The sequence below is a fragment of the Cynocephalus volans genome, chromosome 10 (assembly GCF_027409185.1).
Source record: "Cynocephalus volans isolate mCynVol1 chromosome 10, mCynVol1.pri, whole genome shotgun sequence".
Taxonomy (NCBI): domain Eukaryota; kingdom Metazoa; phylum Chordata; class Mammalia; order Dermoptera; family Cynocephalidae; genus Cynocephalus; species Cynocephalus volans.
The window spans coordinates 66,129,869-66,201,020 of NC_084469.1; the positions used below are offsets into that span (position 1 = coordinate 66,129,869).

Sequence of the window (71,152 nt, forward strand, 5' to 3'; positions counted from 1 at the left end):
CATGGAACTCTACACGTATCCTCCTGCTTGAACTGAGATAATTTGCTTTAGAATTTTGATACTTAGTGGTAGGATCGATGAATTATTAGAAATTTGACATCGTGTGTTCTCTTCTCAGTTCATCCTTGAAATGTAGTCACAGAATTCATCTTTAGCTTTAAGTTTTTTGAATAGAGGTACTGTTTTTCGGTTTTTGGAACAGAGGTAATAAAATTGGCTAGTTAGTTGTCTAATGCAGTGCTGGTCAGTACAGTAGCCACTAGTCACATGTATCTGTTTACATTTAAAATAATTTAAAAATTCAGTTTCTTAGTCACAGTAGCCATATTTTAAGGGCTTAATAGTCAGATAATAAAATATTTCTATTACTGTGGAAAGATCCGTTGGACAGCACTGGCCTAAAGCAGGGGATCATTTGTTGAAATGTTGTCCATTTGTTTATATATTGTCTACAGCTGCTTTCATGTTACTCGGAGGGAGTTGAGTAGTTCTGTCAGAAACAATCTTGTCCACAAAGCCTAAAATATTTGCTATCTGGTCCTTTACATAAGAAGTTTGTTGACCTGATCTAACGGGATAGCACAGAGAACAAAAGTTTAACTGTTCTGGTCCTGTTTCACAAAAATGGTATTTAAAAAGTAACTCCCTCATTTGTCATGTGGCCTGCCATGTGTGCGAGGGACAGTGCCGCGTGCTGCAAAGGTCACGAGGGTGTAAAAGACGCGGCCCTGCTCTTCCATACCCAGTGGTGTGCTGTTCGCCTTTGTAGAGTTTCTTGGTTCCGTGCAAATATGAAATTGGAACTAGAGCTAAGCCACCTCAGTAGTGAGCAGGTTGCTGCAGATTCTAGGATTTCAAGGTTCAATGGAGATTTAAGTTTAAATCTTTGGTATGTATCTGTAATTATCAAACTAGGTTATGTGATATTGTAGTGTTCCCTCAAATATGTTAGCATCTGAAAATCCTTAAAAAGAATTTAAACATTGATTTAGATGGATATGAAGCTGTCTATTTCTAAATTAACTTACAATTTATTGTATGTATGTACACATATTCACATATGTACTCATATATACTTACATGTAGAACACTTTTCAAAAAAAAATCAGCTTTATTGAGATAATTCACAAACCATAAAATTCACCCTTTTTAAAGTCAAAAAAAAAAAAAAAAAAAAAAGAACCAACTTTCAATCTACTTAGTGACTGCTGAAGTCACTCCGCAACCATTGGTCAACCCGGGGCCCCGCAGGAGACCTCTTAGAACCCTTGGGCGCGAGCGGCGTGTGCGCATGCTCACTTGTGTTTGGCACTGCTCCTTGGTTAGCGTTCGATCGGGAGGCTTTTGAGTGGTGCGGTTGTGGCAGAGAGGTTGGCTTCTACAGAATAGTACCGAGTAATCGCTGGTATTAGGTTTAGAAGTGGATAAGAGCCGAGGGGGCAGGTGAGCGGGCTGGCCCGTTAAGCTGCTGTCTTCTGCCATGAAGGCGCTTTTTGACTTTGGACCGTAGAAGAAAAAGTCACTCTCTGGCACCACCACCGGGCTGCAGGAGGCGAGCGCGGACGCGGTTTGTTTGTGAAAGAGAATCGGCTTTCGGCTGAGCTGGCAGATCCGACTCAGACATCTGGGAAAGATCCATCAAGCTGCAAAAGGGGTCATGTTAAAAGTGTATAGCAGATCTTTCCGTGTGGAGTAGGGTAAGTGGATGACAGAGTGGATGAAGTATTAGGGGGCGGAGTCAGGCCCAAGCTTAGGAAAGAACTTATCTGTGGCCATGGCAAGAAATAGCCCGTGAGAAACAACTTTCAATCCCCCTAGGCACCACTGACGGCAATCAGCAACCATTGGTCACCCAGTGGCCCCCCAGGATACCTCTTAGAACTTTTTAGCGCCAGAGCTTTTTTCGCACGCTCACTTGATTTTAGAGCTGATGCTTGGTTACCGTTCCGAACTGGAGGGTTTTGAGTGGTGCTGTTGTGGTAGAGAGGTTGTCCTGAGAAAATAGTACCGTGTAATATTCGCTCATATCGGCTTCACAAGCGGTATGAGCCGAGGGGCCAGGGGTTGGGACGGGCCTCTGAAGCGGCTGTCTGTTCCCATGAAGAAGCTTTTTGACCTTTTTTTATTTTTTTTTAAAAAAGATGACCGGTAACGGGATCTTAACCCTTGACTTTTAGTTGTGAGCACCACGCTCACCCAGTGAGCCCGGCGGCCATCCCTACATGGGATCCGAACCCGTGGCCTTGGGGTAATCAGCACCACACTCTCCTGAGTGAGCCACAGGCCAGCCCGAATCTAGTTCACTTTTGAGGGTAGAAGTAATAGTCACTCTCGGGCACCTCCACTAGGGTGCAGGAGGCGAGAGAGGACGCGATTTGGTTCAGGAAAAGCAGCGGGTTTCGGCTGAGCTACCAGATCCGACTCAGACATCTGGTAAAGATCCATCACGCTGCCAAAAAGGATGATGTCGAAAGAGTAAAGCATATCCATTCGTGTGTAGTAGGGTACCGGGAAGACAGAATGGAATGAGAAGTAGGGGGCGGAGCTAGGCCCAATCTTAGGAAAGTACTGATCTGTAACCACGTCAAGAAATAGCCCTTGAGAACCAACTTCCAATCTTCTTAGTGACAGCTGACGTCACTCAGCAACCATTTGTCAACCCGGGGTCCCACAGGAGATGTTTTAGAACCCTTGGGCGCCAGTGCTGTTTGCGCATGCTCACTTGTATTTAGAGGTGCTCCTTGATTACCGTTTCGTACCGGAGGCTTTTGAGTGCTGCTGTTGTGGCAGAGAGTGTGGCTTCAAGGTAAAAGTGTGGAGGAATATTCGCTCTTACCGGTTTCAGAAGTGGGTAAGAGCCTAGGGGCCACGTGAGGTGATGGGTCTCGGAAGCGGCTATGTTCTCCCATGAACAAGCTTTTGGACTTTTCTTTTTTTTTTAAAGATGACCGGTAATGGGATCTTAACCCTTGATTTGGTGTTGTCAGCACCACGCTCACCCAGTGAGTAAGCCGGCCATCCCTATATGCAATCCGAATACGTGACCTTGGGGTAATCAGCACCACACTCTCCCGAGTGAGTCACAGGCCGGCCCGAAGCTTTTTCACTTTTGAAGGTACAAGAAAGAGTCACTCTCGGGCACCTCCACCAGGGTGCAGGAAGGGAGCGTGGACGCCCTTTGGTTGAGAAAGTGAATCGGCTTTCGGCTGAGCTACCCGATCCGACTCAGAAATCTGGGCGAGATCCATGACGCTGCCAAAAAGGGTGTTGCCGAAAGAGTACGGCATATCCTTTCCTGTGGAGTAGGGGACGGGGATTACAGAGTGGAATGGGAAACAGGGGCGGAGCTAGGCCCTATCTTAAGAAAGAACTGATCTGTAGCCAAGTCATGAAATAGCCCGTGAGAACCAACTTTCAATCTCCTTCGTGACTGCTGACGTCACTCAGCAACCAGTGGTCAACCTGGGGCCCCTCACGAGACATCTTAGACCTCTTGGGCACCAGGACTGTGTGCGCATGCTCACTCGTGTTTAGAGCTGATGCTTGGTTACCTTTCGGAACTGGAGGAATTCGAGTGGTGCTGTTGTGACAGAGAGGGTGGCTTCTACGTTAAATTATCGAGGAATATTCGCTGAAATCGTTTTCAGATGTGGGTAAGGGCCGAGGGTCCAGGGGAGGGAACGGGCTCCTGAAGCTGTTGTGTTCTCCCATGAAGAAGCTTTTAGTCCTTTGAGGGTACAAGAAATAGTCACTCTCGGGCACCTCCACCGAGTTGCAGGAATCGAGTGCGGACTCGGTTTGTTTAAGAAAGTAAATCGACTTTCGCTGAGGTACCAGATCCGAGTCAGACATCTGGAAAATATCCAACACGCTGCCAAAAAGTGTGATGGGGAAAGAGGACAGCTGATCCTTCCGTGTGGTGTAGGGGTGTGGAACTTCTACCAGGCTGCAGGAGTCAAGCCCGGACGCGGTTTGGTTGAGAAAGAGAATCGGCTTTCAGCTGAGCTACCGGATCCGACTCAGACATCTGGGAAACATCCATCATGCTGCCAAAAATGGTGATGTGGAAAGAGTACAGCATATCCTTCCGTGTGGAGTCGCGGACGTGGATGACAGGGTTTCATGAGAAGTAGAGGGCGGAGCCAGGCAGTGATGTCCGGTGTGGAGGAGGCGAGGTGGATGAGGGAGAAAGCACACTTTTCTGGGCTCTCCATGGTTAGGCCTGAATTTTCCTGCTACCGATGATGCTAGGCTTTCGTCCCTCCATAAATTCCTTAGGAGGTGGGACGGTGAAAAGTTGCAGGGTTCAAGTCCCCAAACCGTGTATTGGAGCAGCAAAACAGAAACAAAACTTTCGCTGTTGTTTGATGCCTTGAGAATTCTCCTTAGAAAGCACTTTATTGAAGACCGTGAAGTGACTTAACTATCAAAATGAAGTCCATACAGCGTATTATTTGTCAAGTACATGTTTTCAAACACCATTAAACAATGTAAGTGAAAAGAAAGTGCATGAGGTGTACATTTCCCACGATACATCAATTTCCGGGGGCTGAATATTCTTTGAATCAACTCCAATATGCACTGTAATTCAGTCTCCATCTATTCTTATGTGTTTCTTACTGAAGGATGGGAGAAGGAAACCCTCAACTAGGAAGATAGCTCCACATTGTTGTATAGGGAAACTCATGTATTTGAAAATGCGAGCTCTTTTAAAATGTATCCTTTTTGCTTCAGGCCAATAAAAATATGGAGATTTAAAAATTTTTGAGTAACGCATGCTATCTTTTACTGTTGGGATGACTTTAAGACAACCTTTGTAGTGTGATGAGCAAAGACTTGTCGTTTTAGAGATCAAAAAGTGTTCTAATTGTCCGCAAAAGAGTAGTTCACTAACAGCTGAAAAGACAGGTAAATGAACAAAATGGCATGGAAAATCCAGAAACGCCACATATGGGCAAGAATTTAGAAATGGTGTCCCCTCTGCAAGGATTTGATGATGAAGAGCAGTGGTACCTATGCCGTTGCTTAAAATTTAAGCTGTTTATGAGTATACCAGTAGGAACTTTGGTGGGAGTACTACATTTCACAAACGTTTATGCCTTTTACCCATCAATTACGTTCTACTAAAATATCTATATGTAATGATGAGAGATGCACGTGAGTTGCTTTTCTCATGACTGCTTCAAACAGCAATGCATTAGGAAGAATCCGTATAATAGGTTCTATAAAAAAATGTGGTCACACACCATTCCATCCGACGTATACAGTTTATTTATTTACATTTTTGAAGTAGATACAGCTGTATGTAGACAGGTGAAGACGTACTTTGGTATATTAAATGAGAACAAAGATTGCTTAAACACATGCACAAACAGATTATGGTCTTAAGTTAGCCGAAAATATGTACCAAAGTGCTAAGGGAATGCATAGTTTTTTCTGGACATTTGAATTCAAAGTGAAATTCCCTTTTCCTTTTTTGTATCTGTGATTTCTACAAGGAACATGGATAATGGTCTCAATAAGTCATTACTTGGAAGGAGATAATCGTGGGGAAATGTAGGAATGTGAATCTTGCACAAATCAAAACAATTTCCCACTTTCGATCATTGTTATTTTCTGTGGATCTGTATGTTCTGTCAATTTGCAGCCACATCAGAAGTAAAGGAAAACGTTATCTCCGTGCATGTAGACTTTATTATGTACACATTTGGTTCTACACGTATGTTTGTGTTGTGTACAGCTGTATCCTATTTAAGCAGACCACAATAGGTTAATCATTTTGTTTGTATAGTTTTGGAAACAAAAAGCAAACATACATAGGATTACCAGTCATCCAAAAGTATTGCTTAACTTTACGAAATTTTCATTAAAATTATTGAACCCGTCAACTCTATTTATTTATTCAGTCAATGCACCTATTTTTCATGCATAACCTGAATACCTGTTATGTCGCAGACACTTTCTGTTGTCTCTCAGAACCCTTTTATCCTTAAAACTTTCCTCTTAATCTGCCAGTGTGAGCAAGAGGACAGGTTTCAATTTGAAGTCCTAGACTTAATGTCGATGAAAGCTTTCCTTCCCTCCTTTAAAACAGATGCAACTGTGAAGGAAGGAATTCGTACAATAGAACACTTAACGGCTCATGGGAAACATATACCAGTATGAAATGCTAGTATTAATCCTTGGAAATATCTGTCTTGCATTCAATTCTGTAAATCTCTATATTGAGTAAGTGGAGGCATTTCTATGCATTTCAGTGTTGTATTCCCCTTTAGCTTAAAATTTCCTGAAACTCAAAAGTAAGCCTGAATATTTTCAGCGGAAAACGTATGGTTAAGGTTGCCTCAAGCTTAGGAAAGAACTGATCTGTAGCCATGGCAACAAATCGCCCATGACAAGCAACTTTCAATCTCCCTAGTGACTTCTGACATCACTCAGCAACCATTGGTTAACCCGGGGCCCTGCACGAGTCCTCTTAGAACTCTTGGGCGCCAGTGCTCTGTGCACATGCTCACTTGTGTTTAGACCTGCTGCTTAGTTACCGTTCTGAATGGGAGGCTTTTGAGTGGTGCTGTTGTGGCAGAGAGGTTGGCTTCTACATAAGAGTATTGAGCAATATTCACTCATATCAGCTTCAGAAGTGGGTAAGAGCCGAGGGGCCAGGTGAGGGGACGGGCTTCTGAAGCTGCTGTCTTCTACCATGAAGAAGCTTTTTGACTTTTGAGGGCAGAAGAAAGAGTCACCCTGGGGCACCTCCACCAGGCTGCAGGAGAGCCGGGACGCGGTTTGGTTGAGAAAGAGAATCGGCTTTCGGCTGAGCTACCAGATCTGACTCAAACATCTGAGAAAAATCCATGAAGCTGCCAAAAATGGGTGATGTGGAAAGAGTACAGCAGATCCTTCCGTGTGCAGTAGGGTAGATGGATGACAGATACAGTAATTAGAAGTAGTGGAGAAAGCTATTTGTGGTTACTTGGAAGAATTGAACACTCCCCAGGCTCTCACTCCTTCATTCATTCATCCATCCACTTGTTTTGGTCCAGGAACTGTGCTGGGCACAGTGGCCACCAAGGTGAGGCTGACCTGTTCCTGCCTAAGAGTCTCAAAATCAGGGCAGAGAGACAGACAATTATCATGAGAGCAGAAATATACACAACCGCTTTGGGAAGGAGGGAGGGTTGGTGGTATAGTCTGAATGTCCCCGAAAATTTGTGTGTTGAAACTTAATCTCCATTGTGGTGGTAATTAGAGTTGGGGACTTTTGGGAAGGATATTAGTCCCTTTCTGTTACTTATAACAGAAATACCTGTAACAGGGTAATTTATGAAGAAAAACTATTTATTGATCACAGTTTGGAGGCTGAGAAATCCAAATCCCAAGGCACACATCTGGTGAGAGCCTTTTTGGTGGGTAGTGACCCTTAACATCAAAGGAGGATATCACATGGCAGATGGCAGAAGCAGAGAGAAGGCTAACTATTCATTCCTTTTCTTTTAAAGCCCTCAGATCCATGCCCATGACCACCACTGATGTGGATTAACCCATTTACCTGGACATGGTCCTCACAATCTAATCACCTCTTCAAGGCCCCCCCTTTCGATTATTGTAATAGGATTTCCCACTCTCTTAACACTGTTTCAGTGGGGATTAAGTTTTGGCGGGACATTCAATCCACTGCAGGAAGTGATTATGTTATAAGGGCTCTGCCTTCATGAATGGATTATTGCCTTGTAAAAAGGCTGGTGGGAAGTAGCTTAGGCCCTTTTTGCCCTGCCCCCTTTTGCCGTGTGAGGACACAGTAAGAAGGCCCTCAGAACATACCAAATGCTATTGCCCTGATTTTGAGCTCCGCAGCCTCCAGAACTGTGAGATATAAATTTCTATTGTTTATCAATTATGCAGTCTGTGGTATTTTGTTATAGCAGCACAAATGAGCTAAGACAGATGGGCAGGGAAGTCTTCTTAGAGGAGATCTTTTTGGTTTGACTTGGGGATGAGTTGGGCAAGTGAGGAAGCTGGGATGGTCACTCTTTACAGAGAGAATAGCATGTGCAAAGTCCCAGGGGTCACTGTTTATTATATTTATTAATTCAACAGATGTGTATTGGATGCCAGTATGTGTCTGTGCTATGCACAGAGATTACAAAGTGAACAATTATGGTACTTATAATCCAAGTGTTTCAGTCAGCTTAGGCTAAGTTATGCTGTGGTGACAAACAAGTCCCGAATATCAGTGGCTTATGACAATGAAGGTTTATTTTTAATTCACGTTATATGTTCATTGCTGGTGGCAGAGAGAAGAGAGATGGTGGAACCATGTGTTAATTCTTAAATTTCTGCTCTGAAATGGCATGCCTCTCTTCCACTCACACTTTATTTGACAAGGTGAGTCACAAGGCCAAACTTGACATTAGTGGGTCAGAGACATATAATCCTCCCACGGAAAAGGGCAGTGAATATTTTGACCAAGAGTGCAACCTACTATATGTTTGAGGAAACACTAATAGCTTAATACTAGAGTTTATGGCATGAGGGTGGATAGAACAGTAAAGAGATTAAAATGTGAAGGAGAAGTTAGATCATGTAGGGCCTTGGGTACCAGGCTAAAGAGTTTGGGCACATTCACAACAACATGGATGAGCTTGGAGAAACTTATGTTGAGTGAAATAAGCCAAACACAGAAGGAAAAATACTGCATATCCTCACTCATAAGTGGGAGCTAAAAGAGAGAGAGGGAAGGACAGAAAGAACACAGTGGTAAATTGGACTTGCAGAGGGAGAGAACACACCCAGTGTTGAAGAGCAGGATGCGGGAAGTGGGGAGGAGGAGGGAGGTTGGGGATTAGCTCTGTGGGGGACACGGGGAATAATCGCAATTTGTGGTAATGGGCATACTGATGGTATTGATCTAGCCATCACATCTTGGGCACAAGTGGTGACAGTCAGCTTTGTACCTCATGAATATTCATAACCAATGATAAAGAAGAGTTTGGGTGCTATCATTAGGCAGTGAAGAGCCACTGAAGGTTTGAAAAATTCTGTTGAGGAGTTTTAAGCCAGGAGATCTTACTTGCTCTTTAGAAAAAATCATTTCAGTGGCATCAGGAGAATGCCTAGGGGTGCTGATGCTACAGATAGGGAGTCCAGTTGGGAAGTTTTGGGAATATTATAGGAGAGAGAATGAAGAGGGCCCAAAGTAAGGCTGGAGCAGTAGAGAAGAAGAGGAGAGGGCTTTGAGGTGTGTCAGGAATAGTATTAAGGGAATTTGATTGACACAGTGTTCAACAGATATTTTGTAAAGAATGAATGAATGAATAAGTGAGAGGGTGCATCTCAACCTTGTGCACCAATGAAGTGACCAATAAATCGATCATTTATAAAGTTAGACAGACCCTGCTCAAATATATCCCTATCCTTTTAAAATTTTTCAGTGACTTTTAAAAACTTACTTTTAATTTACATACATTACCATTCACTTATTCTGGAGTACAGTTCTATGATTTTGACAGGTGTATGTTATTGTGTAACCAATACAAAAATTAAAATGTTGAACAGTTCCATCACCTCAAAACTCTCTCTCATACAGCCTCTCTTTGTTAGTGAAATCCTCCCTCCTCCCCAACTTCTAGAAACCCTGATCTGTTCTCTGTTGTTATAGTTTTACCCTTTCAGAATACTGTATAAAAGGAATCAACAATACATAGTCTGTTGAATCTGTCTTCTTCCACATAGCATAATGCATTGGAAATTCACCCAAGTTGTTGCATGTATGAGTGTTTCCTTTCTTTTTATTGCTCAGTAGTATTCTATTTATTTATTCATTGTATGGCTGTGCCAGAGTTGGTTTATCCAGTTGTCTTCTTCTGTTTGGGCTCTATAACAAAATACCATAGATTGAGTGGCTTATAAACAACAGAAATTTATTTTTCACAGTTCTGGGGACTGTGAAGTCCAAGATCAAGGTGCCGCAGATTCAGTATCTTATGAGGGCCCACTTCCTGGTTCATAGGCAGCACCTTCTACCTGTGTCTTCACATGGTGGAAAGGAATCCTCTGGGGTCCATTTGTAAAGGCACTAATCCCATTCAATCATCCCATTTACTAATCCATTCATGCTCTGCCCTCATGCCCTAATCACCTCCCAAAGTCCCCACCTCCAAATACCCTCACATGGGGGATTAAGTTTCAACATATTAATGTGGTGGTGTTGGTGGTGAGAGGGTGTGCAAAGAAGCATTCAGACCATAGCACCATTCCCCAGCTGAGGAACATTTGGGTTGTTTCCAGTTTTCAGTATTATGAATAACGCTGTTGTACACGTATGAATTCAGGTTTCCATGTTAAGGAGGTTATTATGTGGGTATTTGGTGGGATTGTTGGGCCATGTGTAAGTGTATGTCTAACTTTATAGGAAACTGCCAAACTCTTTTCTAAAGGGGCTGTACATTCTGCATTTTCATCAGCAGTGTGTGAGGGCTTCAGTTGCTCTGCATACTTAGCACTTGGTATTGTCAGTTGTTTTTTTCCCCTTATAATAGGTCTGCAGTGGTATCTCAATGTGGTTTTTCTACACATTTCCCTAATGACTAATGATGCTGAGCATCTTCTCATGTGCTTATTTGCCATGTCTGTATCTTCTCTGATGAAGTGTCTATTTAAATGTTTTGCCAATTATTATACTGGGTTGTTTGTTTCCTTATTGTTGAGTTTTAAGAGTGCTTTATATACTCTGGATATCCCTTGTCAGATACGTGAGTCTGGGGCTTGTCTTAATTTCTTAGTATCGTTTTTCATACAGCAAAAGTTTTTAGTTTTAATGAAATCCAACTTATCAGTTTTTTTCTTTTTATGGATTAAGCTCTTGGTGTCATATCTGAGAACTCTGCCTAACCTCAGGTCATGAAGATTTCACTTATGTTTTCTTCTGCAAGTTTTATGGTTCTTATGTTTTGCATTTAGGTTTTATAATTCTTTTAGAATTGGTTTTTGTGTAAAATGTAACATATAGGTTAAAGACTATTTTTTCCTACTTATGGATGTCCAATTGTACCGGCATTGTTTATTGAAAATACTATCCTATCTCCATTAAATTGCTTTTTTACCTTTGTGAAAATTTAATGACCAAATTTGTCTGGATCTATTTCTGAACTCTAAAGTTCCACATAGGTGTGTAGATAGGCAGATACATTGAATGTGTCTATCCTTTTCCCAGTACCATACTGACTTGATGATTATAGCCTTATAATAAGTCTTGGAATAAGATAGTATAAGTTCTTCAAGTTTGTTCCTCTTTTTTCAAAGTTGTTTGGCTCTTTTCTGGGTTCTTTGGATTTCCTTATGAGTGTTAGAATCAGCTTGTTAATTTTTATAAAAAAGCAATTAGGATTTTGATTGTGATTAGGTTGAATCTGTAGATCAACTTGGAGAGAACTTACATTTTAATAATTTTGAGCCTTCCAATTCATGAATGTGGTATATCTTTCCATTTATTTGTGTGTTCTTTGATGTATTTCATCAGTGCTTGGTAGTTTTTAGCATACAGATCCTGCACATGTTTTGTTAGATTGTAACTAAGAATTTCCCTTTTAATAATTGCACCCTTCTATTCTTAACAGTTCATCTCTCTTGACCCTTTACCCATGTGTCTTTTGTGGAGGGAAATTGTAATCTTATGAAAGATGAAGGATTTCATGAAGTTGATAAGAGTATTGTTGGAGAATTATTCTAATCCACAAAGCCAGTCACAAAGGAAGGTCCAGATGAGTTGGGAAAATTAACAAAGAGAAAATTGACAAGTAAAATAACAAAAAGTGGCTTTAAGAGAGAATAATTTGAATATCAAAAGATTGTGAGAAGCCTTTGGGAAAACTAATGAGCCTGGAATATTTTTACAAAATTTCTCTGTGTAAACCAAAGACAAAATACAAGGAAGCTACATTATGCTCCCGTATATTTATGTTGAAAGAATATCAATACTTGAATCCTCCCTTTTTAAGAGTTAGAAAATGGTTGCAGTAAAAGTCTACACTTAAAAAAATAAAATATGAAAATGTTTTCATAATTTTTGGTTTCATTTTAAAGATAAAGTCCCAATCAACACTTCCTTTCTGGTAATTATTATAAAAATCAGGTCACCATTTTAAGTAGATTCATTTTACGTAGCCTGATATGTTTTCCTTCCCCAGCCAATAGACAGACCCTGGGTTTATTAGCTGGCCCAAATGGGTGCCAGAAATATGCCAGAGCTCCAACTTTAGAAACAGATAAATGTAGATTTGGATAGCTGAGAATTCCTGTGTGGAGGACAAACTCTAAGAATACCCCAAATTTTCCCACCTCTGGTGCTCAAGCCCTTATGTAATCCGCTTCGCTTGAGTGTGGGGAGGACTTATGAGTTATTTATAACCAATAAAATAGAAAAGGTGACAAAGGTGACAGGACGTTACTTCAGTGATTACATTATACGAGACTGTAGTGCACATCTTGCTGGCAGACTCTCTTGCTGGCTTTGATGAAGCAAGTGAGCATGTTGGGGAGGCCCTCAGCCCAACAGGCTCCAAGAACTGACTTCATTCCACTATGTAATATTGGAAGTGGATCCTTCTCTGCCCAAGACTTGAGATAAGACTGTAGCCCTGGCTGACACCTTAATTGCAGCTTTCAGATGGGATCCTGGAGCAGAGAACCCTGCGAAGTCATTCCCAGACTCACAGACCACAGAAACTATAAGGGGATAAATGGATGGTGTTTTAAGCAGCTCAGTTTGTGGTAATTTGTTACGTAGCAATAGATAAGGAATAACCCTGCTGCATTTAGCTATTCTTATATAAACCTACATAAATACTTGTATTATTCATTCAGTTCTGGTATAAACTTCTCACTAAAATCCAACTTTCTTTCCTTCCCTCTTTCCTTTCTGTTAACATTGCGTGATTACTGTGGGCCAGATTTTATTCTATTCTCTTTTCAAGATTTATTTCCTTTTGATTTTGCAAAAACTTTTAGAATAGACTTCATAGTATTACCCTATTTACAGATGAGAAAACCGTGACTCAGAGAGGTTAAGAAACATGTCTCTGCTTGTAAATGGAGAGTGCTGACTCACACCCAGGACCATAGACTTCCAGAGCTCGAGCTCGTGTTGACCTAAAAGAAGCAACTGAAGCAAACAAAATAAGACAAAGAATTTATTTGCACCAAATTCATGGACGCCACACTTTCAAGTTGCCCTGAATATGTGCTTCCTTTGGTGGCAGTAACAGATTTTTAAAGAGATAAAGAGAGAAGAAGTTAAGCTGTAGTTCCAAAGTTGTTTCAAAGAATTTACAGTGGTTCACTGAAACAACATAAGCTGCTGATTGGCTATACATTGCTCTTTGCATCATAAATTTCAGGATCTTGGCAACAAAGAAAGAGTGAGGGTCACATTGCATAATTTGCAATAACATTTGGGTAATCTATATCTATTGGTGGCGGCGGCTAGTCTGGATAATTGTTAAAAACAGCAATTTACCCCAGACATGGAGAGGAAGATGTGTCTAAAGCCCCATGTTCGTATCTTTCTGGGCATGGTAAGTTTAGCATAACTCACGTTCCTTAGATTGCTCTAGGTCACTTTTATTTCTCACTCGGAACTACCAGTCCATTCGGCCTGGAACTGAGGAGTTTCCCAGGACACAGGACTTTTAGTAATAAAACCAGGAGAGTCTTGAGAGTTTGTCACCCTATATAGCTTTGCCCAGTAGGACCAAGAGAATGGTCTCTGGTGGGTTTAGCTTTGGATGAGGTGTCTTGCTTCCCCTAAGTTCTGCCAAGTACATGCTGGTATTTCACTTCAGGGCTGTTGTCACTAAGTTCCTAGTATTGTCTGCAAATGCCCCAAATCACTTTTCACTCTTCCTTATGCTCTGCAAAATGTTGGCTGCTTTAGGTGCAGCCAACACATAAAAACCGGGCAGGGTTTTTCTAGCTCCTGCCCAGAACACTCTGTGTCTCTAGTACTCCCCCTGCTCAGCCAGGAAATGTCAAAGGTAGAATTTCGCTTGCTTCCTTGATTCACTTCCTGCCAGAGACTCCTCTGAAAACAAACCCCCCTTGCTTAGCACAGCTTCCTGTGTAATATCATTAAACATCATTAAACATCACCCCAGCATCCATTACTTAGGAACATCATAAGTTAATTGTACTTCCTACACCCTAGGCTAAAAAAGCACATTGCAAAGTCCTGTGAAGTCCCTGAGTGTTGATGCACACACAGATTTCCCAGATATCCCAGATAACCTCTGGATAGGCAGAGAGAAATTGGTCCCAGCGGTCTGTCTTACATCCCTGAGAAAGAGGAATGTTGGGCATTTCTATGCATTGCAGAATTCAGTGACTGGCTGGAAAAGCAGGTTTCTCCCATCCCCCAGACTGCAATTGTTCTGATCCAGAAAGTTGCCGGAAATTGGGGGTTAAAGAATTGCAAAGGCTAACAAGTTTAGGCCACACAGACTGAGTTCAAAGAAATGCTTTCAGAAGTAAACAAACAAACAAACAATCAAACCTTCAGCAACAATTTTTCAGGGTTCAAGAGTAATGATTTCAAAAGCAACTTAGTTAATTTTAAAAAGTCTCTGTTGCATTGATAATGAACTCAAAACAATTTTTTAAACAAAAACATCCAATGTTTAAAAAAATATTTGGGGATGAATTTTGCTTATTGAACTGCTGTTTTTTAATTACTAGATAGTATTTACAAATTAACATTAAAATAAAATTTTCGTGATTATGAAAATAGTGCATGGTGATTGCAGACAACTTACAAAATACAGAAGAAAGAAGAAAAAAAATAATCATAACTCCATAAACTGGAGATGGGTATCTACTAGAAAAAAATTGGGATTTGACTGTAAATAATGCATTGGGTTCTGTGTTTTTGCTTGACCTTGAATTCAGCTCAAGCTCACCACATCACAGCATGACTTTTAATGGCTGCCCAGTATGGTTTTTTGTATCTGGCATAATTTACCTAACCAATCTCTTATTATGGGACATCTATATTGTTTCTTTCTTTCTTCCTTTCTTTTTTTTTTTTTCTTCTTTGTAAATGATGCTGAACTTAACATTGCGGCAGATACACCCTGTGCCCATCTCCTAGGCTAATCCTTAGAAGGGGGGGTGGTGCTGGGGGTCATCTGGTTAGCTGAGTTGGTTATAGCGCGGTGTTGATAACACTCAAGGTCACGGGTTCAGATCCCCATCCAGGCCAGACCCCCCCCCCAAAAAAAAGATAGAAGGGGGATTGCTGAGTTGCCTCGGGTTTTGGTTGTGAGGACCGGATTCATCTCTTCACCTAAAGGACAGTAGGATTTATTATAAGGATTCTTTTTTTTTTTTTTTTTTTTTTTTTTGAGACTGGCAGGTGCAGGGAATATCATAAAGATTTTGACCTGGGAGGCTCCTGGAACCAGAGCACTGAGGGACCTTAGCTCTGTTTTGTTCCAGAGTCAGCCCTCCACGATTGGCCTGGCAAAAGCAGGGTGGGGCATAACAAGGGGCCTGGGCATCGACACTAAAGCAGGGACTCCCGGTGCGGAGAGACAGGATAGGGTGCACGTGACCCTCACAAGCCCAAGGATCCGGCTGCTAGGCCAGCCACTCCCAGTGAGTTGAGATTCTCGGTGTTGGCCGGGCTGCTGGAGGCCACATCCCCTCGAGAGAGTGGGAATCTACGGTACTGCCTTTATGACCCCCATCAGAGCCTGGCGCTAAGTAGGAGAGGAGCAGGAGCCTAGGCAGGCGGTGGGGCCGGATCAGGCGGCAGACTCTCCGATTCAAGTTCTCTGTCAAGGTCCAGGAGGAGTCTACACCAGGATGCCAGGCGCAAGGCTCAGCGATGCTGGTCAATGCTGAGCATTTGTCGACACAGCGCGCCCCCTGGTGGACATTTCTCCATGACCAGCACAACGGGGGCGGAAGGCGCTTGATGGTCCAGCCCTCAGCCCCCAGATCTGGGGAAGCATTCTGGAGATCCTCCTCCTCCTGGGACCACGGATGCCGGGTCTAGGCCCAATTCTGTCCCTAGCTTGGTATGTGGCTCTGGCCCCCTCGCACCCCTCTCTGGGTCTCACGTTGGTCATCTGTGAAATCTGGAAGGTAATGCCAGCCTCAAAGCTTTGGCCTGTAGGAGAGGAAAGGGTCTGAGCCTTGGCTCTTCTTGCCCATTTTGGTCAAGTTGGGGACCCAAGAGTGGCTGGAGCACACATGTGAAGTGTGGTCAGAAGATTACAAGGGGTACTGGGTACTGGGTTTGTGCCCTGCACTAGAGCCTCCAAACTCAGGGGCAGAAGCAGGCTCTCTGCCTTCATGCGGATCACTCCTCCCATGTCAGGGTAAAAAGGAGCCACACAGAGGAAGTGGCCAGGGTGCTGAGAGCTCAGAGCCAGGCCCCACTTGAGGGTTAGAAGGACAGTGACTGTCGTATCCGGAGGTGACTTGGGGACTGGGAGGCTTCTTTGAGAAGGAAGTAGTGAACAGATCACATGGGTTCCAGAGACTGGAATTCTGTGAGTTCAGGCAGCAGGCACTTTGGACGGATAGGAAAACTGAGCTCAAAAACCAGCCTGAAGGGGTGACATCAGCAGGAATAGCAGGATAAAGAACTCCTCTCTCTCATAAAAGCAACAAGAATACTGGCAAAAATTGGCAAAGTCAACTTTTTCAGAAGTCTGGAAATTAATCCGGGGAGTGTCTATTCAAAAAAACAGCTATGTTTTGGTTACCACAGAGAGCTCTCTGGTGTTTTAACTTGCCCTAGTCCCATCCCTTTCTCCCCAGCCCTGCAGTAGCTTTGAAACTCAATAGCTCTGCAATCACAGTGAAAACCAGCAGCCTAGGACCACTGGAAGGAACAGAACAGAGCTGAACTCCTCCAAAGCTTAATTTCCAGATAACCGCCATTATTCGACCTGTATGGTGGCTCCCTGGAAGACCCCACTTATAAGGCTGTGTTTATTTGACCTGACTTGGAGCTTACTCAGTACAAACAGCATTTTCCCCGAATGGCATTTGTTGAAAACAGTCAGGGACAATTGCTTAACATCAGGGCTGTCTGAGCCAGTGATAGTAGCTGCAGCAAACAAGGAGCTGACCTAAGGTATTCAAAGAAAAAGTTGGGGAATGAGCTGTCCATAGAGGGCTTTGAAAACCTTTGGTGTACTCCTAGGAATCTAGAAGCTCACACACATAGAGGGTTGTGCACATGCTCAAGAAAGACGCTGTTCTTTATTTTCCGATTGCAAATGGTATTGCAACTTCCACAGGCCTTGCCTGCAGTGTAGACTGGAAGTAGGAGGGGTGCAGCATGTACAGGGGCTGGGTGAAGGCTCTGGGAGGAGAGAAGACCGGACTAGGTGTCCCTTGTTATTCTTTTCTCCAAACCCTTTTCTGCGGTGTCTCCAAAATCCTGACTGCAAATGTTCCCTTGCCCTCTGGGTTCCTCTGATGATGGTGGTGGTGGGCGTGTGAAGGTGCATGTGTGTATTTCATATGAACCCTCTCAGTTCTAGAAATGGAAGAATCTCGAGATTTTTATTTAAGTATTAAAAAAATACAATACGTCTCATGCACCGGTGTGGCCAATATACAGTCATTGTCTGTAGAGCAATTACTATAGTGATAGGAAATAGATTACAGAAATTGTTTATCTAACTAAAAAAACCTGAATTAAAATTGTTACCCTAGACAGCAACCTGCCTATTATGCAAAAACACTTATTCTATGTGTTTGTGAGAACTAGAAATTTGTAAGTATTATTAGTAAAAAAACAATTATTATGAAAAATAGTTATTGATTTAAAAAAGAGTCAGTATTATCTACAATCCCCTGCAGTGCCAGGGGCCTCGCCCAGAGTGGGAGCCTCAGTCCTTGACAAAGGGTGAGCTAGAGAGTTGTCTCCTTCTCTGCTTCTCTCGATTGATGCCACTTCACCAAGACATGTTAGCAGTAGAATGTTCCGTGTGTGGGAGATGCAGAGATGACCGCAGAGCTTGGGAAGGGCAGGGGCCTTGCCTTCTGCAGGGTCGGTTCCCTGAGATGGTAACAATGCATGTAAAGGCCATAGCATGGCTCTGTCACGCAATCATGTCTGGGTTTGGATGTTGGCCAGACTTGCTGAGGGCAACATTTCGGATGCCTTTAAGTCAAAAGATAAGGAGTAGACAGAGAAAAGAGAGAGAGCGAGCCAGCATGAATGAACAACCAGCAAGGCGGAGATGGGGAGAGGTCTTCCGCTCCAGGAATATCTGCGCCCTAACAGGTAAAACTGGAGGGGTGTTGAGGAGTCTCAAATCAGGGTCTCAGGTCCTCTCCAGAAGGGGTGGGCATGGAGGTGGCCCTCACCCTATTATCTGTCACACTTGGTCTCCACTGTCCCTCCAGGATGAATTCACAGTTGCTTCAAAGTTCAATAAGCCATTTCCCTGAATTCAGTTGAATGGTTCAATGCTCAGCATAGCACAGTTACTGACCTTGTGGCAGGCCAGCAAGGTCACCTCAGGACCCAAGGTCAGGAGCTGCCATGTGGCCCTTTCCTCCTTCTTGACAGGCCTGGGAGGGGCAGGGATGGGGCATTTGGGAGGGTGTGAGGGAGTCAGAGCAGGGCTGGGGCTCCTGAGATCAGGCCTGATGGATAGTGGCATTCTCCCTGGGACTGGGCTGCAGCAAGTCTTGCCCCGAGGTCATGCCATTCTGCCTTTTGCCTCCAGGCAGATAGGCACCAGGACCTCATCAGCCTCACCAGGGGGGGTCAGCGCTTTCAGGGAAAGATCCACTCCCTTAACAGTTGAACACAGGCTGCTTTGCTCTGCAGCCTTGTGGAGCCAGAAAAGTCTTTAAGTGAGGTCGGTGGTCTGGGGGTGATGAGGCGAGGGATGTCTGAGCCCAGACAGAACACTAGTCTGGTTTTCCCAGCATTTAGGGGGTAGCCATCACTGAAGTAGGTTTCTGGATATTTCAGGGACCTGGATTTTGCTACCCCTCGCCCCCCCACCACGGTGAGGTCTCTGGGACCTAGGAGGAAGGGGTGCTGGGCGGGGCAGTGAGTGCCAGTCTCGGAGGTCTCAGTGCCTGCTTGGGACTCTCCTGGGCTCCAGTGAGTTTGGGTCCCCAGGCCCAGAAGGCGGAGGCCCCCTAATACACCAGCTCTTCCTGGAGGTCCGAGCCATACAGCTCGGCCAGCATCTTGAACCTTGGCCCCCAGTCGTTGAGAAAGTCGTAATCGATGTCGGAGTCGGACGAATCGGTGCCCAGGGAGCTGAGGGACTCGGCGACGGACTCGGAGCCCTCGTAGCCGTAGACGTGCAGAGTGTCGTAGGGCGGGCCGCCGCCGTCGTGGTCCGCCTCGTCCTTCTTCACCTCAATCATCACGGCCATCTCCCCGGGCCCGCCGTGCGCCCCGAGCGCATGCCGCGGTGGCTTCTGCACCCGCGCATACAGCGGCGGCCGTGCGTCCGGCGACAGCCGCGGGGGCTTGGCTCCACCGCCACGGCGCACCGAGTTGAGCACCGACACGTCGTAGCTGGTTGTGTCCATCTCGCCGCCGCCCTCCTCGTCGTAGGTGACCAGCTGCTCGTGGATCTCTGGCACGCTCTTGCCGAGGGCGCGGACCTGCTTCCGGAGCCGCCGCCGCAGGAAGATGAGTAGGGTGATCACTGCCGGACAGCAAGCAAGAGCGACAGCAGTTAGACACTGCCGGGCTGGGGGACCCCCGCTCCCTCCCTTCCTCACACCCGGAAATTCCAGGGCCAGGACTCCTCCATGACTGGGCCAACACGGACACCTGGGGCTCCACCTATCCCCGTGGGACAGTCATCTGTCCCCACACTCTTGGTCCTGCCTGGCTGTCACAAACACTGGTGTGCATGAGCGGAGAGGAACAGAGTGGGGCTCGCTGGAGTTCTTTCTCCTCTCTCCGTCTCAGCTCTGTTTACCCGCATCCTCATTTCCTTCCTCCTTGTCCCACTGTGGCGAATTCTTCCACGCCGTGTCCCAAAGGTCAGGAGGCCAGAGGTTGGGGCAGAAATGGGGGAAGGGATGGAATTGGAATTTGGAATGCAAAGATTCTGAGTCACCACATTGTTGATGACTGGGTTGATGACGGTGGATATTGGTGGTGCCAGTGGAAGTGGGACTCATTGCACTGGCAGCAGCCACCCTCTTGAGCACCAGCTGTATATGGGCTGGCACTGCATTGGGCACGTGCTCATGTTACTTCACTCAACGTAGACATTATTATCCGTATTCTACAGTTAAGCAAACTGAGCTCAGAGAGCCCAGGGGACTTGCCCAGAGTCCCATGTTCAGAAAGTGGTGTAGACATCGAACCTGCTGCAAGCTCTGAGGGGTGTGGCTGTGTGAGGGACTCAGCTCCCTGAGGGGGTCGTGGACTGTGTGGTACAGAGAGCTCCCCAAATTAGGCTCAGACCATCCCCTGGGCTCTCTCCTTGAGCCTTTAACAAACTGCTGCATACATAAGTATATGGGATGCCCAGGGAGACATCCTTCCTGAGCCTCAGTTTCCTTGTCTGTGAAGTGGAAATGATGACTTCTTTGCTCTGTTTATATTTCGGAAGGTGGTTATGAGGTTAAATGCAATTCTATGTGTGGTGGGGATGCCATCATCATTAATTATTATTAAAAGGGGAATCTGAGTCTGGACCTTCTGCTCCACAAGCTCCAGAAAGGGGTCATACCCAGAGGACCTATCTGGGGAGACACTGAGGGTGCCCCACTGTATCTGACCTTGTCACTGTGGTGCACAGGACGGTGCTCTCTAATCACCTGAGGGCTTCCTGCCCCACCTCATGGCAGGTGAAATGCAGGATAATTGATACACCTCGGAGGAGCCCTCAACCATTAAATGATGGGATTGGGTGGATAAACACCAGCTCCTCTTCCGCAGGTGGAGAGACACTGAGGTGTAGCTCCGGCTGTCTCCAGGTTCCCAGCGGGTGAAGCTACTTGCCCATGGTGGTCACTTCCCTGATCCCTTGCCCTTCACTAGCTGCCTCCCCTCCCTGCTTCTCTCCCCTTTTCCTTAGACGGTTTCCCCGGAAATTTGAGCACCTCCCAAATAAACTACTTGCACCCAAAACTTTTCCCAGGACCTGCTTCCTGTGAAACCCAAACTAAGGCAAGGCATAAAATGCTACTAAAATTCCGGAGGCCCAAATAAGGGGGAAAAAAAAAAAAGAAAAGAAATATCAAGGCTGGAGAAATTCTATCAAAGAAAGAAAGCCCCCAGGACACAGTCTAAACTAGACATTGTTAAATTTTCCACTTTAGAACTGGATTTTTTTTCAAAATTAAGTGTTGTGTAAATACATGCCTGAACAGTGCCTAGCACACAGTAAGTGCTCAAAATATGTAAGTTCCAGGAGCAACTGTTATGGATAACTAAGTTATTTTAAAATGGAGATGGCCTCTCCCCAATGAGTGCAGAGGGGTCTTAAGCCCCCTGCAACCCAGACGCCTGGTTCGGTGCAGCCCTCATCTTTGTGTCCCACCCGTGGACCCTGAGGCCCAAGATGGTGCACAAGCCAGGGCTGCCTTGCAGGTTGGAGGAGGGGCTGGGCTGGAATTCCTGTCCTCTCCTCCTCCCGTGAAGGCCCTGCAGCCTCTCGACCCTACCCTGCCCAGCACTGACCTGTGATGGCGAGGATGCAGAGGAAGATGGCCACCAGCGTCTGGATGCTGACGCCTGCCTGGGCGGCCATGTCCTCGCAGAAGGTGAACTCCCCGTGCTCGTTGCACTTGCACACGGCCACGGCCAGCGTGCTGGTGCCTGTGAGGCTTGGCTTCCCGTTGTCCGAGATGAGCACGGGCAGGAAGTGGACCTTGGCACGCTCCCGGTCAAATTGCCCATACTTGACCGTGATGTTGGCTGTATTATCTGGAAACACCAAGGCAGTGGAGTCAGGCTCTGCCAGGAGCACCCACCGCCCTAGGCCACATGGCCGGGGAAGCTGCTCCTCCAGAGAGCCCTCCCTGACTGCACCAGCCCGTGTATTGCCCGGGCTGTGTCTCTGCTTTGCATCACCTGCCTCATGTTTTAGCCGTTTAAGCGTAGGTCTGCTCCTCCACAGACGAGATATTTTGGAAAGCTGCTTTGACCCAACTTCCAAGAATGGCTCGGCCAGAATGTAAAATCCCTGCTTTCTGTTTCTGTGGGCGACTGATATGCCTGACCTCATCCCCTTCCCTAAACGCACTCCAGTAACAGGCAGTTTTCTCTTTCACCTCAATTAATTAATGATTGTTTCAAGCTTTGACAAGCAATCAGGAAAAATAAAGTTTTAAAGTCTTTTAGTATTATGCTAACTTCTAAGGCTGTTTCTGCTATCCCTGAAAAGCCATTGTTATAAAGGAAGCTTACAACAATAAAAACAATGCACGCATTCCCACGAGCACAGAGAGAATAGTTCCATATATAATGGAGGGTTTCCTGGGCAGTCCGGAATGGGGATATGCTTTGATCCAAGTATTGGCTCCTCTTCCCAGCTCCAGTCAGTGAGTTCATGTACATAAGAATTCCCCAGGGAGCTGATCTTCAGACTCTTCCCCCTCCTCCTAACGTGTACAAGTGTGTACACACACACACACACACACACACACACACACACACACACATTTCTGATTCAGTGATTGTGGGCAGAGGCCAGATAATCTGCCCTTTGCAGGCTCCTGGGAGGTTGTAATACCAATGATCAGAAGAGGGCCCAGGATCTACTGAGCCACACTGGGTTGGCACACTCAAGAAGCCAGCTGAGAACCAAGGAAGCTGCCTTTTAGGTTTCATACAAAAGCCAAATACATTTCATTATTCATAATTACATTTCAATATTAAGTCTATTATGATTGAAAATAAAGGATATGCCATTGACATTTTACGGGAGAAATTAGAGATTTTGACATACATGACATTCACCATGTCAGTGAATCTGAGACCAACAGACTTGCCTCCTGGTTGAATACGGGTGTCCTTGGGGTGGGATTGATGCTCTCTTCCCCATTGTCAATCCCTACTCTGAGGTGGGCATTGGGGATGGGGTGACAGGTGTTTTTGCCACATGATTTACTTCTAAAGACAGCTGAATGTTGAATGGTCCTTCGTTGACTGTCTACACATCACGGACCTTCCCTATCCCACAGGAGGCTCCTTAAGGACAGGCTGCGTCTGATTCCCTGGGTTTGTCCTCTCTTCTCAGGGACCCCACTCCTCAAATTTTCTCAGAGGTGGCAATGGGCTGTTTCAACACAGGGGTCCTCAGCAACCACAGTTTCACCAATCGAGGACAAGTGTGGATCCTAACCTGTGCTGGGTGAAGGATGACTCAATTTAGACCCAAGGGGCATTTTCTCTATTTTCCTGAGGAAGTTTCAGAGGCCATGGAAACCTGTCTACATCGGCTGGAATTAAATCAACTCAGTATCATCACTCTAGAAAGGAAATACTCATCAGAAGCTTGGATTGGTCACTACTGACATCACAGGACCCTCTGGGCAGTGATTGGTGGACCATACCCTGTTCAGGGGCCACCTAGTGGTAAGTCATCATTGTAGCTGAATTAAGACAAAGTTCACTGTATTCTTGGGATTTAGGGTTTCACATTTCCAGTTTGGAGTCTTTGGGAGTGACCTCAAAGCTCCCCATCATAAGGCAGTTTGTAATTTTGCAGAGGCACAGAGATTCCAGTGTGGGAAGGGATCCGTCGCCTGCACCCCATACCTGTTCTGTGATGCTCACTCACTTGACCATCTTATGGGGAATGGCAGGCCACGTGGACTTGGCAGTTTGGCCAGGGTGGCTCTGACCATCGCACAGCCCAGGATTGTACAATGTATGTGGCCAGAGTTGTACAAAGTATCCCATAACTTGCAAATCCCAGTGGTAGCCTGGTCCTTGACCCTGGTTGCTTTAAGACTTAAATAACCTGACCCCTGACCCTGCTAAGAGCCAAGTGACTGCTTTGTTGCGCACCGTGATTATCCGTGAGGGTGAAGTTGCTGTCCTCAGTGCTCAGGGCAAATTTGAACTTCACGTTTTGTGGTGTTATGTCCTTGTCTGTTGCAGAGATCCGCAGGACCAGCTGGAGTATGGAACACAGAGGATGGTCATTGGTGGTGTTGGGGTGGGGTGGGGCTCAGTGATGGAGCTTTTGGGTTTAGATGTGACTATGGCTGCCTCTCACCTGCAACACTACCTTAAATGGCTTTCATAAAGACACTCTTTCTACCAACCCCTGTACCCCCCCAATCTACTCTCCAGACAGTCTCTCTTGAGCCTCAGTTTACCCATCTGTAAAATAAGGATAATGTTACTTTCCTCAGGGCTGTTGTACAGGTTACATTAAGCTCAGTAGAACTCCAGCTGACTGGGTGGGAGGTTCTGCCCCTCAGCCTGCCCCACCCTCTCACCTGAGCCAGACTCACCTGGCCCTGGGCTGCATTCTCACACACTTTGGGCTCATAGGGCTGGGCGAACTCTGGGGCATTGTCATTCACATCCAGAACTTCAATGTGGACCTGCACGATGGATTCTTTGCCTGTGGGGGTCCCTGCAGGGGAAAGGACTTGTCACCACTGGGGGCTCAGCTGATGCTGGCCCTGAGTGTGTGGGGTGTGGATAGGTAGTCCTGGAAGGCTGCTCCATGAAAGCTGCTTTTTGTAGGGAGAGGGGGCTATGGACCTCTGGAAGAGAGGCTAGCAGTGGTGTTCTGGATGGAAGGAGTATGGAAGAGGAAGGGGCAAAGCTTCATATGTAAGAAAGATTACTGAAGTATTACTTGTGAGAATCAAAAAGGTAAACAATGTAAGTGCATTTAAAAAGGTCTCAATTAAATTAACGAAATCAATAATTTAATTAAGTAATTAAATGGACTTAAATAAAAAAATGTAGTTTTGTTTTTTACAAAAGATGACCGGTAAGGGGATCTTAACCCTTGACTTGGTGTTGTCAGCACCACACTCTCCCAAGTGAGCCACGGGCTGGCTCCTAAATGTAGTTTAATTAAAGAAATAAAATAAAATAATTACAAAAAATCTAAAAAGGTAAACAACCTAAAAGATTCTGAGATTGGGTTAATAAATTAGGCCACTGAAAAAGAATGGAATATATGACCATTTACAATGCCCATGTAAATTACATTTTTAAAACGTAATTAAAAAATTATTTTAATACCATGAGAAAATTGTTATGGAATAAGGTTAAGTAAAAACACAGGATATTTTATACAAATATTATGATCTCACTTATTTAAAAATATGTATAGAAAAAGACAAGAGAAGATACATTAAGTGCTAACAGCATTATGAGAGGATTGTTTTCTTCTCCTTTTCTGTATTTTCCATATTTAAAATATTTTTAATTTTAAAATTATATGAATAGGGAACAAAGCAGCAAAGATTGGTCTGGAAAACATGCAGGACTCTGTCCTGAATTTGGGGCATAGCTGCCAGGTTGGGAGATGTGAGTGTCCACGTGTGCCCAGCAGGTGGCAGGGCCCTCCAGGGTAGCATTAGTGGGGTCTTGGCCACAGTTGCCCCGCTCTGGGCTCTTGGGGGATCCTGGGTACAATGGGAATAGTCCTTCTCCTGGAGGGTGGTTGAGATTTTTCATATAGATAAAGGAAACCCTAACACTTGCCCACAAAAGTTACACAATTTCTGGAGAAATTAACAATCTCAGAGTTGAAAGCTACTTCAGATTTTGAATCCAACCCATTAACTGGGGCATAAACAACCCCCAAAGGTGTATTTCCCAAACGTCCATGATAATAAGAACCACATGACACTTGTTAAATCCAAATTCCTGGGCGCCATCTTTGGCTCCCTGGACCAGAACCTTCAGGGAGGAGTCTGAGAAGCTCTGTTTCATAGGTGTCGTAGGTAATTCTTATCACAGAGACATCTGTGCACCTGCTTTATAACAGTGCTTCTCAAACTATGATGTGCAAGAGATTCTGATGTTCAATATGGGGGTGAGGACCAAGATTCTACCCTTCCAGCAAGGTCTTAGGAGATGCAGATGCTACTGGTTCAAAGAACACACTAGGGCATGGAAGCTCCATAGCATCCCAGCCAAGGGGTGCTTCAGCAGGTGCTTGGAATGCCTTTAGAGACCCCAAATGACAGATTATGCTAGTTTTGAAAGAATGAGGGAAAAGGAAAAGAGCCCAGGAACCCTCGCAGATGGGGCCACTCACCACTAGAATCCAGTTCTTTAGCCTCCACAGTCAGGTTATACCAGGGGTAGATTTCTCTGTCCAGTTCTTTCTCATTGTAAATGTTCCCTTGCTTGGTTATTCGGAAGAATTGGCCCTTGTCACTAGTCCTCCGGATGGAGTATCTGCCAGGGGAAAGAGTTTTATGGCTTTCATTGTTCTTTGCTGAGTCCAAACTCTCAGCATGACAGACAGGGCACTTCAGGACCTGTCACCTGCATGCTTCCCCACCCTCCTCTTTCATGGCTCGTTGCACTCCAGCACTCACAACCCTGAGCAGACCCACACAGCAACAGTGGGATCCAGGGGGTGGGATAATATCTGTGGTCTTATCAATGGTGCTGTCACCAGGCTGAAGGTGCTACCTGAGACCATCAATAGCATTTTCAGAGTTGGGTAGGTGACACTATACCACAGCTGGGATTTGTTTTTGTGATCAATGAAAAGAAAGTTGAGCAAGAGCTAGGAAGAAATGCAAAAGAAGCTGGAAGAGATAAGAAATAATTAAAAAGAAATAACGTTTGTGAAGTAAAAATTTGAAACGTTCCTTCAGAAATCAGGAAAAAAGTTACAAAGAGATTAATATACATATATGAATCTATAAATGAATCTATATACACACATACATATACACACACAAACACACACACACACACACACACACACACACACACACACACACACACACACATTTGTATATACCTACAGGTTGAATTGTGTTCCCCAAAGTTTCATAACAGTGTTGAGAGTGGGAAACCTCAACATGGTATTTGAAAGGCGGGGTCTTTGGGAGGTGATTAGATTGTGACGAGACTATGCCTTCGTGAGTGGATTGATCCATTCATGTAGAAATAAGTTGATGGTTTAGTGGGTGGTAATAAGTGTGGTTCTGATGGCTTTATAAGGAGAGTGAGGGAGTGGGTCAGCTCTCTTACTCCTGCTTTTCTAGCCATGTGCTACTCTGTGTCGCTGTAGAGCGTCACCACCAACAGGAGCAAGGCCCTCACCAGATGTATTCCCTGGACTTTTGACTTCCCAGACTCCAAAACTGTAAGCAATAAACATCATTTCTTTATAAATTATCCAGGTTCAGGTATTCTGTTGTAAGCAACAGACATGGACTAATATATATATATAGGGAAAATTCCAGAACAAATAGAATGGAAGAAATGACAAAAATAAAAATTTCCTGATCTGAAGAAAGGCCTAAGTCTACAGATTAGAAGATGTCATCGATATCAGGTATAATTGTAAACAGAGAACAATATTTGAGCATATCCTGATGACACTTTGAATTTCAAGGCTATGTGAAGGAACTGAAAAAGAGTCCAGACAGAAAAAATACATTCTTTGTAAAGAAAGACGAATCAAACTTACCCCAGATTTCCTTAGAATATTAAATGCTATCACACATTGATAGTAATTTTGAAGGAAAGTGTCTATGATCTCAGGACTATATGAGCACATCTAGGTGTATTAAAATAAGAAAGCAAAGCAAGTAAGGAATTTGTAAATATGCAAGAGCCAGAAAGTATATCACCTACAAAAATGGGTCCTAACTTTTTTTTTTTTTTTTTTTTTGAAAACTTACTCCATCTAACCAAGAAATGTCTCAACATAAAGTAAAATCCTGGTTTGGAAGGAATTAAAATGAAACTATTGATTTCTTTATCATAAATGGGAAAGCAATGGTGTGTGTGTGTGTGTGTGTGTGTGTGTGTGTGTGTGTGTGTGTGTGTGTGTGTGTCTGTGTGTCTGTGTGTGTGTGATATTTTTAACTAGAAAATATAGGTCTAGGAAAACATTTAAAATTTCACAAGTAGAAGTAAGTCTACAGGTAGAAGTAAAAATAGATGTATTCCATCCAATTATCTAGGAGAAAAAAGAGAAAGAAAAAATAGGCTGTATAGCAAAGGTGAGGGTAAAGAAAAAAAGCCATTAAGTTTAAGAAATGGGAAATATAAAACAAGATAAAAGAAGTAAGATTAAACTTATCATTTATAATGAAAATGCAAATACGTTAAACACAAAGCATCTCAGTGTAGATTAAAAAGCAATGCCAACTACATTCTATTTTCAAGAGACAACTTAATGCCAGATGAACTAGAAAAATTAAAAGTAAGGGCTAGAACATTTATGTCAGGCAAATATAAATAACACGAAACCAGGACAGACAGACTTAACATCAGGCAACATGGAATCGAAGGCAAAATGTTTAAGCAGAACAAACTGGGTAATTTCCTAGGGATAAAAGTTACAAACCTAATGAAGGTAAAGTAGTTGCAAACCTTTGTATATGCAAAGCAAAAGTTTAGATATCCTAGAAAAAAATGAACAAATATACAATTGTATTACTGCACAGGATGAGCTAATACAAAACCAAATAACACCCTATCACTCGTAAATGAAAAGAAATAAACCAAGTCAATCTCTTAAATAAACCACTGGGTCAAAGGGAAAACAAAAACTATAAACACAGAGTATTTAGAATGCAATGGTAATGAAAGCAGTAGTCCTAAAATATGAGATACGGCCAAAATGGAGGGACATATTTTGACCTTAATAAGAAGACATAGTACCATAGAAATGTTAACTCTTCCAAAATTGATATATAAACACGATTCTTATTAGAATTCCAGTGTTTAAAAAAAAACAGATAAAAGATTTTTAAAGTTCATATGAAAGAATAAAAGAGAATGGATAAAAGTTATATAAAATAAAAAAACAGCAAGGAGGGACTTGCCTTATATATACTGAAATTTAGCATAAAGCTTCTGGAATAAAACAGATTGGCTCTGCCACAGAACGATAGAATAAAGAATTCATAAATAGATTGGTTGCTCTCTTTATGGTCATATCTCACTAGATGGGACCTGTGGGGAACCATGGTCTAAAGAAAGGCTTCAAGGTAGAGCAGAGGACAGACAGCTCTGGATGGCCAGGACCATGCAAAGTGGGGTGTGCAAGCAGGACAGGGTCCCAGCAGCCCAAGTGGGTTAGTGGAAGATCTTGGGCTTCTCGTCCTGCCTCTGCCACTTCCCACGGAATGTCAGGAGAAGCCAGTTTTCCTCTCTGAGTCCTGGTCTCAGACAAGCAGACATAAGAACATCAGTGCCAGTATTGTCATTGTCATTGTCATCAACACGCCCACCAAGCGCTTACCCAATTCTACGCCGAATCTCGTCGGGGTCTGTGGCTATCACCACGCCGATCAGAGGTTTCTTCTGGTTCTCCCACAGCTGGAAGTGGTAGAAGTGCTGCTGGAAGATGGGGGGCTCGTCCACATCTGTGATGTTGATGATGACGCGGGCTGTGTTTCTGCTGGAGGTGCCTCTCAGGTATCCGAGGTTGATGGTGGGGTCCATGGCCTCGATGGTGAAGCTGTATTGCCGGATGCGTTCATAGTCCAGGGGCTGCGTTAGGGGAATGTATGGTGAGCACCTGCTCTGAGCTAAGGGGGTGGCATGTGGTCTTCACAGCAACCCTGCACGGTAGTACTAGGGTGTTGGCCATTTTGTGATGAGGAGCCTGTGGCCCAGACTAGTGATATGTCCAAGGTTATCAAGAGAGAGGCTGGGCCTGGTGTCCATTTTCAGCTACCCCCATTTCATCTCAGCAGCCTCATGACCACACCCCAACCCTGGCTCTGTGCCTGGCCCCATTGCGAGTAATGAGGATATGCAATGGATCAGCCATGGTCCTGCTCCCAGACTAGTGGCTCTATCCACTGGTCCTTAAGGACTTGCCTTTCCTTTATGCCTTTTCCCAAGATGCTTCTCCTCCCCTTCATGCCTAACAAACTCTTGCTCATCCCTCAAGAAGCCAATCAGAAGGCAATCAGATGTCCTCTCAGAAGCCCCTCCTGACAGAGGTAGTTGCTCCCTGCATGGTGTTGATACATAGCACTCAACACACCCGGCTATCCTTTATGTTTATACGTCTGTCTCTCCCACTCACTGAGAGCTTCATTGACTCTGGAGGTTGTGTTCTCCCCTGGGGATCTTTAGTCCCCAGCATGGGGCAGGGCCAGAGAGGAACTCAGGCCCAGGACTCTGAGTCCTCTACATGGCAATCCCGGAGCCATTCTTATGCCCCTGATAGGACTTTTCCCTCCTCTCCCAGATTCAGTGGATCTGACTTCTCTGTCAGATCCAGCCACTGTCCTTGGCCACCCATGTCCTGTCCCCAGGCACTCATTGTTTTCTTACCTGCTGATGGCTTTTTACTGGCCAGGACACAGTGCAGGCCAGGAAGTGCCAGGGAGTTAATGCCCCCAGGAGCAGCCCTTAGTCAACACTGCAAGGGTTTGGTGTATAAATACCCCAGCTCCCTTGCCCTCTGCTCTGCAACTCTGAGTTGTGTTCAATACTGTGTCCCGGAGGTACCCACTTGCCTACCCTCCCATTAATGAGCCCAGTATTAGCTTCCTTCTTTTCACATGTTGCCATTCCTGGAGCTTCCTGGGATCACCTCCTACATAAATGATTTATAACCAAATCCTTGTGTCAGGGTTTGCTTCAGGGGTAACCCAGCCCGAGACACTGTGTTACAGTCTCCATGAGCACATGGCCATCTCTGAGCTGACGCAGAATGTTCTCCTTTGCTGGCCTCCGGCTCAGGAGCAGCCCCTGGGCAGAGGATGCCAGGAACCTGAAACCCCACATCTGATGTCATTGCCACAGGCAGGCCTACAAACCTTCATGGGCTTGATGATGCCCTCGTTGTGGGTGGGGTCTGTCTCGATGATGAAAGTGTCCCTGTACTCGCCTTGCACGATGTTGTACTTGGTCATCCGGTTCTGGGGCTCATCTGGGTCCTCCACAAACAGAGAGCCCAGGGGGCTTCCCACGCGGATGTCTTCAGGCACCACAAATGTGTACATGGCTGATGCAAATAGGGTGCCCCAAAGGGCAGTGGGTTAATCAGACAGACAAGGTGATTATACCTTTATATTATCCTACCTTATTTTGATACAGGAAATAAACATTGATGAAATAATGATAACAACAAAAATAATAATACCCCTGGGATTCTGGCAAAGAGGTCTGCCCTATCTGTCCATCCCTCCATCCCTCTATTCATCCAAGTAGTTATTGAGCACCTACTGTATGCCAGTCACTTTGCTAGGGGACCTATCAGTTGACAAGAGAGACAAGTTCTGCCTTCAGGGAGTGTTTGCCGTGCACAATGAGGCCACTCCAGGAGAACTGGCCTGTCTTTGTGTGGCTGAGACTCTGAGTTGTGACATCCGGCACCAGAGGATGCAAGTGGACAGAGCCACGTGACTTTCTGGCCCAGCCTCAGCCAGGGCATGGGAAAAGCTGTTGGCAGACATATTTTGGGGAACAATCATTCTGTGGGTGGGGTCAGAGCCCAGCCCTGTCTCTGGATACAGAGCTTTGCTGTCCCTCTGCTCTTTGGCTTGTGGGAATTTTCTAGCTGGGGCTTGAGTCTCAGGGCCTGGATTTTCCTGAGCCCATAGGATCTGGGTGAAACTGCTCCTATCTGTAGTGGGGCTCTGGGCACAGGGGTAGCATCCAGCAGGGGGCATGGTTCCCTCTCATCTGTGGGAATGTGGCTCAGGATGAAAGAAGGGCTCCTCCCTGCACCAAAAGGATTCCTCTGGGCCTTAGGTCAACCCTGGGGTGGGTAGAGAGGGAGAGGGACTCAGGGCTCCTCCCCCAGAGCCCCCAAGTTATTGAGTCTGGAGTGCTCCAACACCCGACCTCCCCAGCACCCCAAAGGAGGGGCTCACTCTGGGTGAAGATGGGGAAGTTGTCATTGACGTCTTGCAGAGTGACCAGCACAGTGGCCGTGCCCGAGTCCCCCCGGAGGCCCCGGGTGTCTTGTGCCTCCACCACGATCTCATATCTGGCTTGCATCTCTCGGTCCAAGTTATTAGTTGTCGTGAGAATGAGTCCTGTAAAAGTGTCCCAGCAGGAGCCATATTACCTAGGAGCTTTTAGAAAATACTGATGCCTGGGCCCTACCCAGAGAGAAACTGACTTAAAAGCTCCCCGGTTGATTCCACTATGCAGCCATGGCTGAGAACCACGAGTACACATCCACTATTTCCACACCCTGCACTGTGAGGCCAAAGCTGGTATACAGCAATTTGGTCCAATATTGGTCCTAGCCACCTGGAGCATTGTGTTGAGAAAGGCCATGAGGACACATCCAGGCTCAGAGTGAGAGTGCTGTGATGGATTAATGATGTCTTCCTTGGTGCACCACAGGATAGCAATGGTGTCTGTGCTATGCACCTGACATCCCTCTGGAAGACAGTGAACCCCAGGACTGACCATCTAGTTCCCAGACTCAGTCCTTACAGTTTTTTAAGTCACAATAACTATGTGGCTATGCTCATTCTATATGTTATCAAATTCAAACTTCACAGCTACCATACAAAACCAATATAGGAATTCCTATTTTCTAGATAAGGGAACTAAGGCTCACAGAGGTTAGTTGACTTATCCAAGGTCACTAGAGGGGGTTGGTAGCAGAGCCGGGGTTTAGAAACCAGATCTGTCTGAACCTGTACCCAGAGCTGCTAACCAGCATTCTCTGTTGCTTCTCGGTCACTGCTTGGGTAACAAGATCCTGCTTTTGTTCCCTGGACTTAAGTCCATGTCTTGGGCACCTGTCTGCTTCCTTCTTCCCTGACCAGCCACCTTGTCTTTGCTTGTGATACTGACCACCTCCATGGGACAGGGTGGTTCAATGGTTGGTCACAACTGTCAGACTGGATTCCTCACAGCATCTGCACCTGGAATATTCACAGCCCTCATCCCCCATCCCCCAAGTCGGTGCCTGCCCAGGATGGTTAGTCACACAGACCGGAATTATCGATGGAAAAATACTTTTCTCCCTTCAGGACTTGGTACACGACAGAGGTGTGATCTGCCACAGTGGGGTCATCTGCGTCCACTGCTGTCACACGGATGACCGAGGTCCCTGCAGAGAGAGAATACTGAGGTTGCTGCCCTGAGACTGCTGCCCCTCACCTCATCCCTGGATGAGGGCAGATGGGACTCAGGCTATTCCCTGTCTCGACCTTCCCAGTTCTTCAGGGAGAAAAGGCTGCTTTGTTTCCTCAGGAGCTGGCATGGGGAAAAAGTGCTGGCAGTGGTGGGGGCCCAGCCAGGCCACCATTGAAGGAGGCAAAGAACAGGTGGTTTGTACATTTAGGAGGGAAATTAGGGAGAGAACAGAGGGTTGGGGTCAGGAGGAGAAACCGAGGAGAGTAAGGGCTTTTCTCCCTCTCCTGGAAGGGTGAGGACAAGGAAATGGGAAGGTTCCCCCAAAGGAGTGGTGTCACATCTCTCATCACCCCCTTAAACTCCAGGGTCCACATTTAACAGGAAGTTCTAGTCTCATGGCCCTGGCTAGGGACCCTAGACTGAAGGGGTGGAGAGGGAAGCCTTTTCTGGTACCGTCTGGAGAATAGGGGAGGCCCGAGGAAGGGGTAATAACCTCCTGAGCCTGGGGTCCAGGCTGGTGACACGTCTTATGGCCAGGGTTCTACCCTCCACTCCACTACTACACAGCCTCTCGAGATGACTCTTCTTGCATTAGTGGCAGGGCTTGGTATTCTTCATGTACAAAGGCTACACTCTTGGTGTGCCAATCCTGTGGGTCAGAGGCAGTGGGTGGGATTTGCTCTAAAGAGTAGTGGGATATGTGTGTCTCTGATGGCCAGGGGTCAGTCCATTACTAGGTCTGAGCTCAGTTCATGATCAGGATCAGGGCTCAGTCCATGACTACGGTCAGAGCTCAGTCTGGGGCCAGGTCAGAGCTTAGTCTTTAGGGACCAGACTTTCAAGTCATATAAGGTGGCAACACAGTCATTATAACCACTGCCCTGAACTCACTGAACTCTGACCCCAGGCAGTGAAGTGCTTGATGTGAGAGGTGCCTCCAGGATGGGGATGAGGGAGAGAAGATGGGGAGGGACAGACTGGGCACTTACCCACAGCCGACATCTCGGGCACAGATGCATTGAACAACCGGTGCGTGAACACAGGCCAGTTGTCATTCACATCGTGAACTTTGATGGTGAAACTGGAAGGAGACTCCAGGTCGCTGTTGGTGTCCTTGTCCACGATGAGGGCAATGAGGTGGTACTCGGAGGTCTTCTCCCGGTCCAGCCTCTCAAAGGCATACACATCTCCTGTGTCCTCGTTGACCCGGAAGACCTTGCCGACAGACTCTCCTCTGAGCAGGTACTTGGCATTCTTTCTGTTCACGCTCGACTTGATCTAGGAAAGAGAGGCAGCGTGAGCTGAGAATGGGCAGTGGTGGCTGTGTGCGCGTGCATTCATGTAGGTAAGTGTGTATGCACGTGTGCATGTGCGTGTATGTGCATGTGCGTGTATGTGCACGTGTGTGTGTGTGCGTGGGTGTGTGGTGCTAGTGAGGGGTCCTAAATGTGACACTGAGGTTTTTAACAAGAGCCTTGACTGGTCACCAGTGAATTGTTCCTGCCCAGGTCACTGCAAACACCACATTGGTGTGAGTTGCCTAGCAGCACCCACTGTGCCTAGAACGGTACCTGGGACATAGTAGGTGCTTAGAAAACATTATTTGAGTGGAAGAATATACTTGGTGCCATTGGAAGGCAAGAGGGATTTTTGCCCCTTTGAAGTCACTTAATTTCTCTGAGTGGTAGTTAACTCATTTGAAAAATGAAAACAATATCGCTTCTGATGTTGAGTTGCTCTATGAGCAGAACAGCCCTTTTGAAAATGAGTTCCAGGAAACACTGGCCTCCTTTGCTGTTCCACACAGTCAGTGGTGTGCTCAAGCTGGCTTGTGTCAGTGTGGCTTTCAAGAGCCAGCTTAAGTTTTCAGGAATATTTGTGAGTTGGTTGTTAAACATAGCCATTATTAAACATGGAATTCTATAAACTTACAATTAAATAAATCAAATTAAAAACAAAGGTAACGTATTCAGAGTTCATCACTTCTAAACTATTTTACTGTGTTCAAGAGGCTAATTATGTCTGTTATTCTGTATGATGGAAATACTAAATAATGATGTGTTATCCACATCTTTTCCCAACTCTGGCCACAGTGACATCACATTGGTTGATTGAAATTGCAATTGCTGCAGATCAGGATCTTTTCCCCTGGAGAGCCAGTTGTCAAACATTTATCAGCACGCCATTGGTCCCAGTCAATTTAGTTTTGGAATGGTCACAGTCTCCTGGAGACTGTGATTGTGTAGTCCTGTAGAAAAGAATTCCAATGAGCTTTCTTTAACTCAGGATTTCCCATACTTACTAGGCCACTGAACTATATTTTTTTTCTAACACATACTATTGGTGTCCTAAGATATGTGTGTTTCTGATGGCCAGGGCTCAGTTCATGATCAGGATCAGGGCTCAGTCCATGACTAGCATTAGGGCTCTGTTCATGATCAGGATCCGGGCTCAGTTCATGTCGAGGGTCAGGGTCAGTCCATGATCAGTATGAGGGCTCAGGGTCATTGGCGCCCTTGGTTGGAGCAGCATCAGCAGGGTGGCAGGGTGAGAAGCCAAATGGCAGAGTGTAGGGAAGAATCTGGAAGGTGAAGGAGTGGAGGCAGATAGTGAAGACGCTACCTCTTGGGTGGACAGGGAGGGGGAGAGGTTGGCAGCTGGTGGGGGCAAATCCTCTGGTGGCAGTGCTGTGGTATGCATGGGGCAGGTAGTTTCCGAAGTGATTTCAAGGCCCAGAGGCCGGGAGGTACAATGAATAGCTGGACAGCAAGCAAGGAAGCCACCAGCTCTGTAACTGTGGCCTGTGGGGATAATGGGGACTCAAGGAGAGGCGACAGTCTGGGGCCTTGCATGAGTTGCTCAGGATCAAATTTGCTTCTAGATAGGTGCGTTAGGACCCGTGAAGGCAGGAACCGTGGTGGGAGGGCACGTCAGCTTGGACCTATTTTACTGGAGTTCTGCAGATGATTTCATGTAAATGGAAGTTTCTGTTTTCCTGTCCTCCAATGTTTCCTAAATAGACTTTATTTTTTAGAACACTTTTAGATTTACAGAAAAATTGGTAAGTACAGAGAGTTCCTATATGACTGCTCATCTTTTCCCTTAGAATTAACATCTGACATTAGTGTGGTACATTTGTTATAACAAATGGACCAATAGTGATAGATTATTATGAACAAATATCCATAGTTTATGCATATTTCCTTAGTTTTACTTCATGTCTTTTTTCTCTTTCAGGATCCCATCCAGGACACCACATGACATCTAGTCATCGTATTTCTTTAAGCTCTTCTGGGCTGTGACATTACCTCAGACTTTCATTGTTTTTGATGACCTTGACAGTTTTGAGGAGCACTGGGCAGGTATTTTATAGGGTGTCCCTCTACTGGAATTTGTCGAATGTCTTTCTCATGAGTAGACGAGGGCTATGGGTTTCTGGGAGCCTCCCCCGCTTGCTACTAGGACCGCATTTGGACATTAACATCTCAATGCCAAAAGCCAAGCTGACCCATATATATGGATTCAGAAGGCTGCTCAGGGCTGTCTCCTGTTGTCCATCCAGGTCTGTAAAGAAAGGCTCAGGCTCTGACCCTGATAAACAGGGACTTCCTTCCCTTGGATTACGTCCTTGGGAGCTGGGAGGTGATCCTTAGAGCACTGTCCTTGCCTCTCCCAGGTACTCTTGTTTCTTCTCCGGGTGGATCCTCTGTCTTTGGCCCTGTGCAGGGTGCCAAGTGAATGCTGTTGACAGATGGTGGCAGAACCAGAGCTCTTTCTGCTGCTGGCAGGCCCTGGGCGAGCCCTCCACAGCTGCATGTGATGCAGGTGGCCCCGGTTTCTGCTGACACTCCCTGTCTTACCCCACAGATTTTCCTTGGAACTAGCCATTTTCTTCATAGGCTGATTCATGGCACAGTTATCTCACTGGGAAGGTCATAGGTGGGTTGACTATATTTTCCTCTATGACACAGAACTCACATTCATGCTGAGAGAGTCAGGAACCTAGACCTTAGGGCTCTGTCCTGGTCTCACTTTGTGATCCTGGGCAAATTCTTCCCCTCTGAGTGGCTATGATGGAGTATTAAAATTTGCCAGCCATTCTGGATAGCAAGAAAGGCCTTTTGGGCACAGTCAGCTGGCTGGGGTGGGGCGATGAGTGGAAATTCCCAGTTGACCCCATCTGCTTCCTTTAGCCTGCAGGGCTTTTCTGGTGCTTCAGCCAGATGGGGATTTTTCTAGGACCAGAGGGCACCCCCATCACCACCACTGGAGGAGTCCTTGCCTGACATATTCTGCCTTCTAGACCAGGGTGGGCAAACTGTTGCTGTAAAGGGCCAGATAGTAAATACTTTCAGCTTTGTGGGCCATATGGTCCTTGTCACAGCTTCTCAACTCTGCCATCGTTGTATGAATACTTAAATGAGTTGGTGTGACTGGTGACTGTGTTCTAAGAAAACTTTATTTACCAGACAGGGCTGTGGGCCAAATTTGGCCCACAGGTGGTTGTTTGCTGACCCCTATCTCCCTGAGGGTAGGAACCTTGCCTGTCTTTGCCTACTGTTGACTTCCCAGTACCCAGTCAAGTGCTTGAAACCGACCTTCCTTTCTCCAGTACGTTGACCCATTCTTTCTTGGGACCAATGTTCAGATTCCAAGAAGCTGATGTGGTGAGATTTTAATGCACTCAGAAACCTTCTTCCTCACCGAAAACTCTCAAAATACCTCCTCCATCTAACTGTTACTGCATGTGAAATTCCATCATGTGGACCATTCCTTTGAATTAGACTGGATAGTTTTGACATCAATGACAATTTGACATGGTGAGACAATTCAGCAGTCACTCAGATTAGCTCCGAGCTCTAGGAAGGTGGGCTTGGATGGATATGTTTTAAAGGAGGACAAAATGAAGGTGTCCTGGAATTTGGGGAGTGGTGTGGGGGTCATGGAAACAAGGATGAGATGCTCTGAGAGAAATGGGTTTTTGAGGAGGTTCAGAAGCCTAGACCAGGGTTGGCAAACTATGGCCTAGATGGTTCACTTTGTTATCAGCACATTTTTGTAGATGGCTGCTCAGGCCTTTCCTGATCTCTCAGATGAGAAAATTTAGCGACAACTTTGGCTGGCTCTGCCCTATGCCCTGAGCCCGCAGGCGAGGCTAGCCTTCTCAGGCTGAGCATGGGGTGGCCCTTCTGCCAGTGCTGTCTTGTCTACAGACTGAAGGCTGGGAGAAAATGAACCATGGTGCTCACCATCACCTATAACATCACCACCATCATCTCCACGATCACCATCATTATCACCTTCTCCTTCATGACTGCCATCGTCACAATCACCACTACTATCACCATCATCACTACCACCACCACCACCACCTGCACCTTCACCACCACCATCATCTACCCCTTCACTGTCAACATCATAACCTCCATCACTACCACCACCACCATCAGCATCCTCACCTTCCGCTTCACTATCACCAGCACCACTAACACAACTATCACCTCTACCATTTTTATCCCAATTGCCATCACCCTCACAATCATCACCTCTACCCCCACATCCATCACAATATCTACCACCATCTTTACCATTATTATCATCCCCACCACCACTGTCACTATGGACCAGCTGCTGATGGCTTCTCCTGTCCTGGGGCCTGAGCATTACCTTGCCCACATAATGGGGTAGTGAGGTGTTTCTCTCTTCATCGATGTGCATCTGATTCCAAATCCAGTCTCTCTTCTGGCGCCGGAGGGTGGGCAGCATGCTGGGAGTATCCAGTTGTGCAGGGTTAGTGCCTGCTGTTGCTGCTGCAGCTGCCACCAGCGAGCCCAGGCAGGCGCCCAATACAGCGACCAGCATCATGAGCCTCTGTATCTTTCCAGGACAGACAGACCTGGGAAAAGAGGAGAGACACCATCAGGGCATGGTGGCTACTGCCCAGGGTTGTGGGCATCTCCCATGGAGAATCGAACAACCTTTGTCCATTCATTCCTTCACCCTTCACTCTCTGCTGACAACAGCAGAACCAGACCCTGTCCCTGCCCCCAAAGAGCTCAAAGTCTGAGAGGGGGAAGACAGGCACAGAAACAATTCCTACTTGCAGGCCATGTGTGCTAGAATGGAAGGAAGTGCTGGGGATGTGAGAGCCCAGAGGAGGGGCTGCAGGAAGGGTCTCCCAAAGGAGGGGGTGATGCTGATGCTGATGGTAGCTCCAAAAGCCCCATGCATGAGCTCCAGAGCTCATGCCTGGAGAGAGACAAGGACCCACAGGGTGCAGGATGAAATGGGCACCTGGGTTATCCTCATTGTGCAAATGAAGAAACTGAGGCACAGAGGCATTAAGTTCACACTGGAGTAAGTGGTGGGGCTGAGAATGGAATCAGGTGTCTGACCTCAGTGGCTAACCTTTATCAAGCACTTGTTATTTGCCTGACACTGTTTCAGGCACTTTATATGTGTTATCTCACTTAATCCTCCCAGTAACCCCCGAGGTTGTTGTAATTGTATCCATCATTTTACAGATGAGCTGAGGAACAGAGAGGTTTAGTAATATTCCTGAGATCACCCAGATTGTAAGGAGTAGAGCCAGGATCTGAACCAAGGCTGTGTGGCCCAAAAGTTCAAGCTCCTTCCTAGTGCCTTACCTTGTCCCAGCAGCTGCTGCTATGGGTGAGATTTAAAAACTCTTCTGAACAAACATACCTCCCTGGCCAGCCTGAAAGAACCCTTGGCAGCTTTGCATTGGGTCAAAAGCTCTTTTACTCAAATGTCTTAACCCAGGGAGTCAGCCCCTCACCCAAGATCTCATGGTCAGCTTAGGAGCTGTTACAAGAGCAGGGTGAGTGGGGTGGGGGGCTGGGAGGTTGGGTTCACATGACCAGCTTTATAGTTTATGGAGCCCAGTGCAAAATGGAAATGTGGGGTCCTTTTTTCAAAAGTTATTCAGAATTTTAAAACAGAGGCAAAAGAATATTAAACTGAGCATGGGGCCCTTTTAAGTGCAGGCCCTGAGCAGTTGCACAAATAACACAGTCTTGAAAGCCACCCCAGGCTAGGGATGTGGGTTCCTCAAGAGATCAAGGCCTGTCTTCATCCTGAATTCCAAGCACAGGGATTTGTTCCACCACCCCATGGTTGGGTAAGGCCATGACCTTGGCCATTACCATGCCCTCTTAGCCTTGACTCTGTCTGTCCACCCATCCTGGGTCCTTGTGTCACTGACCTGCAGCTCCTGTGATGGTGTAGGGGAAGAAGGCAGGTAGGTGCCAGCAGGACTCAGGGCTAATGCCTGGAGAGAGACAAGGACCCACAGGGTGCAGGATGAAATGGGCTCCACCACTGGCTGTCCCCTGAGGGAGAGGTTGGACTCTGTACATCCCAGGAGGTTTCTAAACTCGAGTAACATTTCCCTGGTTCCCCCTGGCCTGGCGCCGGGCTGGCCTCACTAGGACCCAGGGTGTCTGTGCTGGGCGAGCTGACCTCTAGGCCCGCTGACATTAGCAATCAAGGCCCCTGCCCTCTGGTTCCTGCCTCTGGCCCAGGAGGAAGTGGACTCCCAGGGTGGGGGTGGAAATGTGGGGTCTTTTGTTCAAAAGTTGTTGGGCCCAGAATGCAGGTGCCATGTGTCCGGCAGAGGGCCCTGCCTCCTCCAGGCCTCAGTTCTTTAGCCACAAGGGAGGGGGTTGAGCAGGGAGAGATCTCGCGCCCTGGACGTAGGATGTTCCAGGCAGGAGGAAAGCAATGAACAAAGGCTTGGGGCAGGGAGGGGGGAGGTTGGGAGTCCTGGCCAGGAAGCTGGTCCTGAATCAGGGGAGGCTCGGGCCCTGTGGGTCATTTCCTTCTTTGCCCGGAAAGCAGCAGGGAGTCTTGGTTCTCTCTTCATCCCTCAAGTGAGAAGTGACTCAAAGATGATCAAGTAAAACAAATGGAAGTGAAACCAAGGAACAGGGAGAGAGAAAGTTCTTAGACTTCTGGGCAGGAAGGGTGACAGCCCAAGCTCTGAGCCGGTGGCTGTTGGGCGCCTGCTGTGTGCCGGGCTCCATGATGGGTAGCGGGATGCAGCAGAGAGCGAGATGACGGGACCTGCCCTCGGGGAGTGCATGCTATAGTGGGAACAACAGGAACACAAGTAGAAGGAAAAACATCAGCTGGTGATCAGAGTGTTCAGGGAATGATGATGGGGCTGCCACAGAGAGCGGTGGCAGCTGGCGGAGACTACGAGTTTAGAGAAGGCCTCTGGGAGAGCTTGACCCTTCAGCCACCGCCTGAGTGTCAGCCATAGGAACGCCAGGGGAAGAAAGGGAATTCCAGGCAGCAGCACCAGCTGGTGCAAAGGCCCTGAGGTGGAAGAATGGTTAGTAAGTTTGAGGAGCAAAAGAAGTCCTGGGTCAGATAGAAACGAGCAACAGGGGCTGGGGTGCAAGAAGTGGCTGGGTCAGTGAGATAGGCTCAATATCCACATCCTAATCCCTGGAACCTATTAATATGTGGGGTGGTCTCAATGTACTCACAGGGTCCTCAGAAGATGGAGGCAAGAGGGTCAGAATCAGGAAAGAGAAGAGGTGATGACAGGAGGCTGAAGCAACGTGAGGCTACAATCCAAGGAATGCAGGTGGCCTCGGGATGCTGGAAAAGGCACGAACATGGATTAGACTCCAGAAGGAATGAAGCCCAGATTGTAGCACCTGAGCCCTATTCAGTACTGCTGACCTCCACAACCGTAAGGCAATAAATAAATAAATTGTGGCTGCTTTAAGCCCCCAAGTTTGTGGTAGATTGTCACAGCAGCCATAGGAAACGAATGCAGTTGGGCTGTGCAGGGCCTTGTAGGACAGGGCCTGGGGAAAAGTGATGTGATCTGATCCAAAGAGATCCCAGCTACGGTGAGGGGACTGGTTGGTGAGGGGTCACGGGTGGGCTCGGAGGACCAGTGAGGAGGCTGTCACCTCCATCCCAGGTGAGAGTTGATGATGACCCAGACTGAGTTTATAGGAGATGGCCTATAGGAGATCTGTTTCTGAGGTGGAGTTAATGGGACTTGCTGGTTGATGGGATGTAGGAAGTGAGATTTGGAGAGGAACCAAGGATGGCTCCCCAGTCTTTGGCCTGAGCATCTGTAGGGACAGCGGGGACTTTACTAATATCTGGAAAACTGGGGGCCGGTGGTGGCACATTTGGTGGGGAAGAAGCCAGAAGTTCTGAGTGGGCTGTGTTAGGTTGGAGGTGCTCATTAAACATCTCTGTGACTGTGGCCAGCAGCTGCTGGAGACCTGGCCTGGATCCTGGGGGTGCTTGCTGCATGTGGACGGTGTTTAAACCATGAGGCTGTGTGAGAACACTATGGATAGCAGGGAGCTAGAGAAAAGAAGTGGCCAGGACAGCCACCAGGGTCCTGCCCCCTTCTCTGTCTGTGAACTTCAGAGTTGAGCTCAACGCCCTCCTCTGGGGAGCCATCCTTGGTCCCACTTTTCATCCCTGCGCACCCCTGTGCACCTTCCACCGCAACCCAGATAAGCCCAGGCCCCACTGAGAGGACCAAATTGTAGCTGCCTCCCCTTCTTGGAGAACTTCTTGCCCTCTCATCCCTGTCTGCATCTTCCCACAGGGACACAAGTCACACAGGGCTCTTTTCAGGCTCACACAGTGCAGGTGACGGTTATGATCGTAAGCTCTTTGGTGTATGGAGTCTCAGTGGCACTGTTTGTTGCTGTGTTGCTGTGGGCCAGACACTTCGCCTCTCTGAGCGTCAGTGTCATCATCGTACAATGGGAACACTAGTATCTACCTCTCAAGGTTGTCTTCAGGTCTGTATTAAAAAGTATTTGCAACGTGACCAATAAACAGTAGCTCAAAATGAAACCAAACATGCACAAATCTTTACTGACACTCTAGGCCTGCCACACTGAATGGGTTGTTGACCTTTCTTGTTCCTTAACACCCAGTCATTTGGTTGTGGGATTTGCAGGCCATTCTGTTTTCCCTTCCCACCCTCCGAGATGCACTCCCCCTCAGCCCCCACCAGCCTCTGCCCTGTGTCAAGGGGGCTGCCGCTGCGGCTCCTGGCCTGGCTTCTGGGTAGGTTTGGCAGCAGGGGATCCAGCAGACACTTGAGGATGGGAGGAGAAAAATGGGTATTTCTTTCCTGCTCCTCTCTGTGCTGGCCCACATTTACTGCTGTGGCTGCATGTCTCTGTGATGCCAGTCCTTTTGGGCAGGCTCTCTATGGTTCTGTCCCTTACTGGGTCCTGGAAACGCCCTCCCCTGTATCCCATCGGCTCTGGGTTGGTAACAGCTTCCTACAGTTGCTGGTCTTGGGTTGCCTCAACCTCCCATTTGTTCCCTTAACTGAGTTCACTCCTCTGTAAGCAGCCCCTTCATAAACTCTGCTTCCTGCCGGGGACCCCATCCGACAGAGTGAACAGCAGGAGCATGTGTTTCTCTTTGCGGGGGTCTGCTTGGATGGGCTACGGTTCCCCAGGGCTGATGAATAAATAACTACACTGGACTTCAATAAAGCAGAGTCCACATTCACAGGCTATGATCACATGGCTCCTGGGGGACACTGACCTCTTGGTGGGCTTGGGCTGGCCCCACAAACAAAATGTTCCCTGAATAAGGAAACCCCCTTGGATTCTATTCCATGTCTAGCAGAGGCCCTGCTGTGAGCCCTGGAGGGAAATCCCTTGGCACACATGGGTCACCTTCAAGTTCCTGCCCTCTTATGGGACTGCCCTGGCTCTCGTAGAATCACCCCATGTCACCAGTGTGTCACTTGCTGGGGTGGGGGAGGTCTGCGTGCTTAGCTCTCTTGTCAGTCAGCTGTTAGTGAGGAGGCAGGAACTTGGAGACAGGGGCTTTTGGGAGGTGGGGATACAATAATCCTGTCTCTACCCCTGTGCTGGAGCCTGTAGCACCCTTTCTTGCCTGGGGTGGTGGAGGGGGACCAGCACCCTTGAGAGCCTCCTCTGAGGCCCATGTTATTTCATTTAAACTTTGCAACAATCCTGCGAGGTAGTTTTCAGTAATCCCATTTTGCAGGTGAGGAAAGGGAGGCCCAGAGAGGTGGAGTAAGTCGTCCCAGGTCACACAGCAGCAAGAGACAAAGCCAGGATTTGTATGAAGCTGTCTTTCACCCAAAATAGTGCTTTTTGCATCATGCCGCCCTCTCTCTATAATAATAATAATAATAAACTGTTCTTGATGCTCTGCTGTCATAGACACAACCTCACTTAATTTTCACATTATCCCCAGCATCCCCAGGATGTAGGAATTAACATTCCCAGTTCTCAGAAGAGTAAACTGAGGCTCAGAGACAAACAGCTCATAGTGGTAGAGCTGGAACCCTCACCATATCTATCTTTTTCTAAATCCTGGGATTCTTCTACACTCAATCTCAGAGGGACCTGTGGGACCTTTTCATCAGAAAAGCCACATTCATTTGTGTCTTTTGCCTTTTGTGTTAGAAATTTGGCCACCAAAACGGGGGCTGAGAGGAAGGGTTTTGTCAGAATATTGTTCTTCCTTCTACTGATGGAGAGTAGATAGCCTGGCATGATTTGCTGTAGCCACAGCTGGAAACAGAATTTCCTTTGGCTGCAGCCCCTGAGGGTGTGGTCAGAGCCATGGGTGGGGTAAGACTTAGCCCCTTTCCTTCCAACAACTAAGATTTGGGTTTCTTGGTTGTTCTCGCCAGTTTTTGGACAGACTCAGGCTGTTTCTGGGTGGATTTGGGAACCACAGACATCAGAGATTCTGAGGTTTTTGAAAATGATTTCTGTGCTTGAAAATGCCCAGCTAAGCAGCCCCAGAACTTGTCTGGCCATGGTGGTGAATGAGGAGGCCTTAGCCACTGGTGTGGGTGCTGGGCACTCAGAGGCCAGGTGCCTGCACCTGTCCCTGTCGTCCAGGACACTTGATGATGCCCCTGTCCATGGAGCCATGTTAGAGGCTTTGGGCATAGTTCCAAATAGATGAGAGTGGGACCTCTGTGCCCTCAGTTAGTCTGGGAAGATCCAGAGGACCCTAAATTAGAGGATGGAGTGTGTGGCACAAAGCCTCTGGTGAGTGGGCATGGAGCCCAGGATTATGGGGAGGGGAGCCTCGGAGAATCTGGGGGACAGCTGGGCTCAGCCATGCTCAGATGGGGGTCGAGACCTTGGAGGCTCCTGGGGTCCAGGTCTGTATCTACAGTGGGTGGGTCCACTGGGGTCAGAGTCCAGACACCTGAGCCAGTCTGGGGACTCAGGGGGAGCTCTGAAGGTCAAGCCAACTGGGCAGCCAAGGGGACAAGACAGGGGTCCTGTGGCTCTGTCTGCTCCTTTCCACTTACCAGTCTGGTCTCCAGGTGCTTGGTGAGACCCAGCCCATAGGAGGTTAACTCTCTGGGAAGCTCACCACCCCTGCCCCCCCAGACTGGGCCATGCCCTCTTGGTGTTGGCACTCACTGTTCTCTCTCCTCTGCCTGGATTGAGATCACATGTCACCACTTCCCTGAAGACCTCTCTAGAGCTCTGGAATGACATGGTCACTCAAGAAACATTTATTGCGTGCCTACTATGTGTGAGGCACTGAACTACAGGTGGAGAGCAAACACAGGCTCCACCTCTGGGGGGAGATGAATGCTGATCCTGTGGCAAAAAGTGCACAGTTTTAAACTGTGACATGTACTTTGACAGAGGAATATAGGAACCTTTGCAAGGGTGTGGAGGGGGAGGGTCAAGATTGGTCTGAGGGTTGCAGTCCCAGGAAGGAGTTCTGTCTCTCTTATTGACCCACTCTGGGACATCAGGCAAAGCTCCCTTTGGTCCCTTTCTCTTTGTGGACCCAAGTCTGTCTCTGGGATATGGCCCCAAAGGGGTTGTGAGGTTGGCTCAGGTCTGTACGCTCTAAATTACAGCATCAAAAGGAGGGGCTAGGGACAAGGGAAGATGGAGGAAGGGGATGGAAGAGGTTGGAACTGCTCCTCTTGGGACTCCCCAGAAGACCTGGAATTGTAGCTAAATAAACCATAGGAAGTCTGGACCAAGTGGGAGCCCCTTAGTGGGGCAGCCTGGCCAGTGCCCCTGGGCTGGTCCTGCTCCTGACCAGTGGGCCGACCCCTGTCCCTTGACCTGACCAGATCTTACTCAAGCCTTGGATTCTAGGAGCCAAGTCTGGGCTTTCAGAGGTTGTTGAACAGGCCAGAGGGTTCTGGGGGTGAGGTAGAGAAAGGTTCCAGGTCAGGGATACACACATGACATCCTCAGGCCACATGGACCGCCAACACCCTCAAATGTGTCTACACAAGCCCCTGCCACACCAACCCCCACAGAGGCTCTTTTGCACAGGGCTGGCCCCTCTGCTCCCCACCAGCACACCCGCCTTCAGCTAGGATGAGATCTGGCAGCTGAGTTCAGCTCCAGGGAGACAGGATGTTTAGTCCCAGCCCAGACTCCCATGGGTTCTGGACTCTGGCCCAGAGGCTGGGTCAGGGATTTGGGGCAGGGCATGGGAGGAGATGGCCCTGAACTTGCAGGAGGTGTGTCTGCAGGAAGGGGAGGCTCTGGAGCCCAGCTCCATGTGTGGCCTTGGGCAGCTCTCCCTGCTGCCTGCCTAACCCACACTTTGAGTCTCAGTCTAGGACAGGGGTGGGACCCAGTGATCCCCAATCTCCTTCAGGACTGCCAAACTTTCTGCTTGAGCCCCAGCATTTACAGATGGGCCTTGGCAGCCACAGACAAAGGGTGAGGCCCTGGGAGCCTCAGGGATGGGGTTTGGCCAGGCAGCTATAAGCTGTCCCTTGGTGCTTTCTCCTGGTTTGTGGCTCAGTTCGGCCCTGGGACCTGCTCCTTTGGGTCTCACACCTGCTCTCCTCACCTTGGGGTTCTGCCAATAGCCTCCCTAGTCTCCACTCCTCTTACAGCTGCTCCGATGCTGACCACTCCTTCCTGACTCCTCACTCTCTGCAGGATAAAGTCTAGCTCCTGAGCCAGCCTTTAAGGCCAGCACAATGTGTCCCCTGCCCACTCCTCTAGCTCTCTCTCTTCTCCTCCTCCTCCCTGAAGCTTCCAGCCATGAGGAGAACAAGAAGTTTCTGGAATGTACAATGTGTTTCTTCTTGCCAGCAGTCTTTTTGCACAGGCTGTTCCCTCTGCCTGGAATGCCCTTCCTTGCTATGCTCCCTTGGTGAACGCTTTACCTATTTTTAAGCCCTAGGCTACCTTCCTTCTGCATGACGTCTTCTGACTGCCACCTGCCCCCAGCACAGCCTCTGCCCCCCAGCCTGAGTGCCTCTGCACTGCAGGTTCTGGGTCTCAGTCACCATTTCATCCCAGCATCCAGGCACATGTGCTCAAGGCCCCAGCTGGGGGTGTCAAAGACCCCACTGCTGCCTGTCAGCCTGGCTTGGACTCCAGCTCTGCTTTTGGCACTGGTTCCCTCCTCACTCACAGGATTTAAAAACAAATCTGCATATTTGCAGACAACACCTAGTGTGGTCAGAGTAGGTGCAGTCATTGGTATAACTCAAAGAAGCTCCTTCCTGTCTCTGAATAGCTCCTCTAATGGCCTATCACATTGTCAGAAACACCACCATTAGGATTTGATCCTTTGGGGACAATGAGATTATCTTTCTTAAGGTTCTCCAATGAACAAGCACATACGCCTGAGCAGAGGACCTCTTAAAGTAGAGTTGGCAAAACAGAACTCATGGGTTGCCACCCACCTCTTCCCACATCCATGACAGACATCACTAATCAATCACAATGTCCATTTTTACTGAACTTGAACTCAGCCCTGAATCCTCAATGCAATCTTTGCCACAGAGACTACCAATTGATCAGACCTAGTTTATGATTTGGACAAATTTGTGCTAGGGTTTCTGGGCTTCAGGTCATCCAGTCTATCCCCCATCTCCTAATGGGACAGCTCCAAGCTTCAAGGAGAGAACACCCACCCCAGGCAACCTTTTCCAGCCTCCTCTGGGCTTCTTGACTTTGATCAGGACTGCGGGTCCGTGGGGGCAATAGCATGAGCCCAGCACATCCGCCTGTTTGAACCTGCCCAGCTGCTTGTGCGCTGTGTGGCCTTGGGCCCATCCCTTGCTCTCTCTGAGCCTCAGCTTCCTCATCTGTAGTGAAGGCAATAGTAGCTGCCTCCCTGGGCAGGAGGATTAAATGAACTCATCATGCAAAGCCCGGCATACAATATGTACTCAGTAAGTGTGTTGGTGTCTTGACCTCAGCTACTCAGCCCCTCCAGCCTGGCAGTGGTGCTTCCACTGGCCGACTCACTCCTGACCTCATTTCCTGGTTCTGCCCTGGGCCCACCTTCTACTCCTCTCTGTTCCTTCCCAGAAGGAAATCTCATTGGCTGCCCTCCCATCCCCATCCCGTGTGCCCTGTTGCCTCCTCTTTCCAGTACCCATACCTGCCAGGATATGGCTGTTATGTTGTGGCCCAAGGCAGACAACCTGGGGGGTCCTCGAGTGAATTTAGAGACCAATGAGTCCATTCCCTGCCCTAGAGAGATAGGAAGACTGAGGCTCAGACTGCAGGTGGGCTGCCCAAGGCCTCCCAGCATCCAGGGCTTCTACTTATCTCCAGGAAGTCACCTGTGATTTCTCTACCCAAAACCACCTTGTACGTGGGTCAGGACCAGCTTTTAAGAATCTCCTCAGCCTGAAGTCAAGCTCCTGAGTGCAGGAACTGTCTGAGCATTCCTTCTCTAGGATCATTGGGCTCCCAACTTGTCCTTGGGTCTGCTCTGTGGCCTGAATTGCCCCACTCTCCCCTGCTCTGAACATCTCTACGGAGTGTGTCATGGGTTGAGGGGTCAGAAGTGGCTGGCCTTGCTCATATCCTGCTTCCACCTTGTACTAGCTATGTGACCTTTGACTGGCTGCTCAGCCTCTCTCAGCCTTGGTGGTCCCATCTGTCCAATGGGAATTCTTGTAGTAGCTCCAGGATGACCAAGGGTGTGCAGATGGGTGATGGAGCTAGCAGGAATGGATCTGTGTGGGCGAGGGACCGGAGAGTTTTTCCTGGGATGGTGTCCACTGTGTCCACTGCATGTCCTCAAGGCAGCAGTGGAGCTGTGAGTCATCCAACTTTGGGAGAAAATAAGTGGGGCCCCTTCTGGCTTCCTGCCCTCATGTCCGGCCCTTGTTTAGCGGCACAATAGTTTGGGCTGAGACTGTGGGGTGGGCAGCTTAACCCCTTCAAGGCCAGAAGACATCTTCCCAACCCTCCCCATAGTAAGCCGGAGTTGGCAGGGCTGCCTGGGGGCTCAGCAGCTCCAGGGTCCTTTGGAGGTCACAGATGGCTGGACTCAGGCAGGAGAGAGTCCTGTGGTTGGCTTCCCACCACCTGAGGATGAACCAAGTCTTCAGCCTTGGCTCTGGTGGCCTGCAGGTCTTTAGTCCTCTTGCCACTTTGCTGCCCCTCCCTGCTCTAAAGAACCCTCAGTCACATCAGCATCCCAGGTCCTCCGAGCTGCCCAGGTGTCCCTGTCTCCCCGGAATGCCCTTCCTCTCCTGTCAGAATCCTATCTTCCTACCACACAGGGCAGAAATGTCCATGGGGGGCAGGAGTGAACACAGTGCCTGGCAGGAGGAGGTGCTCAGAGGTGCTTGCAAAGGGGTAGCTGAGTCCTCTCACCTGCCAGCACCTGACCTCTCGCTGATGGGGCTAGGACTGTGCCTCAAGGGTCAAAACATTTATGACATTCATAGCCACAGTTCAGCTCTGGGGTAGCAGGTATATTCAGCTGCCATTCCTTAAAGATCCCCTGCTATGAGCCATTCCCAGTGCCAGGTGTGTACATCACCCCATTTAACTGACTGAGGAAAAGATTGTTTCCCCACTTTACAGATGAGAAAACTAAGATGTGGAGAAGCCATAGGGCGCTGGCTTTGGGGTACGAGACCCCACTCCAGCTCTTATTTCTACAAATCTCAGTTTCCCCCACTGAGATATGAAAAAAGAATGTATTTACTTTCCAGGGTAGTTGACAGTAAAATAAGGATCCCCATTGCTTCAGAGCAGTTCTATGTACATCATCTCTAGCTCCTGCTATGAATTGCAAAGCGAATCGCTATCCCCATTGTTCCAACAAACAAACTAAGGTTTGGAGACTTTCGGTAACTTTCCTGAGGTCCACAGAAGAGAGCAGTCGAGTTGGGATCTGCACCCAGGGCAGTCATCTCCAAGTCAGGCTCTTACCCTAGACCTCCTGCCATCAGGGCCTTCCAGGGGATTTCCCTGAGTGCAGGCTGTGGTGGGGCTTGGGCTCTAGCCTTTGGGTATCTGGGTGTGGGGGGATAGCTCCCTCAGCACATAGTGGGCCTCTGTGGAGTTTGGGGTGGGGAAGGGAAGGGATTTCACAGGCAGGGCCCCAAGTGGCCAGAGCCAAAGAGGGCCAAGGACCAGAGATCCCCTTTTGGGCCTCCCCCCAAATCCCAGCACAGAGCCTTGAGGGGTTGTGGAGAGGGGGTAAGCAGGTGAGGTCAGGTCTTGGGTGTGGGATTTCTTTCCCATAGAGGAGGAAGTACTAAGGGGAAGCCATGGCCTGGGTGCCACTCCTTTGCCCCAGCACAATGGGCGACTCAAGCAGAATCCTATCCTCTCACAGCCTGGGACCGATGGAAGGCAGTGAGTCCTGGGATTGCACCGAGTTGAAGAGGAACCCTCACCCTCTCCGTCAGCCCCAAGATGCCCATGTGTGCCCCTGGCACCGCTGCTGGGTGTACCTTTCCCAGCTCTGCCCTGAGCCAGGAGGAGGCCCGATCTGCCCTTGAGGAGCCGCTTTCCCCTGGGAGCCCGATAGCGTCCTTTCTAAGGATGGGGAGGCCTAGGACCCTCCCACCTTGGGCACATGGCAATGGTTCTGGGGTGGAGCAGAGTGTGGGAGCCCTCACTCACCAAGCCCAGGGCTGGAGGCGTCTTTCTGTTCTGTCAGACTATCCGTCCAGGGCTCACTGTGGTGTGGAGCTCAGCCGACTGCCTCTCGAGGGGAGGCACACCCAGCCCGCGAGGGAGGCCTGGCCACCACCCCTTCAGGTTTTCCAGCTGGCCCTGGCCCACTTCCCCCCAGGATGGCTTCCTGTTATTGTTCCTTTGTGAGGGCTGGGCTGGCTGCAGATAGGCAGGTCCCATGGTGGGCGGCTGCCTCGGCCCAGCCAGGCTGTCCCCACGGAGGCCAAGCCCTGGACCTGGCCTGGGATATGAACTCAGAACATAGCTCCAGTCCTCAGCTCTGGGGCCCTAAGCCCAGCACCTGCCAAGGGCCTGGCCATGGGGGCCCTGAGCCTGCACCGTAGCATTTAACCCTCCTGGAAATCCTGAAGGAAGGCATCATCAACCCTATGTGATAGCCCAGGAAGATGAGGCTCAGCGTGTTTAAGGTGCTTGTGCACCAAGCTGGGCTGTAGCAGAGCTGGAAACCCAGCCAAGGTCAGCCTGGCCCTAGAACTTGATTTCCGCTGTGAACCTGTGACAAAGTTGATGGGGAGGCTTCAGGGGTCTCAAGGGTGGGGTGGGCAGGAGGTGGGAAACAGACAGCAGCTCTCGGTTCTGAAGGGCTGGGTTGGCTTTTCTCTGGCAGGGTGGTCGTGGGTTCCAGTTCTAAGGCTCCAGCCAGGTCTGTGGGGGCCTTTCGGATTTAGGCACATTGGGTAGAGTTAGGTGATCTGGCTCTGCCTCTGAGGTGACCATGGGCTAGTTGTGTCCCTGTGGAGGCTCAGTTTTCTCATCTGTAAAATGGGCCCCAACCCCACAGGGCTTTGATAAACATGAATCAAAGAGGGGCTTGGAAGACAGTGAACTGAAGGCTGGACCAGAACCCATCACAACCAAGAGGCCAGGAGAGGAAAGGGGCTGAGATTCTGTTCATCACAAAAGCCACATGAGGAGCTTTTAAAAACTACAGGTGCCTGGCTCCTGCTCCAGATCAACAGATTTGGAATCTCCCAGGGCAGACCCTGAGTTGCCCCTATTTTTCCATGAGTAAATAGTTGGAAAGTCCCTCATGTATCCCTTGATACAGCTGTGCAAGCAGAGAGCCCAAGGGGGAGAGGGCCTTGCCCAGGGGCCCTCGGTAAGTCAGCGTATGGAGATGGACTGGGAAGGAAGAATATTTGGGGCAGGGGGAGGTGAAGATTTCTCTCTTTTGAGCAGATTGAGTTTGAGATGCCTGTAGACACCTGAGTGGAGATGTCAGGTTGGTAGTTGGCCTGGAGATGAGGTTTGGAAACACCCGAGGACACGGGAGTGGATGAACTTACAGCGAGGGAGGCCCCGGCCTCTGACCTTTGTGGATCTGTTAGAAGAAGGGGGTCCCGCAACGAAGGAGAGGACAGTGAGGGGTCAGCTGGGTCAGCTTGAATAAGGTGAGGGACCCTGAGACTTGGAAGATGGAGGTCTTCGATGACTTTGACCAGAGTAGTTTAAATGGAAGAGTAGACGAGCCAGACTGGAGAGGCTAGTGAAGGGGGACGAGGAAGAGGAGTCACTGTGCTTATAGCTCGTTCCCCAAGTCTTGCAGAGAATTTTTTTTTTTTTTAAGCAAGGTGGCATGTTTGTGTCCTGAGGTGACACTGGCATGAGAAGAGTGACCCTGGGGTGGGACTCTGAGTGGGACCTAGCACATTCACTCACTGTTTGTGGAATGAACAAACAACAGCTCACCGTTTCCTTCATCAGCAGGATTAATGTTGCCTTCTCCTGCCTGGAGGGTGGGCTGGCCACAGAGGAGCCAGAACAGGCCAGTGCTCTGTCCCCTGTGTCCCAGCCCGATCCCTCTCAGCCCTGCCTGTACCAACTGTCTGCCCTTGTGGTCTACGTGCCCAAGGGAACATGCCGGCCCCGGGCATCACTTCCTGCTGGGTCTCAGACTCGGCACTGGTGGCAGATGGGGACAGGGCCTGTCCTGGCATCTGCCAATTCCCTTTGTACTTGCAGTCTGTGAGGAAGTTGATTCTGCCCTAAAAACAGCTGTTCCTGTCGTCTGTAAACAAGGGAATGGCAGGCCAGGCACGCATGTTGGGCCCCGGGGTCACCATGGCAGAGGTAATTCAGAGCGCAGGTGGGGAAGCTAATGCCTCTGTGGGTCCCCTGAGGATCTCATGCCCAATTTGGGCACTTCCCAGCCTTTGCTCCAACCCCTCTGGAGGCAGCGGAGGTAACAGGAGGGCACAAGGTCAGGAAGTGCCACCGGGAGCAAGGGAGGCAGGCGGTGGCTGGCAGGAAACGGGATGGTCTGTGGGCCCAGATTAGCGGCGACAAAGGAAGCCACAAAAAGGGCAGTGTGGATGGGGTGGGGGTGTAACAATGAGGCTTGGGGACTCCCACCCAGGCTCTGCCAGGAGGAAGGCTGGCCTGGCAGGGAGCCCTGCTTAGAGAGGTACAGGCTTGGGGGTAGGCAGACCCAGGTCTAGATCCTACTGTGGACATTCACTGCTTGTATGCCCTGGGGCAGCTGCTTGCAGAGACAGGTCCACTGAGCCTTCTCTGCACCCGTGAAATGGGTCTTCAGTTCACACTTTGCAGGGCCATCCAGGGGATCAAAGACACCATGAAAATGAATGAGCATAACAAGAAGCCTAGAAGTGTGGTCTTCAGGCCATCTGCCCCAGAATCACTTGGGTGGCCCTGCCCCAGGCCAATGGAGCCAGAGTGACTGGTGATGGAGCCCTGTATGTTTAGAGCCCCTAGGGGAGGTGTTTGACTGCAGCCTCCAAGTGTGCTGGCAAGGCACTGGGCTCTCCAGGGATTCCTCATTCCACCCTCAGGACAACCCTGGGGGTGGTACTATTGTTAGCCCTGTTATACAGGTGGGAAAGCAGAGGTTCCTCACCCATGGAGCTTTCCTGCCTGCTACAGCTGAGTGAACAGCGTTGTGTTTGGCGCACAGTAGGGGCTCATCAAACAGAAGTTTCCTTTCCATCTTCCCCACAGCATGGGACACCAAAAGATGGGTCAGGGAAGCGATACAGTGATTGGCTCCAGCAGAAGCAGTTTTGATAAAGTCATGTGGCCTCATGCCTCTGGAATTTAGCCTATGCTCTTCCACCCACTGTGTTTCCTGCTCTCTGCCTCATCACCTGCTTGCAGAGCCCCCATCAGCCTTTTCCACCCAGATCTCATCTCCTCCCGGCTAACCTTGCTCATCTGCTTATCGCCCCTCCCCCAAGGGGACTGGCTGGGGTGGAGGCTAGGTGGCAAAGGGCCTCTCATGCCACACTGAAGGGCTCAGGCATGGGACATGTGAGGGCTTCACACCTGGCCAGGGACCCAAGGAGCTCTGGATTTTAGGAGACTCGCCCAGCTGTGCAGTCCACCATGTCTTCCTCCAGCTGTCTGCTGGCCTGGGCTTTGTGGGCTGTGGGCAGGCCAGGGAGAGGCCACAGGCTGGGGAACCTCAAGTCAGCGGAGCATGGAGTCACTAGAGCTGGACCAGGGAGAGGAGCTAAGTGCCGCCTTGCTTTAGCCAGGAAATGACTGTTTGAGGAGAAATTGAATTCCCGACAGTGAGAACAATGCCTCATCTGCAGCCCCTGGGAGGGAGGGAGAGAGACCAAGAACACTTTCCCAGATGTTTCTCACTTTTCTCTCACAACATCCTGGGAAGGCTATTAGGGAAGCAGTGCTTTGAGAACTGCAGGGCTGAGGGAGATGCAGGAGCAGCCATGTGTGCAGGTTCAGAGTGGTGCCCTGTGGTTACATGTGGGTGTCTTCCACTTCTGTCACTTACTATCCGGTGGGTCCTGGACCAGCCACACAGCCTTTGGTGCCGTAGTCTTCCATTCTGTAGAATGGTGGTGGTGTTGCTGTCTCTGGCATGCAGTAGGTGCTCAATAAATGTTTATAATGACATCGATGCCATGGAGAGGTTAATGGTGGGGCGCTTGTGAATGTGAGGACACACCTGTACACAAGTGGGATGTGAGCATGAACACTGCATATGCACAGCATTTGTGGCAACTGTGTGGTTACATGTGAATGTGCAAGAACACGCATGGAGTGTGTAAGATGGCCAATGCATGTGACCATGTGTGCTGTGTTTGTGGTGCATGAGCAAGCTGGCGTGCAGCTGGGCCCAGAGAGGGCTAGGCCTTGGGCAGCACTTCTCTCCTCCATTGTCTGAAGTCATCGGCCATGTCAACCTGTGGGGTAAGTGCTGGACATAGCCCTATTTCCCCACTCCTGTCATACCAAAATCCTCCCTTCCCTGGGGAGACTGCCCCTGGCCAAGGTAGTTACCCAACGAAAGGCATGTCCTGTTTAAGACAGACAGAATGCTGGAGGAAGTGGAGACCTTAAGTAAAGGAACAAATACTCTGGTGCCAGGAGAGTGGCAGGTAGATTAATTTGTCTACCCAGCCAGATCTTGGGTGTGCTCTGAGTGAAGGTCTGCACATCAGCCTGAAAATGATTTACACCCCTACTTTAATCTGTCAGTTATATACTGTTGTATGTACTCTGTGGCAGCATGGAATTCTTGCCAACCGCCTGCCATTGGTGTCTTTCATATGTCTAATAAACCAATGTCTTTACCTGCAGTGCCTCCAGCTGGTTTCTTCAGAATAGGTAAACACTAGGCAAGTGCCCTCTCAATTTGGGGCCCCCATGTTGCACACCCCACTGGTGAAGCTTTCTGAGCCCCCATCTCCACCAGAGGCCCAGAGGGTGCAAGGCCTTCCTTGGGGTGGCCCAGCAAGCCAAGTGGGGCAGGATGGGACCAAGGGCCCTGCCTCACTGTCTGGAGGGCAGGCGTGAGTCTGGCAGAAACGTAGCCCTGCGGAAGCTGGGACTTCCTGTCTCCGGGCCCACATTCCTTGTGCACTCTGTCAAAGTGTCCTGGAGAACAATGGGTTGGAAGCTTCACCATCTGTGGGGCAGGAAGGTGGGTCAGGAGCTCGTCCATCTGCCTCTTGATGGGGCAAACAGACACAGATAGATACTGGCCCTAGCTCAACGTTGTTGGCAGTTGGGCCCAGAACCAGGCAAGCTTAGAATGTCTGCCTCCTGCCTACCCCATCCCTTCTCCAGGCCATCTCCAGCTCTCTCAGCACAAACTGCTCCTTGTGGCCTGCAGCAGGTCTTCTGGCAAAGTCCAGCTAGGGGAGGGGGAGTCTGAGCTGGTCCTGGAGAAGGAAGCTGCTAGGAGGAACCCAAGGCAGATTAGATAGAACTGATTGCTGAGGCTGGTGGCGGTCTCGGGGATCCCTTGGCCTCACCCACCCACCATGCCCCTGAAAACCAAGAGGAAAACGAGAGAGGCTCTGACCAGCTAAAAGTAGCCCTCCCAGCTCCTGTACTAGAGCTTCAAACTCACAGGGTGTCTCTGAGCCTGCTAACTCCTAGTTTACATGCAGTTCTAATAATAACAAGAGCTGGGGGACTGGGGGCCTGAAGCCTGCTTCTGACTCGGGCTCTGCCACTGACTGCTGATCGGTGCTTGCTGTCTCCGTTTTCTCGTTTGCAAAGTGGTTGTGACTCATGTTCTGCAGAACTCACAGGCAGCCTGAGAGGATCACGTGAGCAAGAAATCTCAAAGCACTCTGTAAACTCTGATGAATTCCCACCCCCTACGCTGGTGCACCCAGAGAGGGCATGGAAGCTCTGTGTCCACCCCTCTCCCCCATATTTTGTCCTATGCAGCTCTATCATTTGGCTCTTCCTGAGTTGTATCCTTTATAATAAACCAGTAAGAATAAGTAAAGCATCTTTCTGCATTCTCTGAATCATTCTAGCAAATTATGAACCTGAGGGAGGGTTGTGGGAACCCCTGAATTTGTACTAGGGTGGGCAGAAGTTTGGGTCACCTGGGGATCCCATTTGGGATTGGTGTCTGTAGTGGAGGCATTTATTGTTAGAAAAAAATCACACAACTTCCTTTGGGCCAGACACAGTGCTTAGTGTTTTATATGCATGCAGTAGCTCACCCAGTCTCTCTCTCTCTCTGTCTCTCTCTCTCCAAGACAGTGGCTCTCAAAGCGTGCCCCCCAGTAGCATCAGCAGATTCTAGGGTCCCACCTCACATGTTGCAAATCAGAAACTCTGTGCTGGTACCCAGCAATCTGTTTTTTAACGGGCTTCAAGTGATTCAGATGCACACTCAAACTTGAGAACTACTGCCCTAGAGCAGAGATTCTCACCTCCAGATATATACTGGAATTGCCTGGGGATTCTACTCCCCCACCCCCAAGTATTACATGAGGGGAAGGCAGACTTAGAGATTCTGACTTAATTGGTCTGAGTTCAGTTGTGGGCTGGACTTCACTAATTTTTAAAGCTCTCCAGGAGGTCCTAATGTGCACTCTGGGCTTTAATCACTGCCTTAGGAGGTGGGCGCCACCATTAGCCTCATTTTAGAGATGCAGAAGCTCTGGGAGATTAAAGGACGTGCCCAGGTAGCTATGAAGAGAGAGAGAGAGGGAGCTGGAATTCTAAGTCTCTGCCTTCTCACTCCCCCTCGTTCCTTCCATTCATCACTTTTTGATTAATTTGGAACCCTGCGTGACCCCCAAGCTGCTTTCTTTGGAAAAGTAAATGATTCCTGACGACGCCATCTAGTGGCTAGCAGTGGGAACTGATGAGCATCTTAGGACTTGGCATGACAAAGCTCCCAGGGGACACGTGGAAAGAGGAAAAGCAACCATTCACAGCTGCTTAGACAGCCATTTTCAGGAGACTTGGGTCCGCTTTTTCAAAAGGCGTCCTTTGAAAAGGAAAGTGAGATGATGGCTCGTTTCATGTTTAAGAGCTTGTCGATGAGAGTTCACCCATGAACCCTAGGAGAGGCATGGGAGGCTGGGGCCCAGGCAGAGGCTAGAAAAGGCAGAGAGAGATCTGAAATTATGGAGAGTCTCTCAGGCAGGAGAGCTCCACCTACCCTCAGGGGCTGCCAGACCTATGTCTGGGCCGTTGATTCATTCAACAAACAGCCTGAGGGGGCTAGGTCTGTTCTTGGCCCTGGGAAGAAGCTCCTTTGGAAGCAGGTGGGGCTAGGAGGTGGTGGTGCTTCCAGCTGGGAGACTTGAGGTGGCTGTGGGAAGGGGCAGCCTCTTGGAGCTGATACTCAGGGTCTGAATAGGACTTCACAGAGATGAGTCAAAACTGATGGCTGCTGCCCACTCTGCGGGCTCCTGTGGTACCAGATAAGAGCCCGAAGGCAGTATCTTGGGATTGGTGTGTTCGGGATTCTCACCAGGGGCAGGGCCTGGAAAGAAATAAGGCCATCTGAGGAAGGAGGCTGACTATGTTCAGGGCACTTATAGGACAGAATTGTTTTATAAAAATAAATCTTAGTGAACAAAACAGGTTTAAGGGCTTGTACTATTGGGAGGTAAACTCTCCAGCCTGGAATCTTACCACTGGATGTTGTGTCTTTGCTTTTTCATGTAAATGCTGTTTTAGTGTCTGTTGTGTGTTAGCCTCATCTGACCACAGGCTCATTTATTCCCAAACACATATTTGCATCTCATGGGAGACAAAAATTCCAAGGAACGCAGTGTGGGAAACACTGACCCAGAGGGAGGTCTCTGGTGGTTTGCCACAGGACTCCAGCCCAGGCCCATCTAGACCAGCACTCTTCATCAATGATTTAGAAGAAACATTGATCGTCTGCTAATCAAATCAATGGGCTATTCAAACCCTGATGGGATGGAGAATGGGTTGGGCGAGGGTCAGGATCTAAAGGTCTTGACAGGGTGAAGAAGTGGTTCAAAATATCAATACGTAACATTACAAGTAGGAGTTGAAGATCCTGCACTTGGGCTTAAAAATAAGTCAAGAGCAGGTGCCTAGACACAGGAGACACATATGGGCGAAACTGAAGACACTTGGTCAATAGTTTGATAACGGGCTGGCCCATGGCTCACTCGGGAGAATGTGGTGCTGATAACACCAAGGCCCCAGGTTCGAATCCCATATAGGCATAGCCGGTTAGCTCACTGGGGGAGCGTGGTGCTGACAACACCAAGTCAAGGGTTAAGACCCCCTTACTGGTCATCTTTAAAAAAAAAAAAAAAAGCTTGACAACAATGTTAACAAAAGCAATGACAGCTAACAAGGATTACTTCATGTGACCTTCACAACAATGTATGAGATAGGTATTTTTATTGATTCTCACTCAGCAGATGGGAAAACTGAAGCTCATAGAGACTAAATAACTTGCCTGAGGTCACAGAGCTAATCAGTGAGGGATAATTAATTAAGGACTGGACCTCCCCCAGGGCCTGCTGGCTCTGCCCTGGCCAGACCCTGATTGGAGCACTGTGCCATTCCTTTTAGAGCAAACATAGGATGAATGGGAAACAGCTACAGGGAAGTCTAATCTATGGTAGAACAGGAGGCCAGGGAGGTAGTGAGCTCCCTGTCCTTGGGGGATGCTCAAGCGGAGGCTGGAGAACCCCCCAGTGCTGTTGTGGTCAGGATTCCAGCACCAGTTGAGGACTAGAAAAAATATTTAAGGTTCCTGTTTCCTCTGAAATTCTATAATTCTGCTATAGCAACTTATTACTTTAAAGTCAAGTTTATGATATGGGAGAACTATATTTTTTACACATGAAATGTATGCATTATTTATAATACTTTGGGGTTTCTCATATGACAAATAAGCACACTATATTTATTCCTGAGATCTAGTACTTGTGACAAATTTTACGTGACCATTTAGGGCTTACATTTCAGCTGATTATTTAGACATTTATATTTATTGTACATTTATATTTATGACACCAGGCTAGTCATATTTATGATGTACTGGATGCCCAGTCATTGGTCAGGAACCCAGGCTGAATATCTTATATTGTTCCTGTGGGAAAACGTGTCCCACCTTATGAATATTTTATGGTATGGCTTCAGAAACTCAGCAAATTTACTTTGGGGGAAAAAACTCCACAGCCACTAGATTCAGGGAAGTCTCATATATTTAGAAGTAGACAAACCAGAGTTAGCTACGTGAGTTGGGTGAGTTTCTCAACATTTCTGTGCCTCAGTTTCCTTATTTAGGAATCTGTTGTTGGGTGGGGTGGAGGGAGACACACCACTCTGTAGCACTGCTGAGATGGTGGGTTCAGCTTTGATCTGTGCCTTGTTTGGCACATGGAAGGTACTCAGTGACAGATCTTTCTCTCTTGTCCTCCTTGGCATTGATGACACCACCTCTGGAATCACAAATCTGAAGTCTGCTAGCCCAGAGGGGCCCAGCTTTTGGGAGGCTTCCCAGGAATCCTCTCCAGACAGTGTCTTTTCAGCAAATGTTAGAATTTTGCTCTGGGCCTCCAAACTAAACACATTTCACCTTAAATAAAAGAAATCAATCCTTGCAGCTGAGCTGTTGCTGCGACATTGATTTGGCATAAATTTTGAGATAGCCTGGCTCATAAATAAGCGGAAGGCAATAAACATTATGGAGAATGATCTGCAAGGAGATTGAGGCAGGCAGCTGCAGGGTGGGGGTGGGGGGCTGATTCCCCCTGCCCCGCCTGCCTGCATTTCCGTTCCCATCCTGAGACCTTTGTCAATCATGAGCAGACAGCAGCAACAGATGCAGGCAGCGATGCCTAGTGTGTGGTGGGTTCAGGGAAGTGGGGTGGATTCCTGGGACTCTTGGTTGCTCAGACCTGCCTGGCAGAGCAAGGGGAGGCCTGCCTCTCTCTAGCTCTCAGTGCACATCCACGTAAATGTGAATCCCAGCCCCTGAGCTGTGTGATCATGGGCATGTGAATGAACCTCTCTGCACCCTGATTGTCTCACCTGACAAACTGGGGACACTTTGGCAAGCATTGTGTGAGACTCAGGGACAGTGCCTTTCATAGCATGCCAATATGTATCAGCTATGGCTATGTCAGCATGAGGGCTAAAGAGGAAGCTGTCTACCAGGTGCCCAGCACATAGTAGGCGCTCTTTAAGCAGCAGGTGTTATTATTCTGGGAGGGGCGCTAATGAGTTTGGACCTCCACCCTCCAGTTCTGGACCCTTTTCTTTCCTCACCATGCTTGTGACCTGCTACCAGCCCTGCTGTGGTCCCAGAGAGATCCATCATCACCTTCCCTGATTTCCAGGCTCAGACTTCAGGGTCACTGACTTCTGCTAGACATACACTCCCTCCCACCACACCACTGTGGGCCTCTCTGGGCTTTGTGGTCCACAGTCCCCATGTGGTGGAGGCATATTGGTGTCTCCAGCCAACTCTGCAGCCCAGCTTTCCCCATCCGGAAGAGGATGCCCTCACCTGCATAAATGCATTTTTCACAGTGTGTTAGCAACTTAATTACCGGTTAATAGGAACCACAAATAAATAACTCTTATCCTCATCTGCTTACTGGTGATGATCAGGAGGAAAGAAATACAAATTTGAAAAGTAATACATTTTCCCCAACATTACTTCTGTCTCTGGTCATAAATGTCAGAGATAAATTAATCTGTTTTATTAAGAATCAGCACATTGGTGCAGGGAGGCATCTGCTAGGCTGTGAATCATGGAGCCCCTGCATCCCATCCCCCACCCCCTGACACCCCTGCACTGTGGTACGGGCACTGCTTTCCTGCTTGAGCACTAGGCATCTTGGCAGAAAAGGACTGTGGCAGCCCCTGCTGTCCAGCACCCCTTCCCCTCCCTACCCCACCCAGGCCCTCCCAGGTGCTGAGCCCTTTGGTGCAGATGGCTTTGTCACCCCAGCATGACCTTCCCTAGGACCCTGGCCACATCCTCCCATCCAGTCCCTGGCTTTGGAGTCAGGCAAGGTTGAGCTGGCATTTTAGCTCCATGCGTCCTGGCAGTGTGACATTGGGTGAATTGCTTGCACTCTCTAAGCCTCAGTTTTCTCAGCTGTAAAGTGGGAACACTAGTGTCAGAGCTGATTTATCCTCAGGTACAGCAGGCATAGTGCCTAGGACCCAAGATACTTTTAGGGGCTGTGGTCAACACAATAACGGCCTCTCAAAGAGGCCCACATGTTAATCCTTGGAAACTGAAAATGTTATGCTACATGGCAAAGGGGAATTAAGGTTGCAGGTGGAATTAGGGGTGCTAATCAGCTGACCTTAAGTAGAGAGATTTTCTGTGGGCCCAAGGTGGTCACAAGGGTCATTAAATATGGAAGAGGAAGGCAGAGAGTGAGTGTCAGAAAGCTGGGATGTGAGAAGCTCCCCACAGCCATCGCTGCTTTGAAGGTGAGGGAACGAAGCCAAGGAACAGGAAAGGAGATGGATTCTCCCCTAGGCTTCCTGGAAGGAGTGCCGACCCGCCAACACCTTCATTTTAGCCTGTTCAGACCCACTTCTGAGCCCCAGAATCATAAAGCAATACCTTTGTGTTGTTTCAGACACTCAATTTGTGGTAGCTTGTTATAGCAGCAATAGGAAACTAATACAAGAGCTCACAAAAATGTTCTACTATCTTTTAAAATCAGAAGAAAAAGATATAATCCAAACTGGATTATATTTGTCTTTATACCAACACAGTCATAAAGTATAATTCTTAATATTTGTCTTATGGAGGAAGGAACCTATAAAGTCAAAAGCGCTGAGGGCCCACGAAAGTCACAAAGCAGCCCGAATGCCACTTGCCTCACAGCGGCAATGGGCTTAAAGGAGCAGATGATGGTGAGGCATCTCCTAGAGTGTGCAGGTCCCATAGGAGGAGTCAGCAATGGTGGCAGCAGTTGTTTCGTGGTTATGGTGAGTTTCCCTTCCAAGCACTGAAGCTCCCTGCTGGGCTGCCTTTGCACCCCACTGCTGAAATCCTTCATTTCCTGGCAGCACCTCACTGACCCAACAGGCCTGTGGGGGCATGATCCTGGCTTGCTGTGTACCTGCTGGGGGGCCTTCCTCCTTTGCCCTGTGCCTGGATCCATTGCTAAGTCTCCCACAATAATACAATTGGCTTCGCATCTCTCTGCTTGGACTTGAAGGGCAGAGCCTGACAGCCCATCAGCACCAACCCCAGAACAGCAGCACTTTTGAGTCCTCAAAGCCACCCAAGGAGGCAGAGACAGTCATTCTGACCCACCATCCCACCCAGAGTCTGAGTGACTCTATCTTGCTCAGCAGTGTTTCTCTGGCTCCTGACGTGGAGAGTCACCTGGAGACGCGTAAAAATCACAGTGCCCCAGCCTCACCCAGCCCTGCTGACCCTGCACTTCCTGGGAGGGCCTGGGAGGTTTCCAGGTGACTCCCATCCTCAAGCTAGAAAACCCTGACACACAGGTCACATGCTCTCCTGGCACCAACAAGGGAAGAGAGCTTACAGAGGGGATGTACAGGTGAACGTGGGTACGTTCTGTGTTCCAGGTGCTGGACTAGGCAGGGCCACACTGTTTCTTCATAGCCACCTTTCATGGTGACAACAACTCCATTTTAGAAATCGGAAAACTGAGGCTCAAAGAGGCAGCATGAGAACTCTTGGGCCACGAAGGTTGAGGCAGGGGGAGGTAGAGGCAAAGTCTTGGGGCTGATGGAGCTGAACCAGGACATAGGGCCACACTGCAGGGCTTGTGCCTTGAGGTGGGGGCAGGAGGCTTGATTTCTTTTCCTGACACTGACACACTGATGCTTGGCATGACTTTGAGTTCATTGTCTCCTTTCTCCAGACCACATTATCATGTATTATGAAGCAATCAGGCATGGTGGAGAGATTTCCCACCTCAGGGCCTTTGCACATGCTGTTCCCTCTGCCTAGAATGCTCTTCTCCTCACTTCTTGCCCAGATGGCTCTTTTTCACTCTTTAGGTTTCTCCTCCAAAGTGCTTTCCTTCTTTGACTACCCAGCCACAGACTTTGCCTTGGCCCCCTCAGCCCTTCAGTGCCTTTCATGGCCCTTGGTTTGGCCTTCAGAGCACTTACCACCATCTGTAATTCTTCTGTTTGTGTGTCTATGTATTTACTGTTTGGCTCCCATCTGGGTTGTGAGACCCACAAGGTGAGGAACCTGGGTGTCTGCCTTACTGACTGTGGGTGCCCAGTGTCCAGCTCAGTGTCAGACCCATGTAGGGATGAATGAATGAGTCAATGAGTGTGGCCTGTACCAGTTGGCAAGATGCTTGGGCCAGCCCAGCTGGGGAAGACATGGCCTTTGCTCTTTCATTGGCCACAGCTCCTTGGAGCAGTGCAGCCTCCTGGGCCAGGACACCCCTTCCCCAAGCAGGTAAGGAGAAATGGGGGGATGTGGTAGGGGACAGTTGGTCTCCTGGTCAGCTCAATGGAAGGGTTGGGGTGATGAGAGGGTGGGTGGGAGATTACCATCCTTTGAGGCCCCATGTGTCAGGCATCATACTGAATTCCTTTCCATGTATAAGCTCATGCAACCTTTCCAGCAGCATTGCGCCCCACTTTACAGGTGAGGAGGCTGAACTCAGAGAGGGTGGGAGTTTGCCTGGGGTCAGAGCCCTTCCCATCATGGCTGACTCCAAATTCTGTCCCTTTGGCCTCCTTTTGGTGCTTCTCTTTTTCCTAAGGGGTGTACCAGGGCCTGGGGCTGATGAAGTATCCCTGGGGCATGGAGAAGCTGCCTGATCCCCTAGGACTATGTGGCCAAACCCAAGTTTGTCCTGAGTGTAGGAGATGGTGGCTGGATTGGGCCTGGATCAAAAGTGTCACATAACTCAGGTCATGAAGGGTGGGAAGATGAGGACTGTCACTGTGTGAGCTGTCCTTCCTCTTCCTGGGTTTGCTTGGGTTCCCAGACCTTGGCTGAGCAGGAAGACGGAAGCCTGGGAGGCCAGCCTGCAATAAGTTAGCCCGTACTGGGCTCATACTGTGCTGGCATTATCATTCAGCAAGGCTCCACCACCCAAATGCCTACTGTCTGATCCTGAGCCCATGGCATAGAGGAGAAACCTGAGCCTTGTGCACCTGCCCTGACCAGGGCTGAACAATGGCAGGAAATGCCCACCTACAAAATGCCCACTATGTGCCAAGCACTGGGCTTGCCATGGCCTCAGTTTTCCCCACCACGGCCTCGCACTGTATCTGTCACATAGTAGGGGCTCAACCTGTATGTATTAATTGAGAGTTGATCAAGGTGACTCAGAAGTTTACTTCCTTGGAATTGATTTTAGGAGACTCAAGAGGGTACTAATGCCCACGGATCCTTCCTTTCCTTATTCCCTGACAACTGGCCAATTCTACCATGTATTAATTCCTTATTGCTGTTGTAACAGATTACTACCAATGTAGTGGCTTAATCAACACCAACCTACTATCTTACAGGTCTGAAGGTCAGAAGTCTGGAATGGGTCTCACTGGGCTAACATCAAGAGTCGGCAGTGCTGTGTTCCTTCTGGAGGTTCTAGGAGAGAATCTGTGTCCTTGTCTTTTCAGCTTCTCAGAGACTGCCTGCATTCCTTGGCTCATGGCCCCTTCTGTCTTCAGTCCAGAAGTCACATTCTATTGTCCCATCTCCCTCTCTGACTCGAAGTTTCATGTCTCCCTCTTGCACTTATAGGACCCTTGTGATTACATTGGGCCTACCCAGATATTCCAGGATAATCTCCCCATCTCAAAGTCATCTCATTAGCAATTATAATTCCATTAGCAACCTTCATTCCCCTTAAATAACTTGCTTACAGGTTTTGGAGATTAAGACATCTTGGTCTGCCTACCACCCTATAGAAGCATCACCCCTTCAGCTTTAATTTTGGTCAGGGAGAGATGAGTGAGCTTGAGCCAGATCAAAAGCAAGGAGGTGTCTTGAGAAGCTGTCTAGGCCTGAACATCCTCCAGCATTTTCTGTCCTCTTTTCAGTGGGCTGAAGAAGTCCAGGGTGGGAGGAGCGTTGATCTGGGAAGAAAGGTCTCACTTACCAAGCACCAGCGTTTGTATGTTGAATGCCCTAGAAGTTCAGGTCTGTTCCTTGGAGGAGGGGCTTAGATTCATTCATGCATTTCTGCCACCACTCCCTGGTTTTCACACTCACATGACAGTGACAGACATTGCTAACTGAACACAGATCTCTTTTATCCTCATCCTGACTAAGGTCTATGGCAGAGATTAAGTAGACGGTCCCTAATCCTGCTTCTGCTTCCTGGCCCCATAGGAAGGCTGTATTTCCTGCTGAAACTGTATTTGCAGTTAGGTTAGGGCCATGTATTTCAGCGCCATGGGTTGTAGCCACTTTTAGGTCTGGCCATCAGCCCACTGTGTGAGCCTTCACAGTCTGTTTTCCCCTTCTAGGGTGATTCTGCAGGCCCTTTCTGGGGGATGGGGGTCACAAAATGAAAGGAGCCTGGATTGCTGAGTCACCACTTGAAGGAAATTCACTTGGAGAGCATCTGCACTCATTCGGATTGGGACACGAGTCAGAAATAAGCCACTATTATGTTAAGTCATCAGGATTCGGGAAGTGGGTGTTATTGCAGCTAATGTTACTTATCCTACCTAACACATGGTACCAGAACACTTCTAAGACAGACACTCACTACCAATTAGAGCTGGGAGCTGAGATAAAATATATTTGACCCCCTTCTCCCACATACTAATTGATACTTAGAATTGTAATTATAGTCAGATTGTCTTCTGAATTCCAGGCCCATTTAACTAACAGCCTACCAAATATCTCCAAAATGGGACATTCCGTTTCTTCCAAATCCTGATTTTTGGTCCATGTTCTCAGATTTAGGGGTACAGGGAAGCTCCACCATCCAACCTCTCTTTTTTTCATCCTTCTCATCCAATTGGTGATAGTTTCTGAGAAGTGTCCCTCTAAATATCTCGTGAGCCCAGGCCTTCTCTTCATTCACTGCATCCACTCCTCTAGCAAGGGCCTCTCTCTGGAATGGGCCACTGCCGTGGTCAAGCTTAGCTACCGTCCAGCTCCCCACCACCAGTCCAGACTTCAGCCTATTGTCATGGTGATCTGTCCCCTATGCAAATCTGGGCACATCATTCCCAGACCTGACACCCTTTCACTGTGGAAGTGTTTCTCCACTGCCCTTAGGACCAATGAGCATTGCCCCATGAGCCCAGCTCACACCAGAGGCAGGTGTGAATTAGCACTTGTTGGATGAATGAGAGCACAGATATCAAGGGGCCTTCCCTGCAGACTCCACTTATACAGACTTCATCTGCTCCTCAGAAAGAATAAACTGAGTCAATTCCAGAAATCTTTGTCCCTCTCCCACTTCATATATCTGAGAACAGCATGACAATGAAGCTGAAAGGAACCTGAGAGGTCGTCAAGGCCAACGGACTGATTTTACAGATGGGCCAACTGAAGCTCAGAGGTGGGAATGACCATCCCAAGTTAGGAATAGAGCCAGGCGAGAGAGCTCTGGGCTGGGCATCAGGAGACCATGTTCTACTTCTAGCTTTAGTACTGGCTGGCTGTGTAACTCCGGAGGGCAAATTTGCTGCCCTATCTGGCCTCAGCCTTCACATCTGCAGAATGGAGCAATTGAGCTTAGTGACGCTCCCCTCTCCACCCCCCACCTCTGACAGTATGAGATTTGGTGACTGCTTAGGATATCCTTAACTTCTGAGCGTGTTCTTTTGCATGCTGAGGAGGTTTAGGATTAAGCTCACAGTCTCATGGGACTGGTTGTTCTTCCAGAAAACTCTGGTATTTTCAGCTTTCTCCACCCTCCTAGAAGGAGAGGTCAGGAAGGATCAGAGGGAAGGCCCTGCCCTGCCTGCCTCTCCTCACGGCAGGGCCCTACCCACCCTGCAGTGCAGCCCCAGCAGGGCTCTTTGGCAGGGTTGGGGGAGTGGATGGGGTGTGTGTGAAGCTGAGAGGCCTCTCCCAGGTGGTGTGGGGTTCTGCCTGGCTTGGAATGGTTCCTACAAGACCTTCTCGTGCGGCCTGCTGGGGCTCAGTTTCGCAGCCCCTGGGGAGAGTGCACAGCAGGACCAGTGGGCAGGAAGGGTGCCACCCTCAGGGGTGAGCAGGCCCAGCAGGTGCAACTCCAGCCTCACCTGGAGGGAGGCCTCTGGGACTTGGATTAGATAAACTCACCTGTTAGCCAGCAGGTTCCCTCTCTCTTAACAAAATTATTGAAGTATAACATGCATGCAGTAAAGGCCACACATCTTAAATGTATGGGTCAATGAAAAATAAAACACTTCCAGCCACCCAGAAGTTCCCTCATGTTCCTTTCAAGTCCCTATCTGATTCCGTGCCCACTGGAGGTAACCACTAGTCTGACTTCTGACTACATGAATTATTCTTGCCAATTACTGAATTTTAGTAAAGAAAATCACACAATATGTTCTCCTTTGTGGCTAGATTCTTTCACTCAGTGTTATGCCGGTGAGATTCATTTGTATGTATCAGCAGTTGTTTTTGTTATTGCTGAGTAATATTTCATTGTGTACTATATGTAATATACCACATTTTGTTTATCTTTTTACCCATTTTTTCATGGGTGGGTATTTGGGTTCTTTCCTGTTCGGGGCTACTATGGGAAGTGTTTTCACAAACATTCTTGGGCTTCTCCTCTGCTTCTGAAACTCCCTGTTTCACACCATTCTTACTGTCTGCTCCCCTTTCTTGTCTACCTGTGGGGCACCTGTTTGGCTGCTGCCGTTTAGGGGATATCTGAATTGGGCTCATGGTGATGCTGTAGGGACTTGTGCTTCACCTGGGGAGGCCCAGAGGTGGCTCTGGCTTTGTCTGGCCAATGTGCTGGACAGAAAGCTGTCATACACCCGGACTGTCACCTGTGGGCCACCTTCTAGCACCTGGGCATTCTTGCCCCAGCATCCTCCTGGCATCCGTGTTTGCTAACTTTCAGCTGGTTTGTAAGGCTGCTTGTGAACCTCTGAACAGCCTTCCTGGGTGCTCGTCTTTGGAGCTTGGAGGTTTATCAGAGAGAAAACTGAAAGGACACTGACTTTGGAGAAATGGCTCTGCATTATTAGGTTGGGGGACCCTTCCTAGCTGTCTTCCTGAAATGCTTTGGGTTGGGCACTGTCCATCTGTATGAACAATCTGTGAGTCCTTCATCTGTGCGTGTGTATGAGTGTGTGCCAGCCAGCATGAACGTTTCTGTGTGTGAACATGTGTTTACATGTATATTGCCATCAAGAAATTTCTTCTAAGCTGTGGTGTTTGTTTTAAAAGGATCTCTCCTGCCTCCTTCTCTGCCCACTCTAGGACCTCAGCTAACAAGAGCCAGAAGCCCAGGGAAATGCTCCTTCTGTTGATGGAAGAGAAGAGCCCAGGCCACACCCTGAATGTTTACTCTGCCTTTGACCTTGGCATGGTCAAGGGCAGAAGGGCACGTCACCCGATGTGTGAAAAGCACTGTGGCAGGGGCCCAAAGTGGAGTGGAACTGTGCTTGGGAAGAGCAGGATGAGGGGCCTGTCCTCCATGCTGTGGGGGATAAAGAACTTAAAAAAGATGGTAAATGCTTCTGGGCCAGACCTGGATTGAAATCTGAGTTTCAATATTTAGTAGCTGTGTTGATTTTGGAAAAATCATCCTCTGAGCCTCAGTTTCTCAAAAAGGTAGAGAGTGGCCTAGATGAGGCTAAAGAGGAAGGAAAGCTGGATCACCTGGATGATGGATGAAGGAGTATGCTGTCCCATAGAACTTTCTGTGATGGAGAAAATGCTCTGTATATGCACTAGCCAACGAGGTAGCCACATGTGGCTACTGAGCATTTGAATGTGGCTAGTGTGAATGAGAAATTGAAATTTTAGTTTTATTTAATTTTAATTATTTAAAATTTAAATTCAAATTGCCATATGTGGCTAGTGGTTACTATATTGAATTTACCACTAGAGGGCAGCACTGCAGGATTTCAAGCAACCATAGTGGCACATACAAGTTAGTGTAAAAAATAAAGCACTAGATTCCACGAGTGAGATCTAGCTAATCATATCGTACTTTATGTATATTTCTAACTGGCTAGAAAAAAGATCTTGAATGTGGTCACCGCAAATAAATGATAACTGTTTAGGGGATGGATGTTCTATCCACTCTAAGTGTATCATTGTATAATATATTCATTACATAATAAATATATACATTATACAATATATTGAAACAATACACTGTAACCCATAAATATGTAAAACTAAAAATAAATACATTTATAAAACAAATCATTGACAGCTCTTTCTTTGTTCCCAAAATTTATTTATTTTCTTTTTGTCTATGAACTCTAAGCCTGGGAGTGATTGACCTTCACAGGGACCCTGTAGGGCAGCAATGTCCTTTCCTAAATGCCCCATTCCTGGTGGTTTCCTGAATACCCCAGCAGTGTTTTGCTTGTGACTGATATCCAGCCAGCCTCAGGGAAATGATCAGAAAACTGTCTTTGCTGAGCCCTTTCCCCTTTGCCTGAGCTGGGGGTTGATGAGGTGTGGATGCTTTGCAAGCAAATCCAAGTCTCCTTGCTGGTTGGTGTCTGTGGAAGTTGGGCTCTGGGCTGCTCAGTCTGCTTCAGTCTGAAACCAAGTTCAGGAGAATAAAGGGAGGAAAAAAACATCCTTGAACTTGGAGTCAGGAGACCTGAATCTGAAGCCAGCTCTGTTGCCTGCCTGTTACGGAATCTTGGGCAAGTTACTTGGCATCTCTGGGCCTTAGTTTCCCCAGATATGACATCCCATCACTATGACAGTGATAACAATGTGTCTCTATGACCCGGTGTGAGGAGCTGCGTCCACACTGCCTCGTCACCCCCTTTGGCTACTCGATGAGGCCCAGATGACAACACCTCTAATTTGCAGTTGAGCTTACTCAGTCCTTGCCAGATGAGGCGATGTGTCCCTATGGCAAAGCTGCAGAGTCAGGATTTGAATCCAGGACCCTCTAACTCTAGCATCTGTGCTCTTCCATTTTATCATGCCAGCTGGCTTGGATCTTCTACATCTCAGACTCTGGGGGTGACTTCTCAGTCCCTTCAGCATCTCCCAGACTCTGTCCTGGGGTGTGAGGCTTTTGTCCACTTCTCCTGAGGGTGACAGGTATTTCTGGCCCTCTCA

At 48.2% G+C, this 71,152-nt stretch overlaps 1 protein-coding gene across 2 annotated transcripts; it reads right to left on the minus strand.

The window, feature by feature from the left end:
* Positions 1 to 17,543: 17,543 nt before the first annotated feature.
* On the minus strand, positions 17,544 to 51,237 carry CDH5 (cadherin 5). Of its 2 annotated transcripts, XM_063111633.1 has the most exons (13): positions 51,142 to 51,237; positions 41,755 to 41,869; positions 38,909 to 39,137; positions 34,231 to 34,519; positions 33,099 to 33,215; positions 32,017 to 32,181; positions 30,958 to 31,145; positions 29,424 to 29,674; positions 26,244 to 26,386; positions 24,472 to 24,596; positions 24,020 to 24,128; positions 21,686 to 21,931; positions 17,544 to 19,691 (listed from the first exon to the last, which is right to left on the minus strand). In XM_063111633.1, exons 3-13 carry the CDS (start codon positions 39,104 to 39,106, stop codon positions 19,171 to 19,173), a joined length of 2,352 nt encoding a protein of 783 aa, XP_062967703.1. In that variant the 5' UTR covers positions 39,107 to 39,137; positions 41,755 to 41,869; positions 51,142 to 51,237; the 3' UTR covers positions 17,544 to 19,170. The 2 variants fall into 2 exon arrangements, with proteins under 2 accessions (XP_062967703.1, XP_062967704.1); XM_063111634.1 differs by lacking the exon at positions 41,755 to 41,869.
* Positions 51,238 to 71,152: the final 19,915 nt, after the last annotated feature.

Coding starts and splice junctions, on each gene's coding strand:
- CDH5 (XM_063111634.1), bottom strand. CDS start 39,106: ATGATGCTGGTCGCTGTATTGGGCGCCTGCCTGGGCTCGCTGGTGGCA. Junction 26,387..29,423: donor GAGATTCGGCGTAGAATTGG/GTAAGCGCTTGG, acceptor TTCCCCTGGCAG/ATACTCCATCCGGAGGACTA. Junction 24,597..26,243: donor TAAAGAACTGGATTCTAGTG/GTGAGTGGCCCC, acceptor TTTCCCCTGCAG/GGACCCCCACAGGCAAAGAA.